This window comes from Humulus lupulus, chromosome X (assembly GCF_963169125.1).
Source record: "Humulus lupulus chromosome X, drHumLupu1.1, whole genome shotgun sequence".
Classification (NCBI taxonomy): Eukaryota; Viridiplantae; Streptophyta; class Magnoliopsida; order Rosales; family Cannabaceae; genus Humulus; species Humulus lupulus.
Genome location: NC_084802.1, coordinates 210,573,714 through 210,645,802, shown reverse-complemented (window position 1 = coordinate 210,645,802; position 72,089 = coordinate 210,573,714). Strand labels below are relative to the sequence as shown.

The window sequence follows — 72,089 nt, the reverse complement described above, 5'->3', positions numbered from 1 at the left end:
GCCAGCCACGTCCAGTTCCCTCATAACGACCCTCTGGTCGTAGCCGTTCAGCTCGCTAATCGGAGGGTTAGGAGAGTACTGGTCGATAATAGGAGCTCGATGAACCTACTATTCCGGTTCACGCTGGAAAAGATGGGTTTGTCTGTCACCGAGCTGAAAGCCACCTCTATGATGCTATACAGATTCTCTGGAGAAGAATCGGCGGCAATAGGAATGATCGACCTGGTGATCACCTTGGGAGAGGGGCCTCGGACAGTCTCGAAACTCCTCGAGTTTGTGGTCATCGATTGTCCCGCCACGTACAATGCCATTTTGGGTCGGCCTACACTGATAGCGTTTGAAGCCCTTACCTCCGTCCGCCACCTCGCGCTAAAATTCCCCTCTTCCTTGGGGATATGCACGGTCCGTGGCGATCAACTTGCTGCCAGGGAATGCTACAACATTTCTATGAAGGGAAAATTAAAACCCGGGCATTTAACGATGACCGTCCAGAGCGGAAGTGAGGAGTCTCAGGAATTGTGCCTAATCCTGAGTTTGAAAAACCTCAGAGTGCCGAAGTGGAGAATATCATCTTAAGTGATGATATCGACCCCAGAATAGGCGAGGATAAATTCGATCTCCAAGCTATCAAAGAGCTCGAGGAGGTAAGTATCGATCCACAAAATCCCCCGCGGATGGAAAAGCTCGGGAAAAATCTATGTGGCGAAAGGAAGGCGGAGCTGATTAAGTTTCTGCAGGAAAACCTGGACGTGTTCGCATGGTCTCATGAAGACATGGTGGGGATCAATCCGAGCATCATAATGCACACCCTCCACTTGGATAAAAGCTTGCCTGTGAAATTCCAAAAACAAAGGTGCCTAGGAACAACCCGAGCTGAGGCCCTAGAAGAAGAAGTAGCCCGGCTCTTAAAGTGCGGCTTTATCCGTGAGGCTAAGTTCCTGATCTCGGTCGCCAATCCTGTGTTGGTCCCGAAGCCCAACGGGAAATGGTGGACCTGCATTGACTTCTTCGATCTGAACAAAGCTTGCCCTAAAGATTGCTTCCCCTTGCCGAGGATCGACCAATTGGTGGACGCCATAGCGGGGCACGAGCTCATGTCTTTTACTGATGCATATTCGGGCTATAATCAGATCGCCATGAATCCAGCGGACCAGAAGCACACTAGCTTCATGACCCCGACTAACGTTTATTGTTACAAGGTCATGCCCTTCGGGCTGAAGAACGCCAGTGCTACATCCCAAAGGTTGGTAAATAGGATGTTTGCCAACCAGATCGAGAAAAACATGGAAGTGTATGTTGATGACATGCTAGTCAAGTCAAAAACTGCCGATAACGATGTTTTCGATCTAGAGGAATACTTTAAGATATTGAGAGAATACGACATGAGGCTTAACCCACAAAAATGGACTTTCGGGGTCGCATCTGGAAAATTCCTGGGTTTCATGGTCAATACCAGAGGAATTGAAGCAAACCCTGATAAGATCAGGTCGTTTCTCGAGCTGCCCTCACCTCGGTCGCGAAAGGACGTTCAAGGCCTGACAGGAAGGGTGGCAGCCCTTAATCGGTTTATTTCTAAATCTACCGATAAGTGTCTGCCATTCTACAACCTACTCCGGGGGAATAAGAAGTTTGAGTGGACCGAGGAGTGCAAACGTGCCTTCCTCGACCTGAAAGCACACTTAACCGAGCCGCCCGTATTATCCAAACCAACGGTAGGAGAGCCTCTTTTCCTTTACCTAGCTATCACGGAAGATGCAGCTAGCACCGTCTTGGTCCGAGAAGAGGACCAATCTCAAAAGCCAGTCTATTACATCAGCAAGAGGCTTCTCGGAGCTGAGTCCCGGTATCCATTGATGGAAAAGATGGCTTTCTGTCTCATTATGGCCTCCCGAAAGCTCAGGCCGTATTTCCAGTCCCACTCAATACATGTCATAATTGATCAGCCTTTAAGGCAGGTTTTGGAAAAACCTGAAGCATCAGGACGTCTATTGAGGTGGGCTATTCAGCTCGGCTAGTTCGAGATTTTGTACACATCGCGAACTACAATAAAAAGCCAGGCTCTGGCTGATTTTGTGGCATAATGCACATGATTCCGAGAAGATCCTGCAAAAGATTTAGCGTTGGCCTCCTTGGTCCAGGCCTCATGGAAGGTCTTCGTAGATGGCTCATCCAACGAGAACGGCTCCGGAGCTGGAATCATTTTGATATCCCCAGAAGGACATCGATTCCACTCAGCGTTGAGATTCGAATTCAAAGCGTCCAACAACGAGGCTGAATACGAAGCTTTACTGGGCGGGCTAAGGGTGGCCCAGGAGCTGAAGGCCAACTCCGTCCAATGTTACAATGATTCCCAGCTCGTGGTAAACCAAGTGCTAGGTGAATACCAAGCACGGGGAACCAAGATGGCTGCTTACCTGGCCAAGGTAAAGAGCGAGCTGTCTGCATTCGAGCGTGGCTCAGTCGAGCAGATACCTCGGGAGCAGAATGCCAACGCAGACGCCCTGGAAAAACTCGCTACCTCTGGAGAGACGGAGACTTTGGGGTTAGTGCTGGTAGAATTCATGGGAAAACCAAGCATAGAAGAAGTCGGGGCAGAGGTAGACATGATCGATGCCAGGGCAAGCTGGATGACCCCCATCCTCGAATATCTCACAGCAGGAAAGTTACCTGAAGAGCGAAATGACGCAAGGCAGGTAGTTTACCAGGCTCCAAGGTATACAGTGATAGATGGGATATTGTACCGGCGTGGACACTCTTTACCTCTCCTACGGTGTGTTCTGCCAGGCGAAGCGAAGACCATTTTGCAGGAAGTGCACCAGGGTTTTTGCGGAGATCACACTGGGGGGCAAAGCTTGGCCCTGAAGATATTAAGGCAAGGATATTACTTGCCCACTCTGTCAAAAGACTCGATTTCCTATGTCAAAAAATGTGACAAGTGCCAACGATTTGCCACAGTTGCCCGAGCTCCCCCGGTCGAGTTGAAGATGATCTCGTCCCCGTGGCCATTCGCGGTTTGGGGGATTGACTTGGTTGGTGCCCTCCCTACTAGAAAGGGAGGATTTCGTTACGCGGTGGTGGCTATCGACTACTTCACCAAGTGGACAGAAGCAGAGCCCTAGGCAACAATCACTTCAAAATGAGTCCTTGACTTCATGGTCAAGAGCATTATCTGCCGATTCGAGCTGCCAAAGAAGATCGTATCGGATAATGGAACGCAGTTCGATAGCGACCTCTTCACCGAATTCTGTGAGAGGCACGACATTGTAAAAAGTTTCTCTTCCGTGGCCTATCCCCAGGCAAATAGGCAGGTCGAGGCCGTCAATAAGACGCTAAAGGCAAGCCTTAAGAAAAGACTAGACGAAGCCAAGGGAGTCTGGCCAGAACAACTCCCCCAGGTGCTATGGGCATACCGAACCTCGCATCGAACGCCGACGGGTCATACTCCTTTCTCCCTGGCTTTCGGGAGTGAGGCAGTCCTTCCAGTTGAAGTAAAGATAGCCTCGCATAGAGTTCAGGCATTTGACCAAGACCGCAATGACGAATTGCTCTGCGCGTCCCTCGACCTGATTGACGAAAGATGAGAAGATTCGCAGCTACAGCTCGCACATTATCAACAAAAGATCACTCGTTATTTCAACTGAAAGGTTAGGAAACACGCCTTTAGCGTTGGCGACCTGGTCCTCAGAAGAGTTTTCCTAGCCAATAAGGATCCCAAAGAAGGAGTATTGGGACCGAACTAGATAGGGCCCTACCAAATAGCCGAGGTCATAAAAGAAGGAACCTACAAGTTAGCTCGGCTTAATGGAGAAGCAGTCCCACGAACTTGGAACGCTATCCATTTGAAGAAATATTATCAATGATACCTTTGTAAGGCTTAATCAGAAAAACCATATTTTGTTTATTAAGTAATGAGAATTAAATCTTTTTACATTATGGTGTATATTTGTGGATGTGATGTCAAGTAACCACGAAAGACCCTTTCCTAATTAGTTGGGGGGCATATGTATCCAGGATATAACCAAGTCGTCCTAAAAACTTAGAAGTTAATTCAAATTGATTGATCGATGTTTTTCTTAAAAAGCACGAGTTATCGATAAAGGATTAACGCGAACTAAGTTGTATCCTAGATATAACCAGGTCGTCCTAAAAACTTAGAAGTTAATTCAAATTGATTGATCGATGTTTTTCTTAAAAAGCACGAGATATCGATAAAGGATTAACGCGAACTAAGTTGTATCCTGGATATAACCAGGTCGTCCTAAAAACTTAGAAGTTAATTCAAATTGATTGATCGATGTTTTTCTTAAAAAGCACGAGTTATCGATAAAGGATTAACGCGAACTAAGTTGTATCCTAGATATAACCAGGTCGTCCTAAAAACTTAGAAGTTAATTCAAATTGATTGATCGATGTTTTTCTTAAAAAGCACGAGATATCGATAAAGGATTAACGCGAACTAAGTTGTATCCTGGATATAACCAGGTCGTCCTAAAAACTTAGAAGTTAATTCAAATTGATTGATCGATGTTTTTCTTAAAAAGCACGAGATATCGATAAAGGATTAACGCGAACTAAGTTGTATCCTGGATATAACCAGGTCGTCCTAAAAACTTAGAAGTTAATTCAAATTGATTGATCGATATTTTTCTTAAAATGCACGAGATATTGATAAAGGATTGACGCGAACTAAGTTTTCAAATTAACGTCCTGGATATAACCAGGTCCTAAAACTTAGAAGTTAGTTCAAATTGGTTGATCGATGTTTTTCTTAAAAAGCACGAGATACCGATAAAGGATTAACACGAACTAAGTTTTCAAATTAATGTCCTGGATACAACCAGGACTTAACTCTTAGAAGTTGGTTCAAGTTGGTTAACAGATGTTTTTCTTAGAAAAGCATAAGATGTCAATCACAACACCAACAGAAACTAAGATTATTACCAAATGCATAGAAGAGAAATAAGATAGAGGCAAAAATATGTAAATCAATTAAAATAAAGTTGAAGAAATCAATTGTCTCGAGGTTAAAAAACCTCATAACATAAAGTTACAAAAAAAAAAAAAACGATAAAGGAGAAGGAGAAAATTCCTAAGCCCCGCCAGGCCGCTCTGTTGAAGTCACCCCCTCGCCGTCCTGCTCGGTTGCAGACAGAGTCTCCCCGGTCTCAGAGGGCGCCTCTTGTTGGAGGCGAGCTTTGAACTTCCCCAGGAAGGACTCCCACACTTCCGTCCCCAAGAAGGAAAAGTCACCATCCGAGTTGAAGGCCCAACAATGGTACAGCATGGTCTCCATGGAGGTGCTGGAGGTCGCCTTCTCCGCCACAAGGACAGCCTTAGCTTCTTAAAGTTCCACCTTCGTGGCGTCCAGGGCGACCTTGGTGGACTCGGCCTCCAGCAGCTCAGGTCGAGATGCGTCCAGCTCAGCCTGCACGATCGCCAGGGCATCTTTGGGGTCCTGCTCCTGTTTCTGGGCAGTCGCAAGGGCAGCCAGGGCAGTCTGATGCTCGTTCCTCATCTCCTCAAGCCTGGCCTTGGATCAGGATATGCTCCGGTGAAAAGCCAAAACCGCCTGAAAGAAAGAAAAAATGTGTAAGGCGGGTGCCTTAGAAATAAAGCAAATGAAAAGAAACAAATGGTAGAGCTTACTTACCATGAAGGTCATTCCCATTGAAGACTCCATCACGTTCTCAGGACTCCTCGTCTCGATCTCCCGCAGGTCCCTCGGGGTGGCGTTGTAATAGTGGTCCACTGTGTAGCTCGCAGTTTCATAGAACGTCCCCCGAAAGACCTCAGGGATTTTCTCTAAGGCCTGGGTGTTGATTGGGATGCGCACCAGGGGAGCTGGGGTTGCCAAGGCCCCGGTTGACGCCTCCTTTTCCCGAGCAGAAATGGGAGGTCGTGGGGGAGGTGGAGCCATCTTCTCTGCGGCATGAGGGGGTGGAGGTACCTTTTCAGTGGCAGAGGGGCCTGGGTTTTTCCCCTTAGCCGGGTATTGGAGGATGTCCCAACAGCCTTCTTCGTCATCCGAAGCCTCTTCACCAAGGGCCCAGAGGGAGGATTTCCCCCCTGGAACATGGACCGCATGCTGTCATCCCCGGGCTGTGACATCTCCTCAGCTGAAACAATGACATCAAAGTATTAATATACATGTAAAAATACTTTGATCACAAAAAAAAAGGGGCTAATGTATAGAAAAAGGTCCTACCCTCCGATCTAGAGGAGGAATCTATTGTCACGACCTCTGGCCCTGGAGCTTCTACGGGAGAGTCTAAGGTAATGACCTCGCGAGTGAGAAGAGGTTCTGGATCTGGATCCGCCTCAGGGCTAGACTCCTCTACAACTGCCTAAGACCTGGAGCTACTACACCCTCCAGAAGGGAGGGCCACGACCTAAGATTGGTCCCATACTCCTCAAAGAAGGCCAACCTAAAGGCTAGGGTGTTTTCTACTACTACAGTTTCCCTAAGGCGGCCCATGTCATTACGCAACACGAGCTCGTCAACACACTGGAGTAAAGTGATGTTGCGGTCTGGGTCCGTTCGGTGGCAGTGAACGAGTTGGCTGGGGTTAAATCTATCAAGCCTTAAGTCTGCGGCGGCCTTGTCTAAGTCCCTAAATAAGTAAGGGTTACCTTGACCAAAGGGGTCGGCTGCTGTTCCGGACTGGATCCTCGCTGCATTAACTTCCTGGGTGACCTCCAGAGCCTGCTTCCGGCGTACGAGGGCCACCTCGTTCTCCTCGTCCTCGTCCGCGGCATCCTCCTCGGGGATGGGCGGCATCTCGCGAGCAGCGCGGATGGCCCGCGGCCTCCTCAAGGCCAGAGTCTGGCCAGGGGAGATTAACTTACACGCCAGCATCATCTCGTCAGACATGAGCTGGCGGTAATCTTTTTGACTTGGGGGAAAGCCCCGCCAAGGTTTCATACTGACCCCCAAGGGTCACCGACTTAGACGTCCTCGCAAAAATCACTGCACGATAGTTTTCAGGTCAGTAATGAATGAAAAGAGATGAATCAGCAGCCATATTACGAGCTAAAAGTTAGAAGAAACTTACGAGGACGGTTGAAGTAGTGGAATTCGCAGTTGTGAAACCCCCTTGACATGAAGAACTGATCCTTGAAGTCATTGGGGTGGCTAGGCAGCTCGATGACCGCAGCCAAATTTGGAAAACGGGTCAGATAGTAGAACCTGTCGCCTCGCCCCCGCTGCTCCGGGCTGGCATTGAGGCAAAATAAATAAAGGATATCCACCGGCGTGGGGACCTCCCATTCCTACTTTAGGAATAAATACTTCAGCTCCGCTAACAGACGGTAGGAGTTAGGGGGGAGATGGAAGGGGGCCAGCTTCACGTAATTTAAAAAATCCGCGAAGTACTGGTCCAGTGGGAGGAAGGCCCTGGTCTTGAGATGCTCGTCGCTCTAGGCGGCGTACTCCCCATCGAGCAGAGCGCAGCTCCGCTCACCTTCAAGGGGAGGTCGGGCGTCCTGGGCGCCCCTCCCTATCTCAATGTTATCGGAAAGCAAGATTTTGTTGACTTTCCCCTGGGTGGTGACCTTCGAGGCGATCCTCTCGGCCTCGAAAAAGACGTCGGGCCCCACCTCGACCTCCTTCTCCACAGTTGGACCGAAGTTGGGGATCGGGGAGTCCGTGACCACCTCCTTTCCTTTGTTGGTTTGCTGGGAAGACGAGCTGCCCGCACTCTTCTTGGGTGCGCTCTTCTTAGGTCCCATCTGGTCGCCTAACGAACATTGAAGAAAGTTTAGAAAGGGCGACCTAAGCATAAGAAAGAATCTAGCGCGAAGTGTTTCCTTTACACGGGCTGAGGTAATCTCAGCCCGTGGCGAGTGAGACCATGCGGTTCTAGGAACACGCGCCTGTGCTCCCAACGGGTCCCTGATTACTCAGAATCCGTGTGTCAGGAGGGTCAGATAAAAGTTTGCCTTGGAAGGAAAGTTTCATTAGGCAGCAGTAGGCAAAACCGCCTGTGAAGCGTGTCCCCTAAGCATCCCGGTTTTTTCACCCTAAGAACTTGTTATTCCAAACAGGCATAGAAATTTTACCCAGAAAATCACCCCAGGTGTTGTATCCTATGAATCATGCTCCTAAACAGTTTTTCCTACGGTCAATACCCCTAAGATAAAAACCTACGCATAAAATACCAGCAAAAAACAAGCAACCTACTGCATGCGACTAAAGGGGGAGCTTACCTAAGCAACAGTGAGGGAAAACATTTAAAACATGCATAAACGGAGGACTTACAGAAATGTTTTGCTGAGAAGAGACAGAAAAGAGCGTCTAGGTTGAAATCTTGCTGGAATCGCTGGCAACGGAGTCACAAAAGAACCCTCGTGTCTGAACCTCTGGAACACTGGAAACAGTAACCGGAAGAAAGGAAGGGTTTTGAGACTGAGAAGAAAGAAGAAGATGAGAAAATTTTCAAATGAAAGGGTGGCTCATGCGAAAGGTGGCCAGCCTTTTATATACGTAAAAGGCCAAAGGACGAGGGCCATTCGATCATCTTGATGTAGGATACGAGGATCACTACTCGAAAGATGAAACGACGGCTGAATATAGGCTAGGCCATTTAATGCGGTTCTCGAAAGACGGACCGTCACCAACCACGATGCTCTACCTATTTGATACCAGCGTAATGGGCGGAATGTGAAGAGTCCACAAAGAAGCTTAAAATCCTCCACTGTGGCCCCAGGTGACGTCATATGCCACGAGCAGGGGCTTGGGGGCAAATGTACGCCCTAAATATCCACGGGCTATTAGCGAGCTGAGAGAGGGCATAATTATATCAGCCACGTGGAAGCCACCTACCCGGAGCTGCCGTTGAGAGGTTCTATCTCTTTAGCTCGAGGTAACCAAAGGTTTATTGCGATTACTAAGGCACCGGGTCAGCAGTATGGGCACCACGGGCTAAGGCTACATCAAGCTCGGGGTGCGAGCTTAAGTTGGCACCTCTGACCTTTTATAAAGTTAACCACGCAATGTAAATGTGCGTGTTCAGGCACCCACGACTGGGTTGGGCCATGCGGCCCATTATCCCCCTTACTTATTGATTAGACCACACTTCACTGTCAGGTTTTAGGAATTAATCATGAATGTCACAGAAGTGACATGATGGGTGAGAAGGTCACGGGATGACCTCCCTTGCCAACTCCTGATTAGTGGTGAAAAATACACATTTATTGATTTTAATTGTCAAAATAAATTAAGTTTTAATTAATATTTCCATGGAATTAATACGCTTTATTTTATAAATGAAAATATTTGATTATGATTTAATTTATTGTTATTTTTAAGGAATCAAAGTTGTATTTTGACACTTTGAAATGAAGAGAAAATAAAATAATTAAATCTGAAAAAAAGAGAATAGAAAGTGGCATTTTTCTTAAAAGAAAGTGGCCCAATCTGAAGAAGCCCAGGCCCGTTGGCCCAAGCTCAGCCTTTTCCCTCTCCCTAGCGCCACTTGGCGCGCTCAAGGGCCGCCACATCGCCAGCCAGCAGCCTGCCCTCCTCCAGCTTGCGCCACCTGTCCCCAGCAAAGCAGTTCAAGCCTCCTTTCCTCCTTCAGCCTCCTTCAATGTGGCTGAAACCAGCTGGCCCAATATGAAGGCCCATCTTCAACATACCTCCAACGGCCCAAAACACAAAGTCAACAGCCCATCTAAAGCATCCTTTCCCTCCAGCAACTGCCACGTGGCGTACTTCCATTGGCTGGGAGTGGTCAAAGTCTTCTCTGCCACAACCACTCTTCAGCCCATGTTTTGTGCACATTGGGTCTTGCAAAATTGCCATTTTGAGCTTTAAAGCTCATCTTTTTTGGTGTTTTTGATAAATGGCATTTTGACCATACACCAAAATAGCTAGGGTAATATTAATAATAAGATTTGATTTTTCAAAATCATATTTTATTATTAATATTTCAGATTTATTTTGTAAACCCCAAATTGTTGTTTAATTTATTTTTAGTCATTTTCTCCCTCTATAAATAGGGACTCATTCTTCACATTTGGTATGTAATTTTTAGGTAGCAAAACTCTACCAAATTTTAGTCTCATTTCTCATATTTTCTCTCTAGAATTTTATGAGAATGTCTAGCATAATAGGCTAACCTTTAGGATGATCCTATATGCACTATGACTTTGTTTGGTATTTTTGATTCACTATGTGCTTAAAGTTTATATATTTGAGTGATTTATTTTCTTTCATCTCTATTTCTTCATCTTGTTATCTATATTTATGTTACTAATAGTATATAGATTTTGTCAATCAATTTCTATGTATTATCAAATTAGTGAAAATAATATAGATAATATCTTTATCATTTTCTCTATCTCATCCATATATATTTACTTTTGCTAAAATCTATATAGAATTAGTCATGCTCTTCCTATGTATTTTATAAATGGTAAAAGTAATATTTGTGTTAGGTTTTATGTCCAATCTTTTATTGCATTATTGCCAATGGTATAATGTCATTTTTAGACTTCTCATAAGATTTATCTCATCTTTTCATGGTAAAGAATAATAATCACTTGAATACATTTTTGTTAAATATATTTGTGCTTCAATGTTAAATCTTCCAAATGAATAGTTGGGATGTGAACTATCCATTTGTGTAAATTTTGTAAATAAAAGATCCAAATAAATAAGTATGCATATTGGTGATTCTTGATCCTTCCTACTTGTTACTTATTGTTACATCACATTTTAATCTATCTTTATTTCTAATCTTTAAATTTCAAAAACAACAAAAATATCACTTGTTCTATTTTCCTCACATTATTTATCTCTAACATTTATTTCTTGATTAACTTGTTTCTTTACCTCCTTGTGGAATCGACCGCCCATCTATACTACGACTACCGCTAAGTGGAAGTCACGTTTGGGCATTAAACAACTCCCAGGTGCCCTCTTCCTATAAATATGGAGACCCTGGGAGTTGCAAAGGGTTGGATTCTATTTTGTAAAGAAATACCCTGTAAAGAATATCAGAGAAATATCAATAATATTGGCTGGTGGACTAGAAGGATTTTAACCTTTGAACCACCTAAAAAAGTATCTGTGTTATCAACTTACTTTGAGATCATTTATCTATTACGGTTCATTATTTAGCACTAATCCCTCTCCTTATTCTTATAATTATCTGTTGCCGAAGAACTGCGTCAACAAAATCAATTATGACCCTCCCGGTCTCCTAATCAAGGTCCTCAACCTTATTAGGAAACTTGGGGCATTACAATTTCACTCTATTTTTAATATCCTATTATTTTCATATGTTTATGCACAAGATTAATCCATGAATTTTATTTCATAATTGTATTTGTATTCAATCTTTTGTGGCATAAATCTAATTATATATTGACAACAATTATTGCTTATTTTCTTACTTGTTGTAAGAATAAGCATGTAAATTGTTTAGCGATGAGGAACATTTAAATAATTATTTATTTAAATTTTGTGTTTTTTCTCCAAAGTTACATTAAGGCCCATATGAGTAATTGATTATCCTATTGATAATAATTATTTGGTAATGATGCTTAATATGGTGAAGAAAGTCTATTGAATTTTATGAACCACAATTTGTCTATCCTCTAGATAGTAAATTCAAGTATTTGGTTGTAATGCTTAATGGGTTTTTCTTACTTGTGAATGAGTTCTATCTTTTTTTTATTTAAAAACTCTAGCATACATAATGATCATTTGTTATTTTTTGCGATCATTTATGAGAAAAGAGCACAAATGACATGCTTTTATTATAACATGCATTTAATAGTTATTGCTCTTGTTTCTCATTCAGCACTAAGCTATCCTAGAACCTTCGCCATCTTCACACTGAATGCAACCAACCACAAGCAGTGGGTTGAGTCTATCACGATGAACTTGATTTTCATGAAAGTGGACTTGGCCTTGAGAATTGATGCACCATCTAAGCTTGCTGATGATGCTACTGAGAAGGATAATAAATTCTATGAGGACTGGGAACACTCCAATCATTGTTGCTAGATGCTCATGAGATATCACATGGATGAATCCATTCGTGATAGTATTCGTAAGTCCAAGAATGTGAAGGACTTTCTTGCTGCCATTAAGGAAAAGTACCAGAAATTCTCAAAGAATGAGAAGAATGAACACTAGAACATGCTCCATCACACCATTTATGATGGTTCAAGTGACATCATGGCTCATATATGACAAGCTCATGGGCTATTATCACAAACTTAAGGCCGTGGGTATGGACCTTGGTGAGGATTACATGGTATGGTTGGTGATGGAGATCATTCCATCTCAGTTTGATGCGATCAGATCAAGCTACAATGCTCAGAAAGACCAATGGACTATTGGGGAGATGTCTGCTATTCTTGCCAAGGAAGAGGAGGACATGAGAAAAGGTAGGGCAAGAAGCATCTCTATGGTGACAAATCTTAACAATCCAAACAATCCTCACAAGAGAAATTTTACTTCCAATAACTCTGGTAACCAAAAACCTCCCAAGAAAAGGCATGTAGTCCTAAAGGGAATGGACAGTCAGGCTCGTCCTCTAATGGTCATAAGAATGAGTTTTTCAAAGGGAAGTGCAACTTTTGCCAGAATTTTGGGCACAAGAAAGCTGATTGTCGAAAGCTCAAAGCTCACCTAGAGAAGAAAGGTAACTGTCTTGTGATGGTTTGTTTAGAATCCAATATTATTGATGTGCTGATAACTCTATAAAATAGAGTTATTTTACTACATTTTTTATGTTAATTGTTGCTTAGCCTTTGAGTGTTTAAGTAATTTATTAAGTTTTTAAGTAATTTTGAATTTATTAGGTTTATTTTAATTTTATAGATTTATGTGTATTTTTATAGTTATATTATTGTAAAATATTATAGTTTAATTATTTAAAATTAATATTGTTAAGTTAGGAGTAAAAAGATGCAATTTTGAGCTTAAATGTTTAAGTAAATTAAATTTTAATTAATATTTTCATGGAACTTTTGTTGTATATTTTATCATTGAAAATATTTAATTTTAATTTAATTTATGTTTGTTTTATAGGGAATTTGTTGTATTTTATTTGCTCTTGAAAAGTACGAAGAATGATGAAAAAAAGTGGCATTTTTGTGGAAAACAAAGGAAATTGGCCTTTTGCCCAGCTGAAGGCCCACAGCCAACCTCTCGGCCCAGCTGAATTCCCCTTGCTCCCTGCACCACATGGTCCCACCTGCCTCCCCAGGCCCAACGCAACCAGGCCCACCACGCCCAAATGCCCAGCCGTTTCTCCTCTAGCCAACACCGCCTGGTACTCACTCGGCCCAAGCCATTTCAGGCCAAACTAGGCCTATGCATTCATTCGGCCCAGCCATCCCAACTGCCACAAAACTGCCTTCTTTTCCTCTTTTTGAGCCCAACAAAAGTTCATTTGTCCCCTTGTCTCCTTTGTCTAAAATGCTATTTTTTTTACCGAAACTTTTCTACACATTTTACCCCAAAATCATCATTACACCCTATAATTTACCCATATATGCCATATTATTATTAATAATTAAATTGATTATTTTAATACTCTCATTTTGGCTATAAATAGGGAATTTTCAAGACCATTTGGAGTGCTTATTTTGGGAGAGGTCATACCACAAAGTTTCTACACTTTCAAACCTCTCTATTATCTTTTTCTTCTTTTTGGTTAATTTTCTATGTATTTTTAGAGGAACAATTTGGGGGTTTTCCTCCAAATTTTCCTAAGTTATGTTTGTAATTTTTTTGTTTGTATTTTCTATTCTAATTATGAGTTTCTAATATTTTTAAGATTATTAAGGTGATGATGAAACAATATGTAACTAGATAGTATTTATTTTGTATGTTGGTTTCTCATTTGTGCAACAAAGTTTATGGATTTTTCTTTTTCAAATATCTTCTTTCATCTTAAATATCATGTATTTTTTATTGTTAGCACATATTTACACTTTGCTCTTCATTAGTGCAAAAACATAATATTCTTTGTGTAAGATGTGTCATTAAATTGTACACATCCAATGCTTAGAACAAAAATATTATGTTTCGCCTTATAAATAATGTTATTTGATTTTTTGTTGTTTCATTGGGTTGATTCACATTAAATACTTTGAAATTATACTTGTTGAAAAGTGAAGAAAAATCCTATCTTTTTTTAGAAGTAATTTGTGCTTAAATTATAAATCTATTTGGAAAATGATAGTTTGACTTATTTTAACTATCACTAAAACTTGGGAATCAATATACTAATAAGTATTATTAAACTTACATTTTGTGGATTCTAGTGTCTTAATAATCTTTCTTTTAACACTTATTTTCAAATCATTATTGGTTTATTTTTATTCTCTTAAATAACTTTATTTTCAATATTTTATTTCATGTTCATAACATTAAAACTCATCAATCTTTGGAGCTATGTTAGAATTTATTAATTTTGGTTTAAAATAGTTTTCTTTTTTATTTTAGACAACTCCTTTGGGTTCGATCTTGTGCTTACACGAACACTATAATTCATATATGATTCGTGCGCTTGCGAATATAAATTTTTAAAACATACATGTTTTGGGTCCATCATGTGCTCTCAAATTCTTGGTGGTTAGATACTAGAGCCATAATTCATGTTACATATTCCTTGCAGGCAGTGATAAGTCGAAGAAGACCGAGTAGTTTGGAGCAACATATGTACATGGGAGACGATACAAAAGTCCAAGTTGAATTTTTGGGGACAGTTAGATTACAGTTGAATACATGACATTTTTTGGAGTTACAGGACATTGCTTACATACCCTCTATTAGGAGGAATTTGATTTCTATATCTATTTTGGATAGACTAGGTTATAGTCTTCTTTTTGGAACTGGAAAACTTACTTTGTATCGTGACTCTCTTGGTTGGAAATTGAAATTTATGTGGAAATTTATCTAAACTTGATTTGCATGATGTTTTTTCTGTTTCTTTTACTTCTTGTCTTAATACTGTTGTTGGTTCTAAATGTTAAAGATTAGATTTGAAATCTTCTATGTTGTGGCACAAACGTTTAGGCCATATCTCTAGAGACAGAATGGAAAGGTTGATCAAAGATGGGGTACTTCAAGATCTGGATTTTTCAGATTTCTCTGCCTGTGTTGATTGTATTAAAGGAAAATTAACTGCCAAGGTTAGAAAGAGTAAAACAAACAGGTGCACAGGATTGTTGGAGTTGATTCACACTGATATATGTGGACCATTTGTTCCGCCTGCCATGGGTGGTTATATATACTTCATCACCTTCATGGATGATTTTTCCCGGTATGGCCATGTAGAGCTCATTCGTGAATAATCTAACTCTTTGGATGTGTTTAAGATTTTTAAGACGAAGGTTGAGCTTCAAAAGGGAAAGAAGATCAAGGTAGTTAATTCCGATAAAGGTGGAGAGTATTATGGGCATTATGATGAAAATGGAAGGAACCCCAGGCCTTTCGCTAGGTACTTGTAGGAATGTGGCATTGATGCAAGATATACAATGCTAGGAACACCCCAACAAAATGGAATTGCTGAAAGGAGAAATCGCACTCTTCTTAACATGGTGCAATATATGTTAATCCATTATAGTTTGCCAGAATTTTTATGGGGTGAGGCATTAAAGACTACAACTTATATCTTGAATCAAGTGCCCAGCAAGTCTGTCCCAAAGACGCCTTATGAGCTATGGTCGAGTAAGAAACCAAGCTTGCGTCATTTTCATGTTTGAGGTTGCAAAGCAGAAGTGAGGCCCTATAATCCACAATCTAAGAAACTTGATCCAAAGACCATTAGTGGCTATTTTGTAGACTCCACCATTGAATTAAGGGGTTCTAGATTCTACTGCCCATCCCACACCACCAGAGTTATAGAATCAGATAGAGCTGTCTATTTTGAAGATGAATTTGGTTCAAGTCAAGGGTCAAGGGAAATTATTTTTAGGGAAGAACACATTTTTCTCCCTGTACCTGTCGCTTTCGCTTCTATTGATGACCCTATGATTGAACAGTTTCCAGTAGAAACTCATGATGAACCTCAAAATCAAGAACAAGGTGAAAATCTTAATGTTGGGGGTGATGAAGTTATGGTAAGAAGATCACAGAGAACCCGCAGGCCTGCTATTCTTGATGACTACCTTATCTATTTGCAGAAACATGAGTTTAATGTGGGAGATACTTCTGAGCCAGTCACTTATACAGAAGCCATGAGTAGTTCTAAATATGTGTTTTGGATGGATGCAATGAAAGAATAATTGAGTTCTATGTCACAAAATGAGGTTTGGGAGTTGACTGAACTACCCAAAGGTTACAGACCCATTGGATGAAAATGGGTGTATAAGATCAAATGTGACTCGAATGGGCAAGTGGAAAGGTATAAGGCTAGGCTTGTAGCTAAAGGCTATAGCTTGAGAGAAGGTATTGATTTCAAAGAAACTTTTTCACCTGTTTGTACCAAAGATTTGTTGCGAATCATTATGGATATAGTGGCTCATTTTGATCTAGAACTCAATCAAATGGATGTAAGGACCGCCTTCTTGAATGGAGATTTGTCTGAAGATGTCTACATGATTCAACCTGTTGGTTTTGAGATGTCTGGCAAAGAACACATGGTTTGCAAGCTCAAGAAGTCTATCTATGGGCTTAAACAAGCATCAAGGCAGTGGTGTCTCAAGTTTGATATGATTGTCATTGCAAATGGCTTCAAGGAGAATGTAGTAGATCAATGTATATACGTGAAGGTTAGTGAGAGCAGCTTTATTTTTCTAGTATTGTATGTTGACGACATCTTGCTTACATCTAATAACTATGACCTGTTATCTGAGACAAAACAACTTTTGTTTAGCCATTTTGATATGAAGGATCTTGGTGAGGCTTCCTATGTGCTTTGGATTCAGATTCTTCGAGATAGGGCTAATGGTATTCTTCGTTTGTCTCAGAAGACTTACATTGATCGGATCTTGAAAAGATTCAATATGCACGCTTGTTCTCATGAGAAGGCACCAATATTGAAGGGTGATAAGTTCTCAAAAGCTCAATGTCTACAAAATGATAAAGAGAGAGAGATGAAATGGAAGTCGTTCCTTATGCGTCACTGGTTGGTAGCTTGATGTATGCTCAAGTATGCACACACCTTGATATTGCTTTTGTTGTCCGCATGTTGGGTAGATACTTGAGTGATCCTGGACTTAGCCATTGGAAAGCGGCTAAGAAAGTCACGAGGTATCTTTAGGGTATTAAGGATCATATGTTGACTTACCGGCGAGCTGACACTCTTGATATTGTTGGGTTCAGTGACGCTGATTATGCAGGATGCGTAGTTGATAACAAATCTACTTCAGGCTACATTTATATGATGGCTGGAGGAGCTGTATCATGAAAAAGTGTCAAGCAGACACTCACAGCTTCCTCTACGATGGAGGCAGACTATATGGCGTGTTATGAGGCTACTTGTCAAGCAATATGGCTGCAAAATTTCATTTCAGCATTGAGTGTTGTAGACTCTATTTCGAGGCCGCTGAAATTGTATTGTGACAACTCCGTAGCAGTAGCTTTCTCTAAGAACACTAGAAGTACTTCTCACTCAAAGCATATTGATATAAAGTACTATTTTGTTTAAGAGAAAGTCGCTGAGTCCCTCATTTCTATTGAGTACACGCCTACCACTAGCATGTTAGCAGAACTAATGAAAGGATTACCTATATGTGTGTTTTTAGAGCACGTTGCCCGAATGAGATTGTTAAGAGCCTAGCTTGTTGAGCTCAGTGGGAGTTTTGTTATTTATGTATTGAACATGCTAATATTTTATATGGATTGCTTATAGCTTGTGTTTTATTCTAAACATGCATAATGATAATTGAAGTCACTTCTTGTAATGCCCAAAATTTCCTAATAAGGTTAAGACCTTGATTAGGAGGTCGGGATGGCCATAATTGATTTATTATGCTATTAGATGATAATATGCATGTGTTAGGTGTATTAAATATGCATGTGAACCCATTTCTGATTAATTGGGTGATTTTCATATTTTGGCCATTTCAGGCATATTTGACATATATGTGATATGTGTGTGGTGCTTTATTATTATTTGGTTACGCTAGGGTTACTCAGCACGAGACGGTCCTAGGAGGTAAGCAAGTGGGAAAGTCACAACAGGATTTATGCTTGACTCAGAGTGAGTCAAGGGGTGTTTAGAGCATTACCGGGTTATTGGGTAATGGGAACAAGTATTTGATGATAAATTGGGAGTTAGTAAGATCAAGGGGAAATTCTATAGGTTTTGACTATTTTGCCCCTGGGGACATTTTCGGGATCCCGAGCGTTAGGATTTGTTTGAGGCTACTTAAGCTTGAACTAACCTTTTAAGAAATAAAAGGAACGTTCAGAACGTTCTCTCTCCCTCTAAGTTCCATATTCGTCTCCCGATCGCATTTTCGAAGGAAACTTGAGTTCTAGAACTCATATTCAAGTGAGGATCGAGGCATAGCGATCCTAGGGAAGATTAGAAGCTTATTAGCCAGAGGATTTAGTTGGGAACACCTCAATCAGAGGTAATTGAAGTTTTAAGTTCTAAGTTTTTAAGCTTGAATTGGATTTTGTGTTTTGATGAGTTTTTTATTTGATTGAGGCTTGGGTTTTGTTGGTTTTGGATCATGGGGATGTTTGGGAACTTTGATTTTGAAATTTGGATATGTTTGGGTAGGTTTTTGGAAGGTTTTTAATTGAAGAAATGGAGGTTTTCTGGCTGGGTTCGAGGTTGAGCCGCGACTTTGTTCTTGGGTGTCGCGGCTCAAGCTTGAAGAAGCTGGTGGTTTGGGGCTGCTGTGCTATTTGAGCTGCGACTCTATTGGGTAGAGTTGTGACTCTAATTGCTGTCAGAGAAGATTTTTGGGCCTGACTTGAGTGGGGCTGCGACTCTAATGTTTGGGGCCGCGGCTCAAAAGGGGAAAAATGGCCAAAATGGGAACTCAAACCTTAGGCCTCGGGATCGTTCCTACTACCTGGTTTAGTGGGATTCGATGTCTCGGAGGTTAGGTCTTGGTTCCGAGATTGGTTTTAGAACTTGAACTCATTGGATCACCGTTTATGGTTGTGACTAGGTTATCACTAGAGGCTTGGAATAAGGATCGTGCTTGTGGCTCATTTATTGGTAACCTGTGCTTGGACAAAAGGTAAGAAAACTGCACCCCATATGTGACATGCATGTTATTCTTGATGCATGTTGGATGATTAAATGTGGACTTTGATAGCATTTCGAATGCTTAGCAATCTTTCTCACTTGTGCATGGTTATTATTGAGGCATGTCGGGTGTTTAAATGTGATGCATGTGATGCACGAGAAACATGTGATTAGGGCATGCCATGAATGTTGAATATGAGATTGATCAGAGCTTGAGTCTTTATGTTTGTGCATGATCATAATTATGCTAGCAATTGTTAAGTAAGCATGCTGAATGCCCTACATTTAGATATTTGACATACGATATATGCCTGGTAGCATTGCTTGTGCGTGGCACTGACTAACTAGTCAGAATTGGCAATGGTGTCAGTATTAACTGTGAAGCTGTGACCTACTTGTCAAGTTCGGCATTAGTACTAAGCATTGGTCACCTAGTATAGACTAAAACGTCAAGAATGGACTTAGCGTGTTTAACGCAAACCGATAAAAGATTAGATCTAATCGACATCTGCATTGAATGACTCAAATGAGCATTAATGCCGGACCGACCTCAAGTTTGATGAAAACTAAAAGAGCTTGTCTAGCCAAAGGCTAGTCACTTAGAGGCAGGGCCTGCGAGCCCATTGACTGTCTAATCACATGGCTATGGGTGCTGAGCCCCGTGGTGATTTTCTTGTTAGTCATTCAGTATGGTTTACCAGAACCTCAAGTGTTAAATCACTCATCTGATTAGGATTGACTTAATAATCATCCAATCAAGAGGGCAGGATTTCTTATCCTAGATTCCCCAGCATTGTCTGAACTTATTTGCATGCTTGAATAGAGCTATATTTGCTAGGCATGCCAGATATGATTTGACGTCATGATATGACTGTTCATGAGCATATTGGGTTTTCTTGATGGGCTTCGGCTCACGGGTGCTATGTAGTGCAGGTAAAGGCAAAAGAAAGCTGGACCATCCTTGAGTTGGAGAGCTTAGGTGACAATGTGTACATATGCGGCTGCTCGACTACCACGGCCGAGGGTTGAAAGAGGAACTAGGGTTGAACCCTGTTTTGCCGCTTAGAACGACTGGTTGTAAATATTCTCTTGTAATAAACCTTTAAATTATATTTTTGGGATCCCAATGTATACAGTAAACGTTTTAGTGAAACGTTATATCTTAACCAAAAATTTTAATCCCTAGTCTACTAATCATACTTAGTTACACGATTATGGCCAAATGACTAGATTAGCGAGTTTAGCACTGTTTAAAAAGGCACACCGTAACGGTCCCTGGAGTTAGGGCGTTACACTTCTTATTGTTGTTATTACGTATATATGCTTATATATATTATTGTTCATCAAAATGACAGGTACAAAAAGGAGATGAATGCTCAGTCTCAATTTGTCGTACCTCATGCATGTTTGGTTTGATAGTTAATGGTTGTTATGATATTGAAATGTCTAGAGGGGCCAAGTCATGTATAATATTTGTATCCTATCGGTACGATATTATGTGTGGTTCATTTGACCGCCGTATGTGTGTTAGACAATATTGTGGTGGTTTGATTACATTGTCCAAGTGGGAGAATGTTAGAATTATCATTATGGACTAATATAATCACAAACATCATTCCATAATCACAACTATTAACTAAAGTTCCTATTAATTACCAATAACCATAATGAGATGATTCACACTTACTAATTGCATTAGAGGCACATGGTGGGACCCTAAGGACTATGTGTTGGCCCATTAAAATATAGTTCGCTATTTCATATTATAATGAGCCCCAATTAGCCCACTAATACATCTTAAGGTATGAGAGCATAATATATATGGTGTATGGAGCAGCAAATGAGTGCATAGTGGTATTATCGTAAGGGTTTGCTATCCATAAGCTTCCTCTTGCATTTCACACTTGATCTTGTGTGTGACTTTTGTAGATTTCTAAGTGTGGAAATGACTCAAGATGGGATGACCAATATGGGAGGTATGTTCTTTTCATTGCTTAATTAATAACCTAAATAAAATGTGTTCTTGGATTGATTGTGAGCAATAAATGATTGTGTAGAATTTATTTTGAGCATTAATGATGCTCATATTGTATTTTCAAACTAGTGATTTCTTTTATTTTTTGTATTTCTAGTCTTACTCTGTTTCGTTTTCATTAATGAATACCTTCGGTTTGGAGGGGCCTCGTGAAAGAAATTATGGTCCATAAAGAAAATCACACTATTCTAATAGCAAATAGAAAAAAAAAACACAAAAAATAAATACTATCAAACCCACATAAAAAAAATCCAAAATATAAATACAAAATCTAATTCAAACATCTTATAAATAAATCGAACATAAAAGAAATAAACCCAAGCTATCAAATCTAAAACCAAAGCCGAACAGAAAAAAAAAAGAAAAAAAAGCAAAAACCATTCTGTAATTAGAAAGTCACTTTGTAATTGGAATTGAGTTTAATTTGGAGTAATTACTCGATTTTGAGTGTTTATCTGCCTATGTAATTACATAGTAATTATGTAATTGAAGAGTCTCAATTACACTATTCAATTCTCATAGCCCCTCATGAGAATTAAGTATAATTACACTGTGTAATTACTAATTACTATCAATTTTAAAATGTATATATTACATAATATTATTTTTCTTTGTAATTACTAACTGTTTTGCCAAACATGACAATTAGAATTCATAAATAATTAAAACTTAACATCTAAACACACATTATATTTTAAAATATAATTTAATTACTCAAATATATAATTATTACCCTACTAATTACACATTTGTTTCTAAACTCGTCCTAAATTAGTTTCATTACAATACAATATCCAAATTTATTTTCAATCAATAAGTATGTCTTAATGAAAATCACCTATTCTCTTAAAAAAAAAAAAAAGAAGTATATCTTAAAAAAAATGTTATAATTTATAATTTTTTTTCACAATTTAAAATTTATTACCGAATAATTAAAAAAAATTAAAGAAAAATAATTTAAATTCAATAAATTAAAAACGAGAATACGAACGACATTAATAATAGAATAGAATACAGTTAAAATCAATTTTATTTCGAAGTACAAAATAATAAAAAAAATTCATTCTATTCCATTTTTAATATTCTCAACTAAACACATTAATAATATATAATTATTTTTTTACAGAAATTATATTTAAAAAAAAAGGGGCCAGACCCTCAAACTCGAACGGACCACTTTTCCTAGGGGGCCCACCGAAGCCCAAACAGGTAAAAGAAGACCATAAAAACGTGGGGCGTGACCCAAAAAAGGGTCGTACAAACCCATGTGTTGGTTTAAGAAAATGACACGTATACTTTTATGCCTGACTTCCACTACACAAACTCTCAACTCTAGGTGCTCATATAAACCACAAACCGTGGTTTGTAACTAAACCACACCGCACCAAACTGCTAAAAATCGTAACTGGTAAAATCGTTTTCGATGGTTCGGTTTAACTGGATCGCTCAACTTTAATGGTTTTGTCACATTTTTTAATTTTTTAAAACCAATTAAACCGGATCGGACAGTGATTTTTTCTAAAAAATTAGTTTTTAGAAATGATGGTTCAAATGTTTCAACCCATACACTTGAGTTAATATAAAATCTACCAAACCATCCAAGCCAAACAATTTAATTAGTTAAGATATGTTTTTAGTAGTATTTAATACATGCACAAGTTTCTAAAACTAAAAAAAGAGAAATGTAAAGTCTCACATTGTTTAGAAAGTAAACATTTCTTTTTCTCACTTTTATAAAATAATTCAAATTACTTACACTTACAACAACAAAGACAATAAGCTTCTTGTAGACTTTGATGGTCTTGAAAGTAAATGTAAAATTATTATTATTTAAATACAATTATTTAGTTAATTATTTTATAATAAAAAAGTTTAAAATTTTAATAATTTGGTTATATGGTTAAAACCAAACCAACCGCACCAAACCGTTTATTTATGGTTTGGTTTTTCATTTGGAAAAAATCGAGTGAGCGGTTTTGTTTCAAAATTCTTCTAAACCACACCAAACTAAACCGAGTACACCCCTACTCAACTCCTGCCAAGTGCATTATATTATATTAATAAAGACATCTTAATTTTATTTAAAATTAATATATAATATATATTTGCAATTTATATTCACATTTTTCTAATTTTTTTCCTTTTTTATTTATATTCTAAAAAATATATCTAAATAATATATATTTTAAATATTTACATAAAAAAAATTAAAAACTTGTTAAGGTAAAAGTTGTTTTTTTAATAAAATTATACATTTTTTTAAATTAGAAAAATAATATAAAATAAAATTAACAAAAAAAGATATTAAAGAATAAAAAAAAATTAAAATAATTTTAAAAATATTTTTTAATTAATTAAGTGTTATATATATTTTTAAGGTACAAATATAATACATATATTTTCTAGGGACATCCATTTGCCCAAAAAGAATGCCAATGAAACTCCCTATTACACGACATGAGGATATAATTCAATTTCTTTTTTATATTTTAATACTTTTTCAAATTTTTAGTGAAATTTACGTTTTATTTATTAATTTAAGAGAGTAAAAAAAAATATATATAGTGTAACATAGATTATATTTAACAATTCTCTTTACCCAATTATGAAGGGCATGAGTGTAGGGCACGTGGTATATAGAAATTGGGGCTCCATATTTTTTCGTGGACCCCATGTGAGATTCGGAATAATTGAACTCTTTGAAACTATGCCTTATAGCTTTGCCACCAAAGCATGTGAGAGTTGTTCTTTTTTTTTTTTTTTTTTCTTTGGGATGGGACAGATGTTCTTTTTCGTTACATACATGATATCAACATCTTTATTGCTATCTTCTTCTCTAGATCGAGCAATTTAATTACTCAACTCATATGGAGTCTGGCTATAGTAGTGTACTGCTTTACTGTTGAGAAGCAATGCGTGTTACGGTTCTATTAATTAGTAATAATAACAAAATTTAAAAGAATTATTAGTCCTTTTCACTCTATTACCAAACATATATAGTGTGAGAATAATGTAGACTTATCAATGTTCGTAAATGATAAATCTAGCACAGATGGAATTGTCCAATTCATCCCAATAACTTACTTTTCTCCCATGAACTATATGTGTGTACACTTTTGTTTTGCACTAACATATGATAAATGTTTTAAATTTGAACAATGTAATAATGAATGGTTGATATGATTCTTATATCAGTATTATGTATAATTTGAGTGTAAACAAATGAGTAATGATATGTCTACACATAATATATATACTAAAGTATAACACATATTTATGCTACAAGTCTTTTCTTAATATAATGAGTATCATCTTAAATATATATATGAAATGTTGAAAAAAATTATCACATAAATAAAAATATATAGGGTACTAAGTTTGTATTTCGATAAAACACAGAATATCAATATATTATTTTAATATATTTGAAAAATAATAAGTTGAATAGATTCTAAATTTAAATGACTATACCTTATCTCAATTCCAAATGCTCAATATCAAACTAAAATTTTGAATTCTGTAATAAATTTAATATATTAGATTTTTCATCCAATAAGAAAAATCATTCAAATTTGGTAAGCGACAAATAATTGTTATTAAAAAAAATATTTAAAATATTTAAATAATATAATAAAGTTAGAAAATTAATTTAATAATTATTAATTTTAGATAATATTTCATGCATTCATTATTTAAAGATGAATCGAGACATCAAAATTGGACTAAAAACTTCAATCTATATTATTTCTTGTATTAATGTTAGAGACCCCAATAATGCATGCTTTTCCATAATGTTTCAATTACTATTGCTTGTACAAACACACATAGTTTCGTGTTCAAGCAGCTTTATTCTCTTAAATTAAATGATTGTATTCTTTTACAATATTTTATTATTAATTTGTTTTTGGAGAATTGTATGTCAACTTTTATTTGGAATGCTTTTCTTCAAATAAAATTTTTCAATTTGAAATTAAATAGTGAATTTATGTTTTGTCTCATTACTTGTTTGGACCTTATATTTTTTATAAATTACTTTTAAGATCCCGTATTTTGTGAAATAGTTCAAATAGACCCCTAAATTTGATTTTGGCCATAATTTTTTACACTAAAATCACAAATAATTCACCAAACTAACAACTAACAAAATCACAACTATTCTATACCTAAACGTACTGTGTTGTTGTATTCAATTATTTGGTTATCAAAATCGTGTTTAGGTACCTATTTGAACTATATAAAAAAATACAGGATCCAAATAATTAATGAGACAAAACATAAGGTTTAAAAAAATATAAACCCAATTAAATAATAAAAGGTGACAAAAAATGAATAAATCTCATTAAAATTTAAACTGATATGGCATGTCTTTCTATATTTATAAGTTATTTATATATAATATACTACTTAATTATAAATGTCACCGATTATGACATCCTTATAATAAGTTGTAAATGTATAATCTAGCTCGTAATAATTATTAAAGGATTAAATGTTGTCAAAATATTAATATTGCGTGTCGATCCTTTAAATCTCATATTAATTAAGTTACTAATTATATAGTTTAACACTTTTCAAAGTTGTGGTTAATTAAGTAACACTTACCAAATGGAATGAAACTCTTTTTAAGTCCAGATCGAGATGAATCCAACATTAATTATTCAATAATAATCCAACGTCTCTTTTCAATAATTGAAACCCATTTTCAATAAGTTTGCATTATTCTATGTACGTACGTGTCTTTTGAACTTTTGACACACATAACGTGTATTGTATATATTGTTGATCACATTTTAAATAATGAATTTTAATAAAAAGACATTATATTATATAAAATCTAATTATGCATGTATATTATAACACACGTGTGCTAGCATATATGTATGATAGTATTTTAAAAACATACTCCAAATTAGAAGACGAATTCATGTCGTGTGTGATAATAGTAGAGCTAACATTTGCCAATAATTGCCACATCAAATCTTATTTAAATATATAGAAAACTAGCAAATAAAAAAGAATTTAGATTAAGTCAATTATATATTAATTAAGAGATCCAATCATTATTGATATTGCCAATTGAGAGTTTTTATTAGACATTGAAGTTAGGGGTGCACACAGTTCGGATTTTTGCGTTTTGGGTGCATCAAGTTCAAGTTTTACGGCTTTCGGGTTGGAAAATGGGGTATCGAACCTGCTTCGAATTTTTCAGTTTTTTTGGGTAGTTTCGGGTTTAGGATTTGGTTGTATTGGGTTGGGTCGAGTCGAGTTTCTGGTGGGAATACTGAACATGGGTTTTGGTAAAAAAAATTCAAAAATAACTGTTGTCCCAGATTTTGGTCAACTGACACGGAGTCAAAATATGCTTGATGTGAATGAATGCGTTGAAAAGAACCGAATGACAAAAAGTAATAAGAACACGATATTTTATAGTGGTTCGGCCCCAGGATCTGGTAATGACTTACGTCCACTTAGATTGTTATTGATGTAAGAATCAAAGGAGTGATCAAAGAACTAGGATTCAATGAGTTTCACCACCCTCTGAAGAACAATACAATATTTTAGATAGGATTACACTAGTATCAAGTAATCCGAAAGCCAAAAAGTCCCTTCCTTGAGCTATCTTTCTCTATTTATAGGCTCAAGGGGGATTATACAAGATTGTTACAGATATTCTCTCCTGAATAATCGGATACTCAGGAGATTGTGTGAGTTAAATTCGGGATTTACAAAGATCTTTATAGTAATATTACATTGCATGCGGAACCATCGACCAGACTGGTCGTAGGTGATACTGGGCCGCCTCCTGCTTATAATGTACCTTCTGGTCGATACACTAGCAGAGCTCTTCCAGGTGTCAGCCACGTGTCCAGGGATTACTTGCCACGTCGTCAATGCCAATTTTTTGGATAACATTTGCCCCCCAAGTTTATTTATTACGAGCAATAAATAATCTTTTGAGCGACCAACCCTTCGGTAACCCCACCATACGTGTCAGAACCCTTCGTGTGTTCTTGAAAAAAACAACCTACTCCTGTCTAATCATGACTTTTCGGTTCCCCGGTAATAATTCGACGGCTATTCCGCTTCCTCATACTTCGAAAAAGGGAAACTGATGATTACACATTTTTAATGCCACAGACAAACTTATATAACATCTCCAAACTTCTCTTTTTCTTTTTACGCACGCCATTGCCTTCTCAAGAAACCCTAAAAACCAGAGCTTTAATCTTCTCCGGAGACCGTTCTTCTGCATTTTCAAGACTCAGTCCGAGAGTTCCTTGATTTTCGAAGACTCTTTTCCAATCTCCACGACCATCTTTTTGGTAAGTTTTTGAATCCTTATGCTTCAAATTTTCATAATGCATGCTTCTGTATGTCGACTGTTTGAGTTCATCTGCTTCTGGTTTGAGATGCTTGTGAGTAGAATGGCTTGTAGGCGAAAAAAGGTTACGAATTAGTTTAATAGTCGGGATCATACTTTTAGGACGTAAAATCGAAGTAAAAATTCGATCTTTAGGCTAGTTGGAAAATAGGTTTTTCCCGCCCTAAGGGGAGTTGAAAAAGCTTTTTTGGAAAACATTTTACTTTCACCCTTTGATCCGTTTCTCAAACTGTTCGTGTAGAAAGATTTAGCCTTTTGTTAGAATGTTGTTGTATAAAAGCTTGATTTTTATACACGACCAGCGCTATTCTAAAAAGCCTTTAAAAATTCTCTATCCTCACCTCCCCATTCTTCTGTTTGCAGACTTTGATGCCAGATTTGTGGGGAGGTGAATGGCCCATCGACGACGATCTTCTCGCCCAGGTGCTCGAAGGCGAAGAACAACCAGCCGACCGAATTCACGAGATTCCCTTCTCACGATCTTCTTCCAAACCTCGTCCTTCTCCTCCTCAAATGGCTCGTTCCAAATCTTTAGGCAAGAAAAGACCTGAATCCGACGATAGTCCAAACCTTCCTGCCCAGCCTGATTCACAGGCTGGGGTTCCTTCGACCAGTGGCCAAAACAATCCTGCTCCTGACCCTAACATCCAAACTAGAGCCTGCCCTCGCCATCAGAATCTGCCTGATGTCGAGTGGTATATCTCCCCGACCAGCCTTGTAACTCCCAGGATGCTTGCCAATTATTTTAGGAAGTATCCTCTCACAGGGGTCACTCTCAAAATTCCTGCCGTAGACCAAAGGGCTAACCTCCCTGGAGGTGTATACAATGCTTGGTCTCGGTACCACACACACTACAAGAAATCTGATCTTTACCTACCAATATTTTACCTACCAATATATATTGGTAGGGAAAGTAATGTTTTGCCTACCAATATTTATTGGTAGATAATATTAGTAGGTAAATGCTAGTCCATTATATTATATTTCGGAACATAGCTTTACCTACCAATAATATCAGTAGGTAATGATCTTTACCTACGTATATTATGGAGGGAATTTTTTTAACCATTCCCGCTCAATTTTCCCCCCGTTTTTTATTTTCGTTATATTATTTTATTATTATAAATACTTATTTGGAAGCTTATGTGGAGTAAATAATTTGATTTTTTCAATTAAATAATAGTGATATGTTTGTCTGCATGATCAAAATATATCATATGTGGACTATATATGTCATGTCATTGTCTGACATGGCAATATTATTATAATTTTCTATTGACATTTTTACAATTTATATGATGATGTGTTATTATCCTATCAAACAAAAATTAATTTTTTTAAAACATAAACTTAATACTGAAAACCTAAATCTATTACTTAAAAATTAAAATTAAAGATAATTTATACCCTAAAACTTTAACCTAATCTTATAATCTCTCTCTAGTTCTATCAGCCGTACCCCCCTCCTACCCTCTCCATCGTTGTCTTCTCTCAGCCCCCCTTCTTCTCTCTCGTCTTTGGCCTTGCGTCCCCCGGATCCACTCAACTCTCCCCTTCTTCTCTCTTGGCAACGGTGGTCTTCCTTCCGACGGCGCCGACAACAGAGTGGTGGTGGTGCGCGGCATTGTTGGTGGTGCAACGGGGCTTGCCAACCCTCAACAACAATTGAGAGACTGGCAGAGGCGTCTCTGCCAAGAATTCCGCAACATGGAACGCTAGATTAGAGGTTTCATTTCTTTGTTAGATTACTGTGTGTGTTTTTTAAATATATTCTGCCACTACTAATTTTGCAAAGGATATTTCATCTTGCAGCTAGAGCTTCTTAAATTGTGGTTCTCCCATATGCGGGAGGTGAAGCCTGGTATATATGTTACGTATAATGGTGATTTTTTTGACTGGCCTTTCCTGGAAAAAAGAGCAGCCCATCATGGATTCAAACTTAGTGATGTATGTAACTTCTGAGCTTTTACTTAAAAACCACATCTTGAGTTTGGAGTTTTAAATTGTTCTATATTTAGTCAATTCGAGTTATAATGTTATTTATCCTTTTGGTGTGGACAGTTAATATTCTACATATTCATCTTACTTTATGAAATCCTGCTCATATTTATGAACACAAAAATACTCCGGATGGTACTAGAGTTAGCAGCTGCTTTATATTTGCTTATGGATTGGTTTCTAGTTTCCAGCATATCTATGTTTAAATATTCTTGTTTTGTTTGGTATTTTTATCAGGAGGTTGGATTTCAATGTGACTATAATCAAGGAGAATGTCGTGCTAAATTTGCTTGCCATCTTGATTGCTTTGCTTGGGTCAAGCGTGATAGTTATCTCCCTCAGGGAAGCCAGGGCCTTGAGGTTTTAGATTTAATCAAACTTGCTTATTTGCTTATCGTTCTACTATTTCTATTTTATAAGACATTAAACAGTATCTTCCATATGGTTATGTGTTTTATGTTTTGTTCTCTTGTGGTTGCGTCTGCATCTTTTGCTTTTCAGCTGTGTTTGTTTGGTGTGGAATATGTTTCTTATAATCACCCCTTTTGGGTGTAGTTTTATTTTCTATGATATACAGTATATTAGCCTATTTTATCAATGAAAAAGAAAAAGAAAAGAAAATTAACGTATTCTTTGGTATTATATTGGCAAGGAAACTACTGGGTGTAAACATGTATGAGAGTTTCTTTAAGCCTATTATTTAATCTAGTATAGATCCAGATGGTAGTCATATAATTGCTTCGAGTAATTAAACATTAATAGTACTGTACTTGGTTTTGTTTGTTATCCACAAATATGGATAGTTTGCCAATGCTTGTTTCTTTTTTTCTTTTTTTAAATTAATCTACTTGTCTGGAAAACTGATTTTCTCTCAAATAACTGTTAGTTTACAATTGACAAAGTTTAAAAAGTTTTTGGAGTTTTGTGTCTCCTCTTTTGAAACCTACTCTGTGCTGGGAAAAAAATATATTGGTCAACAGCCTATACTTAATGAACTTGTTGTTTCCTGATAAAGAAAAAAGATCGACATTGTTCTTTCCCTTCTATTTTAAAATTCAGCTACTATTAGTGTTCTCACTACTAGAAAGTTTATAGTTATTGGTATTGTTTCAGGCTGTAACAAAGGCAAAGTTGGGATATGATCCCCTGGAAGTGAATCCTGAGGATATGGTTCGTTACGCAATGGAAAAGCCACCGGTAAGAGTTTAGTTTTTTTTTTTCAGTTCCATTACACAATCTTTAGTGATTGTTGGTTTTTTTTTATCATTATCATTTGCTTTCAATCCATGTGTCTTGAATAGGAGATTTTAGTCTGCATTCTTTTAGTGCCTTTTCTTACAAATATTCTCTCATTCAATAAGTGATGAATTTGCTTACCTAGATTTTGAGCCTTTGGTATTTATTTTGGAAAGAAATCTCTCCACATCCCATTAAAGTGCAAGTTTCTGCGAGATTAGTTGCTGAAGAAAAGGTTTTAAACACTTAGTGGTGTGTTGCAAAGGATGGGGCCTAGTTTTTGTAACCTTCTTGGTTTATGAAAGCTGGAAGTGGAGAAGAAAAGAGATCAAAGCACTTCTGTTTTTGTTTTCATTCAAACTTTTTAAACAAAATAAAACTAGGGCCAAATATAGATAGTCTCAGCAGAAAATAAATCAGTCTTACAAACTAGGAACAAAATTAGAGAAAAAATTTGAATTCAAAAAACTAAGTCTGAGATATACTATCTAAACCTACAGATAAATTTGACAGCCTTAGAATCCTAAGGCTGCTCTCTCTGGAATCTCTCAGGTCATATCATATTATTTGTGTTTCCTTTTTGTTAGAATTCAATTTGTTTTTGTACATTATATGAGAAACATTTCTAATGTCTATGAAACTTGTTACAGATGATGGCCTCATATTCTGTTTCTGATGCTCTGTTTCAACTTATTACTTGTATATGACCTATGTTCATCCGTTCATTTTCTCTCTTGCGACTATTATCCCGATGTCACCAGATGAGGTCCTGCGCAAGGGTAGTGGGACCCTCTGTGAAATGCTTCTAATGGTCCAGGTGTGTTTTTCCACTCATGCTCAACACTAGGTCTTTGTGCTTCCTTGTGTGGTGCATTCTTTCATATGTTTTTACTTCAAAGCATGTACTCAATCAAGGCAACTTTGCTTTTATTCCAGGCATACAAGGCAAATGTTATTTGCCCTAACAAACACCAATCTGAATCAGAGAAGTTTCATAATAACCGTCTTCTTGAAAGCGAGACATATATAGGTGGTCATGTGGAATGCCTTGAAAGTGGAGTTTTTAGATCTGATCTTTTAACTAGTTTTAAGCTTGACCCATCTGGATATCAGGTATGTCATCTCGGTCACAATTAATTGTTCTGGTGTAGTAATTGGTCATTATTATTTCTAGAATTTTGATTATCATGGTTTGACGTGAATTGACAAGGACATAGTGAATGCTACCTTGGTCCAGTTTGTTTTTAATTGAGTGTTTCATCATCTATTTTTAATAGTATACGTAATTTGACACAAAAACATTGCAAACTTTGATTTCCAGCAACTGATTGACAACCTTGATCGTGATCTGCAATATGCTATAAGAGTTGAGGGTAAGATGGACTTGGATTTCGTATCTAATTATGATGAAGTGAGGAGTTCTATCTTTGAAAAGGTATTGCCTCTTTCATTTGCCTTGGATAATGTTCTGATTTGTTCCTGAGATCGTTAATTTTTTTGTTGGTAAGAGACATATTCTTTATTCATTGGAAACAGGTAATACAGAAAGAGTTTAAAGTTTTCTTATAAAGTAGACATGAAAACTCCTTTAATTCTTCATGTTTGCTTACTTATATATATAAAAAACGATTTTTTGCTTTAATTTTAAATGTATGTTTTATACTTTTTCTATTTTCAGGCTGAGCTTTTCGACAAGTTTCTCAATGGCTCAACCTTAGTGGAATGCTATTCAGCTGTTGCTTCTGTTGCCAACCGCTGACTTGATCTTCTTGATGTATGTCTTCCAATAGACTTTGCTTCTTATGCTATTCTGCTGTCTTCTGTGATCTTTGCAGATAATTTTTTCTTTATTCCTTTTCCCACAGAATCAAGGAAAGGATATTGCGGACAGTGAGTTGCTCGATTATATATCTGAATCAAGTACCATGAGTAAGTCTCTAGCAGACTACCAAAGTAATCATAGACATTCACAATAAGTTCAGTCAGAGAAAAGGAGGCTCTCATGCAATGATCCCAAAGTGAAGAATAGGAAGAATGTCAAGAAAAATGACATTATTGAGTTTTCAATGACCTAAAAATAATGTATAGATATTTTTTTTATGAAATGTGCTTCTTAATAAGCAATGAATATTGTATAATATATGTTTGTTTATTTTTTTATTAAAGTTAAATAATTTATTTGATTAATAATGTTAAATATTTTTCAAATTAATTACTTTCATTTATTATTTATATTAAATAAAATTTATATATAATTAAAATTACCTACATAGAAATATTATATTTACTCACAAATAAATAAGTGTAGGTAAAAATAAGTATACTACAACATGTCACGTGGACCAATCATTTAGTGCCACATAACCGATAAAAAGGGGATAAGTAACACTATCATTTGAATTTCTTGTAGCACGTGGATAAATTATTGTCTGACACGTGGAGCAACCACAAGATGCCAAGTGGCGGTTTTGATGTATGCCATGTAGGATGCCAAGTAGGATGCCACGTCATCAGACACATAAACTATGGAAACTATGTCAGCAGACATGTAGGATGCCACATCATCAAACACGTCATCTGGTGACTCATCAATTGATTTATAACTTAGTGGGGTCCACTAATTCTTTTACCTACCAGTATTAATAAGTGTAGGTAAAGACTCTTTCCCTACTAACCTTTACCTACCAATCTCTACCAATTCAATATTGGTAGGTAAACCATATTACCCACCATCAGACTAGTTTTACCTACACTTACAATTGGTAGGTAAAGACCCCATTTTCTTGTAGTGATAGAGGCGGGGGCTGTGCTCCCACTACATCCTTTTTATCAGGCGGTGGCTAATTATTTCGATGTCGCCCCCTTCCAGATTACCCCAAATGGATATAGAATGCTGGCCGCACTCTATATCCTGTACAAACTTAAAAATGGCCGGAACCTACCCCCCATGAGATCAATTATCTTTTTGATCTCAAGTCCAACCCTCAACAGTATGGGACGGGCTTCTTCCATCTTTGTCACCAGGAGACAAACCGGACGTTCCTGAGTGCCACCACGCACATATCCAACGTGGGGCAGTACAGCAAGGAATACTTCCTTACTCTGGACATAACCAGCAACAACTTGGCCTTCGCGCGAGGAGGTAAGTGCTGCTTTTACTGGTCGGTATTTTTTATCAGCGAATTTCCCTTCATTTTTCTTAAAGTGCGTTTTGTCTTTCAGGCCCATGGTTACGTCCGACCCCAACACCAGAAATGGTGTTGAGGTCCAATGCACTGGCCAGGATGACGGACGCAGAAAAAAGCGTCAAGTCCTTGGTCACTGATGATAATCTTAGGCTAGCTGGCCTCTTGGCTCCTCGCCATGAAACAAGAGGACCCGTGGTAGCCGATGCTACTGCCGAGGGGGTTCCCGAGCAGCAACCTCCTGCATCTCCTCCACAAAGGAGGCCGACGGGGGTTACAATCAGGGAACCCACGGGTAATCCTTCTACAGAAGGGCCTTCTGCTCCCCAAGGCAAGGGGAAACAAAAGGCCAAAGAGCCGATTGTGGACTTGGGGGAATCCTCTGATGAAAATGGTACAGTAAATTTGCTTTTAAATAACTTGCCAATTCCCTGTCACTTATTTGACGGGGAAGGCAACTTTATATATACTCCAAATCTAGGGCCAGACTTCTTCGTGCCAGATAGTGAGTGTGTGACTAATAGAGTCAATAGTATAGCGACCAGTAGTTGTAGCTCGGGTATTAACTTTGTGACATTCTTTTCCGTTTGATAAAGAGTTTTCATCTGCCTTTATCTTATCATTTGCATGTGTTTACTTGTATGCAGATATGGCCACTCCCAACGTCTTCGACCTATACCAGGCTGAGGAGGAAGAGGAAGTTCCTCAGCTCCGGCGAAATTCGTCAAGGAGACACAACGGCGAAACAAGCCAGGGACCTGCCAAAAAGAGTCGAACAGAAGATCCTTCCAAGGACGTGCTAACCGGGCAAACTTCTGCTCATCCTTCGGCTCCTGCTGAGAAGGAGACTCCTCCTGCTCCGACAAACCCTCCGGCTGCGCCCACCAGGGAACAAAACAAGAGGGAAGAAACTCTTGGGGCCAAACTCTCGAGTCGCGCCTTACGAGCAGCCGAAGACCGCCTTGCACACATCATGAAGAACGAACGCGTCAAGGATACAATGGTTGAGGCAGAGAGAATGGGGGTCGACCAGATTTTGAACAGGACCCTAAATGAAATAGCCAGCGTAAGTGCTTCTTACCTCTTTGGCCTTAGTCTTTTATTCTTTGCAACAGGTTCTAACTTTATCTTTTGTCCTCAGGCTTTGCTGTCTGCAACTGCTGCTCGTACCCGCACCCAAGCCACCATCGAACAGGCTTGGGCAAAGGCTATCGAGAGGTACCAGGTGAAAGCAGTCGAGGAACTTTCGGCTGCAGAGGCCAGGCATGCAAAGGAGTTGGAGGCGATCGTTCAGCAGAGGGATGCCGCGGTGATAAAACTATCGGAGGCTGAAGCTTCGAAGGCAGCTATAAGGAAGCAGAGGGAGGAGTATCAGGAGTCCAGCCGAGTCCAATTTCGAGAATGCAAGAGACTGGGCGAGGAGCTCAAGTCCAAGAACGAGGCCATCGCCACTCTTGAGAGCCAAGTGGAGCAGTTGAAGCTTGACAACTCCAAGAATCTGGAAAGGTATAAGAACATGACGCTCCGGTGTTTTTACAACTTCTGGAAACACAATCAAGGCGCCAACTTCGGCTATCTTTCAGAAGATGTTAGGATTGCTGAGCTGGCTCGCTGCACTGCTCAACTGGCTGAAGAGGAGGCAAGAGCAAGGATCCCTGCTTCTCTAAGCATTGTTGGCGCAGAGGAAGAAGGAGTTGCCGAGGATGTGATCAACCAGAACGCTGATAAAGACCCTCCTACTCCCAATGCCTCTTGAGCTTTTTTATTGTTTTATCTTTCTTTTGATGACACGACCCACGGGTCGTGATGTAAAGACAATACCTTTTTTGAATTTGCTGCATGGGCAGCAAACTTTTCCTTTTATTTGAACAGTTACATCCAAGCAGTGGTGCTTGCGGCGTAAAAGATTGCATCATGATGCTATAACATTTTCATTTATTATAACATTTGTCCGTATGACCGAACTTAGCATAGTACTTTGGCTTGATTTAACAAAATATAAATTTTGAAAAATACTCTAAGTACCTTCGCATGCTTTCACTCCTTTTGTTCATGTGTTTACATACCTCATGGTACGCTTTGCTATCGATGTGCCTTATATGCCCCTCAAGTGATCGAGGAGCTTTAGGTCCTTGGTCACTTACCTTGACCATGACCTGTTCGAACATTTCTGCTCGGGTGAAAAAGTAATACTTGTAATACAGCAAAACAACACACGTAATGAGCAAATACTTGTAAATATAAATTCACAAAGGTTGGCAAGAATGACTGGCTGCGCACAGTCCCTTATAATCTCGTATTAAAAATGGACTAAACATGTCTTTACGAGTGATTCTAAAATAGAATCTTACATATACGAGCGATTAGCCATACAACGTGGCTAATTCTCTTTGCAAAACTTGTAAAAAATAAAATTTAATACAAGCCAGTCCTTTAAAAAGGACTGTTCACTGATAATACTTGCGCAGGTATTCTCCATTCCAATAACGTGGAACGAGATCTCCGTTTAAGCGTGCAAGTTTGTAGGTGCCCGGATGAAGGACTTCTTCAATCTGGTAAGGTCCTTCCCAATTAGGTCCGAGTACTCCAGCAGTGGGGTTGCGGGTATTTAAGAAAAGTCGTCGTAGCACCAAGTCACCGACGTTGAATTTTCTTTCTTTAACTTTGGAGTTAAAGTACCGGGCAACTTTTTGCTGGTACGCAGCAACTCGGAGTTGGGCCTTCTCCCGTAACTCGTCAATTGAGTCTAGGGATTCCATCATTAGTTGGCTGTTCTGGTCCTGGTCGTATGTTATACGTCGATGTGAGGGGGGATCTAACTCGACAGGTAACATAGCCTCATATCCGTAAGCTAGGGAAAATGGGGTATGTCCTGTCGCTGTTCGGTGAGATGTTATATATGACCAGAGGACTTCAGGTAGCTGCTTCGGCCATGCTCCATTAGCATCTTCAAGCCTCTTCTTCAGGGTATCTTTAAGAGTTTTATTCACGGCTTCGACTTGCCCATTTGCCTGGGGATGCGCAACTGAAGAAAAGCTTTTAATAACTCCATGCCTTTCGCAGAAGTCGGTGAGTAAGTCACTGTCAAATTGGGTTCCGTTGTCTGAAACTATATTTCGGGGCAAACCATAGCGACAAACAATGTTCTTGATGACAAAGTCAAGAACTTTCTTGGTCGTTATGGTGGCGAATGGTTCAGCTTCGGCCCATTTAGTGAAGTAATCAACTGCCACGACTGCGTATTTTACTCCGCCTTTTCCCATTGGCAGAGATCCAATTAAATATATGCCCCAAACAGCAAAAGGCCATGGACTCTGCATTTGTTTCAACTCGTTTGGAGCTGCTCATGGAATTTTGGAGAACCTTTGACACTTATCGCATCTTCGTACAAACTCCATCGAATCCTCGTTCATGGTTGGCCAAAAGTAGCCTTGCCTCAGAATCTTTTTTGCCAAACTCTGCCCCCCAGCGTGATCCCTGCAGAAGCCTTCATGCACCTCTTTCATGAGTTCCTTAGCTTTTTTTGGTGGAACACATTTGAGTAGTGGCATTGAATATCCTCTTCGGTACATAACACCATCGACCAGTATGTATCTAGCAGCTTGCCTCTGTAGAGTTCGGGCTTTGTTTCTATCTGCCGGTACCACACCGTTCGTCAGATATTCCAAGTAAGGTGCCATCCATGTATCCTCCATTCGAATCTCCATATTGGTCTCAATCGCTTGTATGCTTGGTTTACTCAGTCTTTCCACTGGCACAATGTTCAAGTGTCAGCATCTTTTGCACTCGCAAGTTTGGCTAAGGCGTCTGCGTTTGAATTCTGATCCCGCGGTATTTGCTGGAGGGTGTACTCTGTGAACTGGGCTAGCATGTCCTTTGTTTTATTCAAGTAGGCCACCATTTTTAAACCTCGGGCTTGATATTCCCCTAGAACTTGATTCACGACCAGCTGTGAGTCACTGTAAATATCAAGCGTCTTTATGCTCATATCTTTTTCCATTCTCAATCCAGCGAGGAGCGCTTCGTATTCGGCTTCATTATTTGACGCGGTGAAGTCGAACCTGATGGCCCAGTGAAATCGATGCCCTTCGGGCGTTATCAATATCACTCCCGCTCCTGCGTGGGATTCGTTGGATGACCCATCCGTGAATAACTTCCACGAGGGAGCTTTCTCTTGAGGCTCAGGCGCATTCGATGATTCGCACTGCTCGCACTCTGGGAGTTCTGTGAACTCCGCGATAAGATCGGCCAAGACTTGTCCCTTTACTGCTGCTCGCGGTGAATAAGTTATATCAAACTGCCCTAGTTCGACTACCCATTTTAATAATCGCCCAGCCACCTCTGGTTTTTGGAGGACTTGCCGCAGGGGCTGGTCAGTTAAAACCATGATAGGATGGGCTTGGAAGTAAGGGCGCAGCTTCCTAGAGGCCAGGATTAAGCAATATGCTAACCTCTCGATTGGTGGATATCTCAGTTCCACTCCGATCAACCTTTTGCTTACATAGTAGACCACTTTCTGTACGCCTTCTTCTTCTCGTATTAGCACCGCGCTCGAACCAACTTCTGTAATCGCCAGGTAAATAAACAAAGTTTCTCCTTCTATTGGCTTTGATAAGATGGGAGGTTCTTCCATATGAGCTTTTAAGGCCTGGAATGCTTGCTAGCAGTCTCCTGTCCATTCAAACTTCTTATTTCCCCTAAGTAGATTGAAAAAAGGGACGCACTTGTCTATTGATTTCGAAATAAATCTACTTAGGGCTGCGATTCTCCCGGTTAAACTTTGTACATCTTTGATCCTTTCTGGCGACTTCATGTCGATCAGGGCTTTTATCTTGTCGGGGTTGGCCTCGATTCCTCTTGAATTTACAATGAACCCCAAGAACTTCCCTGATCCAACTCTAAAGGAACATTTCAGGGGATTTAACTTCATTTAGTATTTGTTCAATACATCAAAGCATTCTTGTAAATCCTTTACATGTCCTTCTGCCATTTTAGACTTTATCAGCATGTCGTCCACGTATACCTCCATGTTTACTCCGATCAGCTCCTTAAACATGTGGTTGACTAGCCGTTGGTAAGTCGCACCTGCGTTTTTCAGTCCGAAGGGCATTACTTTGTAACAGTATAAGCCCGTATCGGTCCGAAAGCTGGTGTGATCCTCATCAGGGGGATGCATGCTAATCTGGTTGTAGCCCGAATATGCATCCATGAACGAGAGGATCTTGTGCCCTGCAGTTGCATCGACCAGCTGGTCGATTCTTGGGAGTGGGAAGCAGTCCTTTGGGCAGGCTTTATTGAGGTCTGTAAAATCCACGCAGGTTCGCCATTTGCCGTTAGGCTTGGCGACCAGCATTGGATTAGAGACCCACGATGGATAAAATGCCACCCTGATGAACCCATTCTCATTTAATTTTTCAACTTCTTCCTTTAAGGCTCGCGATCTATCCTTATCGAGCAGCCTTCTCTTTTGTTGCACGGGTGGAAAAGTCTTGTCTATATTCAGGACATGGATGATAACTGCAGGATCTATCCCAACCATGTCTTTGTGCGACCAGGCAAAAACCTCCTGGTTCTTCCGCAAAAATTCCGCCAGTGCGTGCTTCGTGGTGGGCTCTAGGTTTTTCCCGACCTTTACAACTCTGGTCGGGTCTTTTTCGTCGAGTTGGACCTCTTCCAGGTCCTCGACGGGTCCAACGTTTTCTTCAAAATCCCCAAAGCGAGGATCTAAGTCTCTATCCTCACTTTGGGCAACACCCTATTTGGTGACTTCATCACTGGATTGGGCTTGTGTATCAACTGCCATCTGCAACCTATCTGAGGTAGGGCTTTTTGGCGTTCCACTTTTGGCTTTTGTGATTGAGGCGTTGTAGCACTCCCTGGCTTCCCTCTGGTTTCCCAACACGCATCCTACTCCTGCGTCCGTTGGGAACTTCATGGCCAAGTGCCACATAGAGATGACGGCCCGTAGATCAACCAGTATAGGCCTTTCAATGACGACATTGTACGCCGAAGGACAATCGACTACTAAAAAAGTAGCGAGTAATGTCCTGGTAGCAGACGCTGTACCTGTCGTCACCGGGAGTCTGATCAACCCGGCGGGGGTGAGTCCTTCTCCAGAGAAGCCGTATATCGTTTGGTTGCAGGGCTCCAGGTCCTTAACGGACAACTTCATACGTTCCTGCGAAGACTTATACAGGATATTCACCGAACTTCCTGTATCGACTAGCACTCTCTTTACCATCATGTTAGCCATCTGGATATCCACGACCAGCAGATCGGTATGTGGGAATCGGACGTGTTGGGCATCGCCATCAGAGAAGGTTATTTCGCCCTCTTCTGATCGAGCCTTTTTTGGCGTGCGGTCCTCCACAGTCATCATCTCGGTGTCCTGGTCGTGGCGCATGGTCCGAGCATATCGTTCCCTGGCCTTTCCGCTATTTCCCGCAAGGTGCGGGCCTCCACAAATGGTCAATAATGTGCCAGTCTCGGGGGCAGGCTGTAAGGGCGGCGAGCGTTGGCGCGTGGGCGCTTGCTCGTTGCTACCCGGAGCTTCTTGTTGGGAATTTCCCGAGGCCCGTACGTATCTTCTCAAGTGTCCTTGCCTAATAAGGAACTCGATTTCGTCCTTCAGCTGGTTGCATTCGTTGGTGTCATGTCCGTAGTCGTTATGATAATGACAGAACTTGGTAGTGTCTCTCTTCGAAATATCCTTTCGAATGGGGCCAGGTTTCTTATATGGCACACTAGAACTTGTGGCCTGATAAACCTCTCCCCGAGACTCGACGAGGGCAGTGTAGTTAGTGAACCGAGGTTCATAACAGTTACCCTTCGCCCGCTTATTGTCGGAGGTGGAAGGCTCGTTATACGGCCGTTTTCCACCATTCTTGCCATTGCCGCTGCCGTTCCCGTTGCCTTTGCCGTTGCCGTTAGGTTTGGACCCATTGGTGCCTTTAGCGGGCTCGGCTGCTTTCTTATCCTTGCCGGAAGGCTTTCCATCATCGTCAATGGCGTCTTCGAGCTTGATGTAACGATCAGCCCGATCCAAGAATTCCTGGGTAGTTCTCACTCCTTCCTTTCGGAGGCTTTTCCAGAGGGGGGAGCGAAGCCTAACCCCTGCGGTTATAGCCATCACTTTGCCTTCGTCCCCCACCATTTTTGCTCCAGCTGCTGCTCGCATAAAGCGCTGGATGTAGTCCTTCACTGATTCTCCATCCTGTTGGCAAATTTCCACCAGCTGGTTTGCTTCGGTCGAATGCACACGACCTGCATAGAACTGTCCGTAGAATTCCCTTACGAACATTTCCCAGGAAACTATGCTTGCGGGAGGGAACTTAAAAAACCACTCCTGCGCGGCCTTAGAAAGTGTTGCAGGGAAGATCCTGCACCGAGCGTCTTCGGACACTTTCTGAATGTCCATTTGTATCTCAAATTTATTGACATGAGATACTGGGTCTCCGTACCCGTCAAAGTTTGGAAGCGTAGGCATTTTGAACTTGCTTGGAGTTTCTGCTTTAGCTATCCTCTGTACGAAAGGAGTGCCTTTCCTCCTATCGTGATCGATATAAGATGTCCTTCCCCCAACCAGCTATTGCACTGCTTGGTTGAGGGCATCTATCTGGGCCTGTACAGTGGCAGGAATCGCTGTAGCCTCTGTTGCTGGGGCGACGTTCTCGCCATGCCGCTCGCAATGATCGTTGAGTACGTCTCGCAAATCCTCGTCTCTTCTCCACTGCTCACTACCCCCGAGCCGGTTGAAGACATTATTTTGCCTAGGCTTCCCCCCAGCATCCCGTCTATTGGGTTGGTCATCTTGGGGTATCTGGCCGCCGCCTCTACCCCTTTCTTCATTCCTCCTACCAGAATTTCCTTTGCCTGAGTCAGCCTCATTATACCCATGGCCATCTCTGAACCTCGATTGGCTGTGGTGGGACCGACTGTTCCCTCGATTTCCATCCCTGGCTGAAACGTCCCGAACGTTAGAGGGTGGCCTGCGCTGGTCGTTATGTTCCCGGGCATTGTCATGCCGTGGGGGACCTCGGACCGCAGAGCCTAACTCTGAGTTCCTCCTGTTACCAGGAGGATACTGACCTCTGTTCGGTAGGTTTGGCTAATCGCCCCTACGGCGTCTAGGACTACAAGGCTGATGCTCAGCCCTATTCTGCCTCTGTTGCGGGGGATTGTCGCGACCAGCCTGGGATGAAGGTTGTGCCTCAGGGTCCAGCGGGACATCGTCATGGGGCACCTGAGGCTGCTCGGGCCTTTGCGGACTCAAGGGCTGGATTGGTGGGCTAGGATTAGGACCCCTCTGGGGTGGCCCATTGACAGGTTGGTCAGGTTGCGAGACAGGTGCGGCCTGATTCCTAGCCAGTTGCAAGGCTGCCTCGAGGGCTGCCATGGCTTCGCTCTGGCGGCGGTCCACCTCCGCCTGCCTTTCGCTTAACTCCGCGCGCTGCCGTTCAATCTCCTGCTGCTGCCGTGCCATAACCTCGGCAGCTGTCTCTTGACTGGCTTTCAGATTAGCCAGCGTTTCTTGTAGCGCTCCCAGAGTACTCTTCAGCGTCGCATCATCCATTTCTTCCTCCTCAAAATCTAAATGTGGCTCATCCTCAGCCACACTTGCGGGAGGAGGAGGAGGTGGCGGGTTTGACGGTGCAGCGGTGGCCGCCTATCCAGTTTTCCTTGCAGTTTTCGCCATTGATTTTCTCAACAATGATAAATCAAGCTCTCAATGAAAGCACAAGAATGTTGACCCAGATTTTGGTCAACTGACACGAAGTCAGAATATGCTTGATGTGAATGAATGCGTTGAAAAGAACCGAATGACAAAAAGTAATAAGAACACGATATTTTATAGTGGTCCGGCCCCAGGATCTGGTAATGACCTACGTCCACTTAGATTGTTATTGATGTAAGAATCAAAGGAGTGATCAAAGAACTAGGATTCAATGAGTTTCACCACCCTCTGAAGAACAATACAATATTTCAGATAGGATTACACTAGTATCAAGTAATCCGAAAGCCAAAAAGTCCCTTACTTGAGCTATCTTTCTCTATTTATAGGCTCAAGGGGGATTATACAAGATTGTTACAGATATTCTCTCCTGAATAATCGGATACTCAGGAGATTGTGTGAGTTAAATTCGGGATTTACAAAGATCTTTATAGTAATATTACATTGCATGCGGAACCATCGACCAGACTGGTCGTAGGTGATACTGGGCCGCCTCCTGCTTATAATGTACCTTCTGGTCGATACACTAGCAGAGCTCTTCCAGGTGTCAGCCACGTGTCCAGGGATTACTTGCCACGTCATCAATGCCAATTTTTTGGATAACAATAACAATTTTTGACACTTTTTTATTTATTTATTTTTTACTTTTCACATGTTTTTTTTAACTTTGTTGTTAGTTTGGTTCAATTGATTTTTTACAAATTGGGCATTGGTAAAATTTTTTTGTAAGGATAAGGGGTTAGGGTATTTTTGTATCAAATTTTAATTAAAATTAAATAAATATATATTTTTTATTTGTTTGGGTTCGGGTTATACCCGAACCCATGTTTGTCTATTTACCACCCGAACTCGACCCGAACATACTCGAATTCGAGTCGAATCAGACCCGAAATTAACGGGTTTGGCCAAAAAATAGATTTTGGGGTTGTAGGTCGGTAGGTTGTGCAGATTTTTGAGTTTTGTGGATCAAATGTTCACCCATAATTGAAGTATTTTTTTAGGTGTCCTAGCCCAGGAGTTTTCTTACCAGAGTCTTATCAAGAAAAGAGAAAATAGTTATATAAATATATATTTTCGGGTCTAACAAATGTTTTAAATATGTGTAGTAAGGTTGGAGTTAGATTATAATTCATATATACATTCTAAATTTTAAAATATTATTATTCAAAAAGATCGTAAATAATCCTTAATTACACAATACTAATTAATTTCGTATTTAAAGTTTTTGTTTTTGTTTTTATTTTCTTTTTTAAAAACATGTTTAGAATTAAATTAAAAGAAAAATGAAAATAATTGTCAAATCTAAAAAATATTAATATTAAAAAAAAAAGAATTTCAAAAAAGTATTGCAACTAGTTTTAAAACAAGAATAATAAACCCAATCGAAAACAATTTAAGTACGTAGGGTCTACTTGGTGAAGCGATCGAGTAGACTAGTGCCCCACTCCTAAAAAAAATCGGACTCAAGGGTGATTGAAACTTCGTCATATCATAAATTGATTTAGAAAAAGTTACACCTATAAGCCAAACCCAATGCATCAACAATCAATGTTATATTATTTCACAAATAATCAGTTAATATTTTGATTAAATGAATTATCTCACAAATAATAGGGTGTGATAAATATTGTTTTGACAAATATAATATATAGTGTAGAGTTACAATTTTTAAAAAACGATGATTATAAATTTTGTAACTCTCGTAAATATTCATCAATTGATATGTAAGTTACACATCTTGAATTTGATTTCTATTAGCTATAATATTTTATAGTTGCTGTGTTCATATTTCTAACTCCCAAGAGAGTTTGATGGAATTAGAAAATCAAATAATGGATGAGAACTCTATAAATAGAAATCAACTTGCTCATTTGGATGTAATGTGTGAATGTGAAAAAACACACTATATATATTATAACATTTGTGATTACATGCTCATCTTTAGACCACTATGATGAGTGTAGGAGAATGCTTGATAAATCCTTAGAAACATTTCTAGAGAACATTTCCAAAGTGTTCTTATGAATGATGAAATAACTTTTAGGACAAATGTTTTAAACATTATTTAAGCTTTGTGTTGCTCCTAAGATCTTCATATCATACCTTCTACTCTTACACTAATTTTCATATAAGTTATGTAACTCTTTTCACTTATGTAATATCATTAACTTGTTAATGTTATAGTATTTTGTGTCATTGTAATAATCTCCTTCGTTAATATATTCCCAACAATCCAAACTGTTGACATAAACTCAAAGTGACATTTACACATGACTCGAATAAAGAATAAAGAACAAGTCAAACTTCCGAACCATTACACACTATAAACTAATTGAAATTTTGTCTTCAATATAATCCAATATAATATCTAGCTTTAATTAGCATTAATTATCCGAGAGTGATCATCAAGATAGGAGATATCTATAAGTGGTATTATGTGATGGTCATCTCTTTAAAAGAATTATTATTAATAATTTTTTTAAGTAAATTACATTAATTAAGTTCCCTTCACTTAAGGTACATTGGATTAATTTTAATTGGGTAGTTACTCATTTGGTATTATATATAATTAATTAATTAAATTTGAATTTAAAACTCATATAATTGATAACAATTTGATCATATTGACAAAATTTTATCAATCAAATTTAGATTCTGAATACCAAATATGTATGATTGTACATAATACCATATAAATATTATTTAAAACATAACCTATTTTAATTTCATGTGTAGATGTGGTGTGGTGGTGTTGACACGCAGCCACAAAAGAAGACTTATGTGAGTTTAACATAGCCCAAGGAAAGGAGAAGAGTACTAGTAATGTCCCACAACCACAAATGTACACATTAAGTGTGTGTAGTTGAAACCGTTGGATCAAAAAAAAAAAAGTCCTTAGAGATATGCACCTCGTACGTAAACCCTAGGTTTTTTTTTTGTTTTGTTTTTTTTGTCTCTCACTCGCTTATTTTCCGGTAAAAAAGGAATAATAGAAAAAGACACAAATCAAGATTGGATGGACAGGTGTCCCCTTTGTTTGATTGCCTGTCACTCACAAGTCACAACCCATCTATTTCAAAATCGTTTATGACTACACCACCACCCCGGACCTTTGCCATTTCTCTATTCTCCTCTTCTCTTTCTCATCGCACACGTGTCGTGTCACGCTTCGTCTGCTTTGACTAGATCTCCTTCGGTCAAACGCCGTGCCAGGTGGAGCGTTCTTATTGGCCGTACGTTGATTCTTAACGTGGGGTGTCGGGCAGAGGATTTGTGTCCCCAAAAGAGTTGAATGCTACGTGTGGGGTGCTGATGTTATGGTCTATGAATAGAGGGTTAGTATTGGATGTGGTGATGTGGAAAGAATATGGTGTGGAGGAATATAAGCTTCGGGGGAAGAAAGAGAGAAGAGAAGTACTACTCCTACTCCTGCTCTATTCACTTCTAGAGAGAGAGAAAGAGGAGAGAGAGAGACGAGGAAGGAGACGATGATGGTGGTGGTGGCGAAGGATGACAGTCGAGCTCCATTAAACGGCGACTTATCAACTGAGAGCACTAATAACTCGAAGTTTTCATCTCTTTTGGCCTCAAAAGATCGTGATTTTCTTCTTTCTCCAAATGGGAATCAGGTTAATTAATAATTATTAGTATTTCTTATATATACTCTTTCTCTTTTATTATTATTATTATAAGCCTCATTATATATCTCATCACATGGTTTTCGTTTATTTCTATTGTACGAATATAAATAGTTTAGTACGTACTATGAAAGATGTTTCTGTATTTTTTGATGGATAATTTTTCTGTTTTAATTACTATAGTTTAATTCTAGGGGAAAAAAACTTGGAAATTAGAAGGGTTAAAGTATGGATTTTTATTTTTTTTATTTACTATTCCCTTGAAATTAATATTTGGTGTAACATAATAAGCATATGGTCCACATCGATCTGGCCTAATTTTTTAGTTACCTTTCAAAAAATAAAAATAAAAAAATTAGCCAGTCTTAGCTTGCATACCTACCCAGTACCCACCCAATATATATTTATTTTCTATTTAAACATTTTATAGAGCCATGGAAGAAGTTGGGCAGGATTATATATATAAAAATATATTTATTATATATGGCAGAAAAAATTAAAAAAAATAAAAAATAGTAACTGACAAAAGGTTCATAAAACTTAAAACATATTGAGAGCAACAACAAAGAAGTGATAATAATTTTTTCTATTTTTTTTCAATTTAAGTGATAAAATAGACAATTTCATTTAATCAATCAAAAGACATCTACTATTTTTTAAAATAGTGACACATGTGTAATATTTTAATGTATAATTTGAGTGAACAATAATATTACCTTCTGATATATATATAGATATATATATGCATGGTATTGGTAATTGGTGCATTTTATGGATGTTAGCTTCTCAGATCTATATACATGTCATTTTTTTTCCTTGTAATTTGCTGTGATTAGTGATCAGTTTTATTGCAACTATAAAGAGTAACAAAGCTACTTTTTTAAGTTTTTTTTTTCTTTCCTTTCATAATGGAAAGAGATCTTCACTTGAGAAAATATAAATATAGTTTAATTAATACGATTTTAGAACACATACTTAGACAAGTTACAGAAAGATAGAGACTGTTTTTGGTTTCGAAATTTAAATATATAGTATGATATATACATTGCATGCAAACTATTATAATGAGTCACTTCATTCATCTTAGAGATTCCGATCATATAATTGCATATGCTTGTATATATATATTTCGATATTTAAATCGATGCTGAGTATTATCATAAACATATACATTGTACAACATTGTTTTATATATGTTGTACTTAGATATTATGTAAACTCACTTGGGTGGTAGTTGTGAGAGGGAGGAGAGGAGCCTAGGGGGACACATGCCAAAATGGTTGTCGTAATCAATATGGGGCATATAGGTTAATGTGGTTGTGGTTGTTGTGGGCATAGACAACCAAGCCGAAGGGACATGTGTCACTCAAATGTACGTCAGTTTTAGGCTCCCACCACATTGGTAAACATGTGTCAAACACGTGGCTGGTATACACCTGTAAGATACAATTCTGGTAACACATCGTTATCCTTCTTCTTTTTCTGAATCTTCTACTACTAAGTATTTCAAATACCTTTTGTGGGATTTTATCTAAACCATTCCTAACTCTCTTGTTTTCTTTTTCCACGGCTGTATTGTATCACTCCCACCGTCCACTCACCCATATATTTTTTCTTTTGCTTTCCAACGTATCTATCTTTCTTTTCCCTTTTGGATACCACGTACTTATACTTTTTATGATTAGATAGATATAATTCTAAATTTTTGTATATTAACGTGTATGTATATTGCAGCTATTTAGAATATTTTACAAATTTTTGAATAAATTATAATACCGAAAATAAGATTTAAATAAATTGTTGCACACGTGCTCATATTTATTTGGTGTAGACTCGTGAAAAAGTCAACTTTTTAAACCTTCGAAAACAAATCATGGAGGTATTTTGGCTGAACGATATTGTTAAAAAAAGTAGATCCGTGCTAACCGCTCCATATATATTGTGACACAAAAGTGGTCTGCACGCTTATCAAGTGGTCCTTCATTGTGTGTTCGTGTGTTAGATTCGAAAAAATCCGACATTACCTTATTTCCTTTATCGATATTCATTGCGAGGTACTAGTTGTATAAGCACTTCGATACTTATGTCTGTTGATAGATGTAATCATAATTTTGTGCCTTCTATAAAATCAAGAGTAGAGTTAGTTAGTTGACCAATTAATTCACCTATTGGTATGCATAATTAAGTAAAGTTAGAACCAAGAAGTGAATATGTACTAACTTAATTACCCCCAAATTCTTACCCTTATGATCTACCTTGTATAACAGATCCGATCTTAACTAAGAATCTGCTTATGCTAACAGATCTGATCATTAGTTTGGTACTGCAGAATCAATTATGACTTTTGCTTGAAGCTCGATTCTACTACCAATTAATCAAGTCATGCTCAATTGACCATATGCGTTACGTTTGACTTTTTAATGCCAAATTTAAACTTATTATTATGTTTGAATAAAAGTTGTAGTTATTCTCACTGGATACGATTCTTCTGTGAGTTTTATTTTCAGGTGAAAGTTTCAGCTCTTGATGGGAAGATTATAGGGCTCTACTTCTCGGCCAATTGGTACCCGCCATGCAGGAATTTCGACAAAGTCTTGGTTGAAATCTACGAGCAGCTGAAGCAAAATGGGTCCAATTTCGAAATTGTTTATGTGTCATCAGACGAAGACACTGTGGCCTTTAATGGCTATCGTGCATGTATGCCATGGTTGACCATTCCATTCTCTGATCTTGAGACCAAGAAAGCCTTAAATCGAAAGTATGGCGTTGAAGGTATTCCTTACTTAGTTATTTTACATCCTGATGATAACGAGGACGAGGCCACGTTGTGTGATGGTGTTGAGCTTGTCTATCGTTACGGGGTCGAAGCCTTTCCTTTTACTAGAGAAAGGTTGGAGCAATTGCAAAATGAAGAGAGGGAGAGGCATGAGAAACAGAACTTAATGGATTTACTAACAAACCACGATAGAGACTATCTTTTGGGTCACCCCATTCCTAAACAGGTAACCTCTTTATTTGCTTTTGAAATTACCAAATTAATTAAGATGTACTTTTTGGACGAAGTATATATGTTTATAAAATATTGCTATAGGGCACCCTAACAACGCTTAATGCGACATAAGATGATTGATTAAATTTAACATAAAACATGTGAGATCTGATATTAATTTAACTAATCATTCTATTATATACGCACCACACAATATATTTGTGGGGATGAATTTTTGTACCGATCTCATGTCTTTATTAGTTGTAGTAGTACTTGGGAAAACTTTATTGTTGTAATTGCTCTTTCCTTTCTCCTTCCTTTTATGACTTGGTTGTAAATTCCAATATATGCTCAAGCTGATATTTGATGTTGTATGGTGGACCAAGTAAGTGATAAATGGCGTTGTTATTCTTATGTCAGAATATAAGATTTTCTTGTGTGACTCATTATTGTTTAAAAAATTAATGACTCAACAACAAAAGTGATCAATCCCTCAATTAGTTAAGTAAGGTATCAGATAGAACTCCTTAGTAAGCTACCATATATCTTATATAGCAGAGATACACCATAGATCTTAGCATAAAGAAATTCTCTTATATTTTAGTAATAAGATGGCTGAGAACATGTGTATATGACTCCAATTTATTTTTTGTTTGTTGGGAACTTGAAATTCTCTTATATGTTATGTGCAGGTGCCGGTTGCTTCATTAGTAGGTAAAACAATTGGGCTCTTCTTCTCGGCCCAGTGGTGCATTCCCGGTGTTAACTTCACTCCAAAGTTAAAGTCCATACGTGACAAGATTAAGCGAATGCTAGTGGAAAAACAAGGCAATAGTATTATTATTAAGAATAATGATATGCATGGTGGTGAGGACTTTGAGATAATATTTGTTTCAAGTGACCATGACCAAACATCTTTCGATTCCTACTTCGAAACCATGCCGTGGTTGGCATTGCCTTTTGGAGACTCGAACATAAGGAACCTAGTGAAACATTTCGACGTGAAGGGCATTCCATGTTTGGTGATTCTAGGCCCTGATGGTAAAACCATTACCATTAACGGCAGGAATCTGATTAACTTGTACCAAGAAAACGCCTATCCTTTCACAGAGGCTAGGAAGGAGATATTGGAGAAACAAATGGGAGAAGAAGCCATGAAACTACCTCGATCGGTTTACCATTCCGGTCACCGCCACGAGCTCAATTTAGTGTCCGAGGGCAATGGTGGAGGACCCTTTATCTGTTGCCAATGCGACGAGCAAGGCTCAGCTTGGGTTTACCTTTGTTTGGAGTGTGGTTATGAGGTACACCCCAAGTGCGTGAGGACTGCCACAGCTGATGGTTCCGTTAATCTAGTTTAATCAATGTACTATTTATTATTATTGTATATTGTGAACGCTATTATTAAGGGTGATCAGTGATGTCTTAATTACTCACTTATCCTAAAACTTGGGATAGTAATACTGCGGTTGTTTAAGGTTTGTACCGTCACATATCATATCAATGGCGGTAAGAAGTACTAAGTAGTTATTCGACGGAGGTAATCTAATGATCAATGGTAGAATCTCCACTTTTTCAGATAATTATTGTGTGTCTCTGACCTCTCCCTATTATTCACCCCTGTTTTTTGTTGTGGAATTGAGACCCTGTTCTGATTAAGTTCTTAAATCTTATGCAATTGAATTATATATTTTGCATATATGATTTTTCTTTTAATTATTTTATAATGTAGTATTAATCTTTTTTATTAGTTCTTTTAATTCAGAGTATGTATTTTTTTAGAATCACTTTTTATAGGTTTGGGTTAAGTAACTAGTTACTTGAGATTATACCTTTAATGTTTTCAAATTCGTTTTTTTTTTTAGATCTAGGTAAAATAATAACATTTATAACTAATTCCCTATATTTATATATATAATAATGTGGGTAACTAGTTGTATAGAATACAAAAAATATATATCTATCATAAGGTGATGGTAACTATAAAAGAAAAATCAAATTTGAAAAAAAAAAACAGATCTTAGCTCATCTGAAAAGCAATATCAAAATTTTTAAAAATCTATTGAATAAAAAGAAGAACATTGCATAAAAAATCAAAGAAGAAGAAACTATATTTATAGTAACATTGGTATAGTAACATAGATAGGTATAGTAACATAGGTAACAAGTAATCAAAATGTGATGGTAACCAGTTACCTAACTCAAATTTGAAGAAAAAAACCAAATAAAAAAAAAAGAATAAAGAAACATATCAAATCAGATCAAATGGATCTATTTCTATTGTCTCAAATAGTGTAAGGGGAATTTATTCAACGCCAAAAAGTTCGACAGACACAATTCAAATGGGTCAATAATCCAGGGGCGAAAAAAAATATTTGTCTTCATTTTTATACGAGTATAATTAATAAATGATTATTCACTATTTGATAAATTTGAGTTTTTATACTTCTTAGTACCCAATACTTTAAAAGAGAAATGCTAAAGAAGACTCTAGGGTGCCCAACACGCTATACTACTATTTGTGCAAGTGAATATTATGTCTCACATATTTCAATTAAATTTAATTGAAATATGTTGAAGGTAATATTAAATCATACCAATAACAATATGTTACATTTTAGGGTGCTGTTCACCTTAGGGTGTCTTATAAAAATGCTCAATTAAACAATATGCCAAGTTTAATAATTATCTCAAAATTAAGCTTCCTTATTCAATTAGGACACAAATTTTCACTTCTCTCTCTCACTCTTGGTTTCTCCTCTCCCTACCCATGACGGTAGACCACCACATCCCCCACCAACACCAACATTGTTTTGGCCATTAACACTACCTTCCCTCACCATCCACCACCATATCATTCAATTTTTTTAATGATTAAAATTCCAATCTAAAACTTAAACTTACGAAAATATTTACATAAGACACTAATTTATATGTGTTTTGAACACATCAGTGCATAAATTTTTTATTTTGATCACGATTTTCTTTTCTTCTTCCAAATATGAAAATCTAAAATTTATAGAATTTATAACAAAAACAATGGTTAACGATGGTTTGCGATGATCGCATGAAAATTTGGCCTCTAAAATAAAATTTTCATGGGACAATCATTAACCATCGATTTGGCCTTTAAAATCAAGTTTTCATTGTTAACCATTGTTATGCCTCATTTTGGCATTTAAATCAAGTTTTCATTGTTAATTAACCATTGTTAAGCATCATTTTGGCATTTAAATCAAGTTTTCATTGTTAACCATCGTTAAGCATCATTAAACATCGTTGCATAAAATTTGATAACATAACTTTTCACTTGATTGTCAGTTTAAGCTAATTTTTTTTATTTTTATTTTAGAGCTATACATTTAGAATGTGTAGAATTTTAAATTTGGAGTGTGTAGAACCTAAACTTTTGACCATTTAAGTCTCAATCTTCATTATATCTCAAAATTTGAGGTTCTATATAATCTAAATGTGTAGATCTAAAAGAAAATACCAAAACTAAAAAAATAATCTCATACTAACAACCGAGTGAAAAGTTATGCCTCACTAATTTTTTTTTTCAAATTTTATTCAACAATGGTTAACAATGGTCCCATAAAAGCTTGAATCTAGAGGCCAAACCTATACTTAACGATGAAAACTTGATTTTAGAAGCCAAAACGATACTTAACGATAGTCCTAACAAAATTTGATTTTATAAGCCAAATTTTAATAGGACCATCACAACAATTGTTAAATCGTTAACTATTGTTTTTACTTGAAATTCTGCAATTTTCAGATTTCAAAACTGAAAAAAAAAAATCATGATCAAAACTAAAAATTTATACACGGATGTGTTTGAAAACAATAAATTAGTGTCTTATGTAAACATTTCTATGGGTTTAAGTTTTGGATTATAATTTTAGTCATTGAAAAAAAATGATATGATAGATGACGGCAAGGGAAGGTGGCGTTAATAGCCAAAACGATATTGGTGTAGGTGGATGTGGTGCTCTGCAGTAGAGAGAGTAGAAACCAAGAGAGTGAGGAGAAATCAGGAGAGAGAGAGAGAGAGAGAGAGAGAGGGAGAAATCAGGAGAGAGAGAGAGAGAGAGAGAGATTGGGACATGAGCAACCAAGATAGAGAGAAGAGAAATTTTATGAGGGGGGTATTTTTGTCCCAAGTGATAAGGAAGCATAATTTTGAGGGAATTATTGCAGTTAGTATATTTCTAAATTATGGGATACTAGGACGTATAGAAGTTCAAATTTTGATCATTTATGGTCTCATTTGACTAAATTTTAATTTTTTCTTGTAACTAAAATCATAAGATAAGTAAAATATTTGACTTATTTTTTCGGTTTGGATAATATTATATAAAGATCATTTTTAAGAAAAGTTCTTTTCAAAGTATTTAATATCAATAAAAATAACATTTATTTATGAGTAAATTAAGAATTATAAAAATTATTCTAATTTAAAATTAGTTTCTCAAAAGTATTTTTGAGAAAAACTAGGACACCTCCAAAATGACATTTTTGATTGTAGAAGCTAAAAAAACTTATAAAAACTTAGCCAAGTATGTTCACTGTGTTGTGCTTAAAATCTAAATATAACACAACTAAACATTTAGTCATGTCCTATTTTATTCAAATTTATATTTATATCATTAATTAGACACGATCAGAATTGTTAAGGGATACTAATAGCACATTATTATCGATGAGAATTGTTAAGGAATACTAGTAACACACTACTATAGATGAAATTCAATATCAAGTCCTATATAATTAAATTTAATAATTATTATAAAATATTACTAATTAATTATGCAGTATCACTTATTACAGTACCGGATAAGTTAAGATGCCAAATAGGAATATGCTCATTGAGACATACCCTTGATGGGCCCAAGAGTTTGAACACGCATCCGAATAAAACCATACAAAACAGTCATAGGCAAAAAAAAAAAAAAAGGCTTAATAATACACTTCATTTCGTAAAGAGAAAATAGAAGAGGAATCGTCATACAAAAGTCTAAAGCTAAGCTCTGAGTACGTAACACGAAACCGTCGCCAACTCTCTCTCTCTCTCTCTCTCTCTCTCTCCCTCTCTGGCAAAGCGTCCCTGAGCAAAAAAAGTGAGAAACGAATGATGCTCAGAACCATATAGCTGGGAAAAAGCAAAGAACAAAATAAAGCTTTAATCTTTCTGTTTCCTACCTATCACATATAGTATTAGTCCAAAACGTATTGAAATTCGTTGAAGAGAAGAGAAAAAGAGAGACCCAAGTATTCATCTGAAACTATATCCCATCTCTTTTAGCTTTCTTTCTCTCAAAAATCAACATGGGTATTTGCTTTTCTTGGTCGAAATCCCATGAAATTCCAATTTCTTCGTCCTCTGATTCCCCTCCTCCTAGTTACCAACAATTACCCAAGAGAACTCATGAGCCATGGAACCCAACTGCATCAAGTTCTTCATCTCATGTTCAAAGAGGACCCATCTTACAAAGACCTTACGATGATATAAAATCGATTTACAAGCTCCAAAAGGAGCTGGGAAGAGGTCAGTTTGGGGTAACCTATCTTTGTGAAGAGAGGGCCACTGGGAGAAAATACGCCTGTAAGTCTATTGCCAGGGGAAAACTTGTTACTGATAAGGACATTCGAGATGTCAGAAGAGAAGTCAATATTTTGCAACATCTTACAGGTCAACCCAATATAGTTGAGTTTAAAGGAGCTTACGAGGATAAGCAAAACCTGTATTTGGTTATGGAGTTGTGCTCTGGAGGTGAGCTTTTTGATCGGATTACAGCTAAAGGGAGCTATTCTGAGCGTGAAGCAGCCAGGATCTTCAGGCAGATTGTGAATGTCGTTCATGTTTGTCATTTCATGGGAGTAATGCATAGAGACTTAAAGCCTGAGAATTTCTTGCTTGTTAATAGAGATGAAGATTCGCCCATTAAAGCCACTGATTTTGGACTCTCTGTCTTCATTGAGCAAGGTTGGTCAGTAGCTTAGTCTCATTTTTTGGTTGCTTGGATTCTATGATTGTTTCATGTGTTGTTTGAAAAATTTTGAACGAACGAAAATGACTTGTTTCAAAAAAAAAAAAATATATAGGATTATTCTAAATCTGATATTAGTTTCAACATGGTGGTAATAGTGTTTGGTGATGTTGTAAATCAGTTTGTGTTCAATTCAAATAATGTATTTTCACCATTTGGGTCACATGTGAATAGTTAGTTGGGAACGTACACTTTAAGCTCTATTTTTCATGAATTATATATATATTCAGGAAAAAATGATTCAGATAATGACTAGACATATGAGAGGCTTAAGTCTGTGTGTTTACATTACCATCCATCCATGTGAGCCAACGGGTCAAGAGAACCAAGTCAAGAAAAGAAAATAACTAGTCAACCAAGTCAACCATTTTCAAAGTAAAGACAAGAATAAAATTATAATATTGGTCCATCGCATCATATGACTGCGACATCAACTGAGTTGAGTCCCAGTAAACACGTTTAGATTATTATTTTTTTTTTTTTAAAAATCAACTTTTGTCATTAGGATTTACTTGAGAAAAAAAGCTTGTAATGATTGGCAGTCCAATGATGAGTTTTCAAGAAAAACCGGTTACAAATTTGTGATTATTTAAAATAAAAATAAATAATTACTGTCATGAAATTATTAATTATATGTTGTTTTTAATTGTTTACAATATATCAAGTGCATTCGATTCGATAAGATGTTGTTAATAAAATTATTGTTCAGAAATTTAAGACTTAATTCCTATTAAAAATTAATTACAAACGACATTTTTACAGGAAGAGTATACAGAGACGTAGTTGGAAGTGCGTACTATGTGGCCCCAGAAGTATTGCGTCGAAATTATGGAAAGGAGATCGATGTTTGGAGTGTTGGAGTTATTTTGTACATTCTTCTAAGTGGGGTTCCTCCATTTTGGGGAGGTACATTTTTTCTTTCATTCATTCATTATTTATATTCAAAATTATATATGTGTATATATTGTTGCAATCAATATAAAAATAATAATTAATATAAAAATTTCTTATAATTGGTGTACAACATTGTTGCCACATCTAGTCCATTTTCTTTCGCACTCTATTATTAATTAAATTTTTAGTTTGGAAATCCAAGTTATTAGTTCCATTTTTAGTTTTTTTCAAATTTATTTTGAATTCTAAAAATTAAGAAGAGAAGGGAAGGGATATAGTTGTCTATTATGTATTAATTAGTTAGTCTCAAAATTACAAGCTTGCTATTGACAATTTGGCTGGCTTGATGAGCAAACCTCTTGTTTGTTGGGGTTGTTTTTTATAAAAAGAAAGAAAAAATGGGTTACATCTCAAAACCATCTGATGAGTGGATAAATTATGCTTTTATAAATAGTATGATAATCTCACATGCTTTCGTGGGATTCTATTCTCCGACAATATTTGTGTTTGTTTTTGGTTGGTATCATCATAAGTTGTTATTGAGAAGTGAATAATGAAGAATTGAATTGATTATGTCAGAGACCGAGAAAACGATTTTTGAAGCAATTTTGGAAGGCAAACTTGACTTGCAAAGCTCACCATGGCCTTCCATATCTGCTTCTGCAAAGGATCTTGTTGCAAAAATGTTGAAGATAGACCCTAAAAAAAGAATTACAGCCGCTGAAGCCCTTGGTGAGTAACTAACTTATTTAAAACAACTTTTCATGTTTAATTAATTTGAATTGAAACTAGTTTGACAGTAATTTATTTTTATTAGAACATCCATGGCTGAAGGAAGATGGTGAAATCTCTGATAAGCCTATTGACAGTGCTGTTCTAACAAGGATGAAGCAATTCAGGGCTATGAACAAAATGAAGAAACTTGCTCTCAAGGTACTATAATCTATAACCTTTATTATAGTATTTGTACCTTTTTAACCTCTCCACTACCAAAAAAAAAAAAAAAAGCTACTTACTTGTATACTCTATTACACCACTAAATATTTAAGATATGAATCTTGATAACAAATTTTTGATGAATTTTAACATTTCAAATGTTGGACTGGACTGTTGTAAGGTAATAGCAGAGAACCTAGCAGAAGAAGAAATCCATGGCTTGAGACAAATGTTCAACAACATGGACACAGATGGAAGTGGCACAATCACACTAGAAGAACTGAAAACTGGGTTGACCAGATTGGGATCTAAACTTTCTGAATCCGAAATACAGCAGCTGATGGAAGCTGTGAGTATTTTTCTTTGAACAATTTGTTAACTTTACGAGCACTTTTGCAAAATTGACTGATTTACACCTAAACAATCGCTCTTGTTACCCAAAATTTACACTAAACTAAGCGACTTTAAATATCACATTTTCAGGTTGTTAGTTTAGCAAATTCCTCTGTATTTTATATATACATACATATATATATATATATATATTCTTGTTCTTGATGAAAGTAAGTAGTCTTTGTTGGACTCAAAATCAAGTGATTCACCTAATAATTATCAGGCTGATGTTGATCATAACGGGGCTATAGATTACATCGAATTCATTACTGCTACCATGCATCGCCATAGACTTGAGAGAGATGAGAACTTGAGGAAGGCTTTCAGATTTTTCGACAACGATGAAAGCGGGTTAGTTAAATTAAAACATCATTTTTTTCAACTCTAATTTTCTTTATTGTTATAATTAATTAATTAGTAATAATTAAGTAAGGTACCCTCTTTCATTTGTATCCATATTTTGAATTTTTTTTCTGGTATTTTAGTTTCAAACACTCGCAACAGAGTGTACTTTCTAATCCTACGAGAAATATGATTATAAAAATGTATAATATTAAACTATTTTTGGTTAATTAATTTTAAAAGTCGGTACTTTTCAAATTATTCCTATTTTATTATTTAGTAGTCTTTTTGTGACGTTAGTTAAATTCTTTAACAGTTTTATCACAAGAGAGGAGCTCAGGCAAGCTATGACTCAATATGGAATGGGTGACGAAGCTACAATTGATGAAATCCTTGACGATGTTGATACTGACAAAGTGAGTAATTAATATTAGAGGAAATTACTTTTTTTTATAGGTTTTTTTAACAAGTTTACAAAAATATGTCTTTTTTTTTTAATAAAAAATTATTTTATGAATTTTTTTTTAAATATTTTAATTTTATGAATTTAGTTTTTCATATTTTTGTATAAAAATTAGTTTATGCAATAGTTTTATTTTTAATTAAGTTTATTTAAATTAGGAGATTATTTGTCTTTTAAGTATTTTTATATTAGTTTTATTATACAATATTGATTTAGTATTTTAAAAAGGGAACTTAATCTATTTTATTATTTTTTATATTGTTTAATGTTTATTTTTCACAATTTAATGTTCAAATTTAAAATCACAAATACATTTTTACTTTACTATTTTTAATTTTTATCACTTCAATTTCTCTTCTTATTGACGTCTTAATTCTTTTCATTCTTTGTCAAACTTTTTTGGAGCAAGCTTCTTATTAAGTCGTCTCTCTTTCAATTCAAAATATTTTATTATTTATTATCATTTTTTATTATTGTACTTATTTTTTTTACTATACATAAAAAAAATCAAATCAATTTTTTTGTTCTAACTTTTTTTTTTTTTTTTACATTTTTTTAAAGATCACAACTTTTTTTTCCTTGTTTGAGTTCAGTAACTAATAACAATCACGTTTTCATATATGATTTTTTTTTTTCATATTTGGATGTTTTCATCAGGGTAACTAGGTACTCATTCACGTTTTTATATCAGTTTTTTTTTTCTTTTCAAATTTGAATGTTTACATCATGGTAACTAGTTACCCATTCATATATTTTATATTTATTTTTTTCTTTCCAAATTTGGATATTCATATCATGGATATTCACGTTTTCATATCTAATTTTGTTTTTCCAAATTTGAATGTTCCCACTAAGGTAACTGGTTACCCATTCACATTTTCATCAGATTTTTTTTCTTCAGATTTGATGTTCCCATAAGATTTTCATATCTATTTTTTTTTTCTTTCCGAATTTGGATGATATTATCAGGTTACTAGTTACCTATTCAAGTTTTTATATATATATTTTTTCCAGATTTGGATGTTGATAACTGGTTATCCATTCACATTTTCATATTTTCTAGATTTGAATGTTCTCGTTAGGGTAACTGGTTACCTATTCACATTTTCATATTTTTATTAGTTTTCTTTCCAAATTTGGGTGTTCCTATAAGGGTTACAGGAAAAAGACAATGCTAAAAAAATGATTTAATTTTTTTTGACATATAATGGAAAAAACTATAAAAAAATTACAATAATGAAAGATAATATGAAAAAGAACATGTGTGAAAAAAAAAGAACAAAAATAGAATGAGAAAAGAATAAGTAAAAAAATGAAGAAAAAAGAAGGAAAAAAAATTGAGGAAAGAAAACTAAAAAAATATGAAAAAGAACAAAACAAAAGAAATGATGAATGAAAAAAAAAAAGATGAATGAATAAAAATGAAAAGAAGAAGAAGAAAAATAATGTAAAAATAGAAAGAAAAAAAAAGATGAATGAAAAAATTAGTAGAAAAAAATGAAAAAAAAAGAAAGAAAAGAAATTCATGTGTGAAAAAATTAAAAAAAAATAGAAGGAGAAAAAAATAAATACAAAAATGAAGAAGAAATAGAAGAAAAAAAAGGAAAGGAAACTGAAAAATATGAAGAAAAAAAAACAATATAAATGAAAGAAAAAAATAGATAAATGAATAAAAATGAAAAGAAGAAGAATGAAACATTTGAAAGAAAAAGAAAAAAGATGAACGGAAAAAATTGATAGAAAAAATGGAAGAAGAAAAACTGAAAAATAATTAAAAAATAAAGGAAAAAATAAAAATAAAGTTGCATTCAAAATCAAAGAAAGTATAACTATGATAGAAAATGTGGCATAATTATATATTTTTTCAAATTTATGGAAAATAAAATCTCATAAATATAAACTTTCAAATAAAAAAGCCATAAAAAAATAGAAAAATTAAATGTTTATATTTTTGTAAAACAACCGTAAAAATCTCATAAATATGAAGAAAAAAAATTCGTTAATATTATACCTTTAAGGCATTTCTTAAGTAAAAGTTTTATTAGAGAAAAATATAGTGATTTTTTTTCTTAAAAAAAATTATAAGGGGTTTTTTTTAATATTTTTTTGGTTTTGAATACATATAATAATTCTAAATTTTATAAAATAGAATTTCTCAATTTTTTTTATTAAAATTCATGATTCAAACAAAGGATAAAAGTTTTATTTTCTATACTTTTCTTTTTCATAAATATGTAGGATGGAAGAATCAACTATGAAGAGTTTGTTGCCATGATGAGGAAAGGAACAGTAGATAATGAAGAGAAACGAAGATAAAATAATATTGTGTTGAGTTTGATTATGGTAATTACTCCACATATCTTGCCTTTTTACTCATCTCTCGAATAAGTTGCCCTAGAGTTTGGGATGTTCAAAGCTGTATGATCAATTAAGCAGGTCTTCCATATTTGTATGAAATGAAAATTGAAAATCACAGTGTATATGTTGTGTTTGTAAATGTTGAAATGATTAACATATTAAATGTATAATATTATATGCTTAATAATAAACGTTAGAATAGAGAATAAACGTTTTTCTATTCTCTTCCTGTATTACTTCTTATTTGTGTCATTACTAAATATGCAAATTACGGTTCTTTATTGCAACTATATTAAATTTTTTTTTTAAAATTAACCAATTATTTAAATATTATAATATAATCTCATTTTTTTCTTTTTGGGGATTTTTTACTTAAATAATTTATTATAATAATATCACATATATTATTTACAAAATTATATACAATATATATCATTTTATTAAACATAATTATATAAATACAATCCGATCATTTAAGCCACTCTACTAATTTGTTTTACATAAATATATAACTTCTCTTATTTAACATTATAAGAATTCAATTAATAAATTAAATAGTAATTATATAACATATAAATTATTATCTCGATTAAATGAGATTCCACAACCAACATGCGGCAATTCCATGAAATTTGAATAACCATCTTTAGAAATATAAAAGAAATTATCTTAATAAAATTATTTAATTTGATAAACTAATATAGTGAAAAAAATAAACAATTTTATTAAAAAAAAAAAAACATAAAAGTATTCATTATAAAAGTACTCATCCAACAATAAATTAACAAAATCATTTATATAACTATAACATATTATTTTAATGTATTCTTTTATTTTTATTTTTATTTTTATTTTATTGAAAAATATTTAAAAAAAAAGGACAACTATGTATAATTATAACATATCCATCTAACTTAAATATTTTTGTTTATTTTACTATACCACGATAAAAATAAATGAAAACGATATTTAATAATAGCGTTATTATTGTCTAAAATATATGTTATTGTTTATTTTATTATAACATGATGCACAAATATGACAATTGCGTATACTACAATGATATTTGGGAAGATCGTTGCACTTATACCCTTTGCTGGTAAGTTTCAAATATGAGTTCAACAACACACAATTACAAATCACACAAAACGTAGATGAATGTTTAAGACAAAGCAATCAAATTATGTTTATTTGATTAGTTATTCAAAAAAAGTTTACTGACATTATACATGATATTGCTATACAAAATAAATTGCTATTATTAAAAAAATTTAACAAAAATGTTTGTCTTTTCATGAATCAAGTTAATATGGCGAGATATCAAAGACACAAACTACAATGGAATGAGGAAGCACATAATCTAACAATATCAATAATAAACAATGATGAAGAAATTCTGGGTGCAACTAAAATTGATGATGATCCATTCTTGTATGGGAAGCAAAACATCACGAACATCAAAACATGGCATGTCTTCCAGGACAAGCAAAGTATGATAAATGCAATGAATTTGTGGTCCATATGATCAAATTACCAACACAAGGTTAAAAGAGCATCAAACAGAGATTATGCGTCGGGTTAAAATATAATTCCCAACCTGTGAAAAAAAAGAATATTTCATTGAACAATTACAAAATAAACCATGTAAAAATATAAAAAGTAAACTAAACATAAACATAACAATTTATAATGAAGGTTGATATCAACAACATTTAAGAATCACATCTACCAATTTAAAATAAAAAATAACAATTAAAAAATAAACAAATCTTTTTAAAGTAAAATATATTCATTCAACATTGACAAAATAAACATTGTTTTCCAAAAAAAAAAACATAACATAATGGTATATTCATAGCAAGAAATATTCATAAAAATAAATATAAACATAACTGTATATTCACAAAAAAGAAAAAAAATTTAACATACAAAACAATCCAGAAAATGAAAAATGACATCATGAGCATAAACATAAAAATAAACAAAATTGTTACTAACAACAACCAAGACATTAAATTTAAAATAAAAATATATTATTCAGTTTAGAAAAATAAACAAACAATGACGTTAAAAATAATAATAAACATATTTGTTTAGAAAAAAAAGAAACATATTTGTTTATAACAATGAACAATAATCAATGATCAATAGAAAATACAATCTTGAAATAAACTAACATAAAAAATAACCATTTCTGTGTCTCAACACTAAAATAATTCATGCTAATAAACAGTTTGAACACAAGTAAATAAAACATAAAAAATAAACAAATGCTTGAAAATCAAAACTAATGTAAAATTTAGGATTAACTACACACAAAATAGTGAAGGGTAAATATAGATACACATATGCATGATAACAAAATCATTTCATTAAAACTAAATAAAAATCACATCTTCATAACAAAATAAAAAATAAACTAAACATAGAAGAATGTGAAATCGGTGATTTTTTTTATGGATGGAAAAAAAACCATCTTTTAAAAAAATAAATTGTAAAAAATAAACATAAAATAATGAAAATGATGAATCGTTTATGGTTTATGAAAAAAAAAAATAGATATCAACTTTAATCAATAAAAAAAAACATTGATCAACGGAGAATCAGGGACATCGTCGGAATCGAACCTCTTGTTTGGAACCACAGCCGCCTCCTCCACCATTTTCATCTTCTTCGTTGAGCGACCATGAATGGGGGGACTCTCCATTCTCATCACTCTCCTTGGATTCTGACGCCTCCTCCATAACATCCTCCTTCTCCGGCAACTCTGTGGTGAGTGTATCACCGACACTCTTTGTTGAAACCATTAGCGTTGGAAGAGGTAGAAGAAATAGGGGTTTTCACTTTTTGGTTTGGAAGAGAGAGGGTGATGATTTTGATTTTTTTTGGGCAGATATTTTTTGGTTTTTTGAAATGAATGAGAATGTGAAAATGTTAGTATAATGGGTAGTTATGGCTACAAATCCAATCCCCCTTTCACGGTTTACAATAAATTATATCAAAAAATAATATAAAATAAAAAAAGTAATCTAATCAATTAAAATCTAAAAATATTTAAGATTTGTATATTAAAACGACATTAGTATTATCAATATTAATATAGTAATATAAAATATTTGTTTTAGGGTTTATAACTTTTTAGACTTTGTGTTTTGTCTCATTATTTGTTTGGATAATTTGTTTTAACAAATTACTTTTTGGACCATGTGTTTGGTAAAATAGTTCAAATAGACCCCTAAACTCGATTTTTGTCAAAGTTTTTTGAACTAAAATCACAAATAATTCACTAAATTAATAGCCCATAACTAAAGCACAACTGTTCTGCCTAATAACTGTGTTGTTATATTCATTTTTTTCTATCAAAATCAGATTTAGGGGTCTCTTTGAACTATTTACAAAATATAATGTCCAAAAAGTAATTTGTCAAAACACATGATCTAAACAGATAATAGAACAAAATATATGGTCCAAAAAAGTATAAACCATTTGTTTTAGGGAAATTTGACTTTTTATGCTTAATATGGGGTTATAATTCAAAAAAATCCTAGGCATTTTTATCATTACAAAATAATGCCAATTCATTTTAGGATACCCAAAATACCCCTCACATTTTGAACCTCCCACTTGTCTCTTCAGTTTTCCCTCTCTCTCTTTCTCTCGGAACTCTACAGTTTTCCCTCTCTCTCTCTTTCTCTCGGTACTCTTCAGTTTTCTCAGTGCGCCCACCGACGTCGATCCTCCGACTCCCCGCATGACAACCGTCGACTGCCCGAGACCGCCCACCGAGACCGACGGTCTGTCTCCAACTCCCTCGTCGATTCCCCGAGACCCGCATGGCGACGATTCCTGAACCCAACTCCGAGTCGATTCCCCGAGACCTCCCTCCTCCGCCTCAACGGTCCTTGACCCACTAAGGTCGATCTCCCTTATTGTATTCAGATGTGCATATGGTGTGTATATATATGATTATATGTATATATTTTTTTAATTTTTTGTGTGAATGTTGTGACTCTTTTCGTTTATTGCATAGTTTACGAATTTTTTTGAGCATATTGATATGCTTTGTTTGAGTATTTTGGAATGGGTATGTTGAAAGACGATTGTGAGTTTTTGCCTGGTTTTTTTGATGTTGCTCGATGGTTCGATGGGGGGTTCGATGAGCCTCGATGGGTAGGCATTTAGAGGGTTCGATGCATACTCGATGGGTACTCGGGGTTCGATGCATACTCGATTGGGTTCGATAGATTAGGTCATTTGGGGTTTAAGGTTTGTGCTTCTGTGATTTGATACATGCTCGATCATGGTTCGATGCATGCTCGATGGTCATTCGATGCATGCTCGATTGGGTTCGATAGGGTAGGCCCATTATGGGTTCCAGGTTTAAACCTAAGAAATTAGATGCATGCTCGATGGGGGTTCGATGCATGCTCGATGGAGTGGGTTTTATGTTAGGTTCGATGCAGGCTCTAGGGTTGTTCGATAGTGGTTCGATGGGTGTTCGGTGGGTACTCGATAGGGGTTCGATGGGTGTTCGATGCATGCTCGATTGGGAACCCATAGGGTAGGCCCATTATGGGTTCTAGGTTTAATCCTAAGAAATTAGATGCATGCTCGATGGGGGTTCGATGCATGCTCGATGGATTGGGTTTTATGTTGAGTTCGATGGTGGTTCGATGCATGCTCTAGGGTTGTTCGATAGGGGTTCGATGGGTGTTCAGTGGGTACTCGATAGGGGTTCGATGCATGTTCGATAGGGGTTCGATGGTTGCATGTATGTTTATTGATGGATTTTTCACATGACTTTGTTTAACTGTATTATTTTTATCTTTATTTTTTGTAGATGCTGAAGTTTCTTTTACCCTTGACAGATCACTTTCCTGGACGAGTCACATATAGGGGCAATGGTTACTTTAAAATAATCAAGGACAGGTTTGAGGAGCTCGGGTTGATAGAAAGGGTGAAGGAATCCCCTTTCAAACAATTTTTCATGGCTGAGAAATTAGACTTCTCTGCATCTCTCATACATCAATTAATGTTGTGCAAGATCCAGTGCATCAAAGAGGATGAGTTGCACTTACATTTGGGATCTAGACCCTGTAGATTTGGTAGAGGCGAGTTTGCTTTGGTTACGGGGTTGAACTTCAGTTCCGGGCCATTTGAGACTAATTTGAAGAAACACATGACTAGTGACCACTTAATCAATGAGTGCTTTAATGATGAAGAAACAGTGAAGATAATGCATTTGGAGGCTGCTTTAAAAAACTGCACTGTAGTTGAAGATGCCTACAAGTTGGGCTTATGTTTCTTTGTTGAGGGGGTTTTACTTGCACGAGAGGGCAAGTTAAATGTCTGGATAGATTCGCTGAAGATGGTGGAGGACACTGAGTACTTCTTTACTTACCCATGGGGGAAGGTGTCTTTTAACAAGCTTATGAATTTATGTAAAAAAGACATGCATCATCAAAAGAGGAACTATGAAAAGAAGAAGGAAGTTAAGGGGAAACAAAAAGAAGCAAAATACAGTTTGTATGGTTATGTCCCTGCATTGTAGTATTGGGCATATGAAGCCATCCAACAGTTTGCACGTGAGTATGGTATTAACCATGGAAACCAGTTTCTGAGGATGCTCAGTTGGTCGAGCAATAAGGAGCGTCCTATTTCGAAGGCCGACTTTGCACCGATGTTCAAGAAGACGAGTGTAAGTTCTACTATATTATGTCAAAATAGAGTATTCTTTGGTGGTTTCAAACTAACTTAATGTTTGGTATTTGATGCAGTTGATTGTGCTGTCCATGTTGAAGCCCCGGCCTTCGGAGATAGATTATTATAGCGCTCTGACGGAGGGTGATGCTCCCTTGTATCCCGGGTTGGGCCAAGAAGAAGAGGTGGAAACTCCCACTAATTTTGAGAAGGTGGCGGAGATAGCTGTTGAGGTTGCGAAGGCAGCCAATATTTTTGTTGATGGCCCTGATGATGAGGATACCCCAGTCCCCATCGGCCCCAGCCCTATTGGTACACCCCAGTCCTGGTCAACCTGATTTACGGGAAGTGTTGGAGAGGTTGGAGCAAGTCGAGAGTCGTCAAGATACCATCCTAAAGAACCAGGCAGTCATCATGGATGTTGTCAATAAGATCTTGACATTCATACAAGATCTTCCAAATGATTATGCTTCTGACTCACTTGACCTCCTAGATGATTTTTTCGTACATGACATAGGCACTCCTCCCCCGATAGTACTCACAGCAAATCCTGAGCCCCAGGTGTTGCTATTATAGAACCTGGGGATGTTGCTGGTGTAGAGTTTGAATTGGCCAAGAGGAAAAGACGCAAACCTAAGAAATTTGAAGACTACACCGACCCAACCAGAAAGAAAGCTCGTTTGGATGCGATTGATGACGTGCCATTAGTCCTCGACCCTCTAAAGAAGCCACTTGCTACACAGTACAGGACGGTCGACAAGTGGTTGCTTGGAGATATTCCAAACAAGATGAAGAGGGATGTCCAAACTGGTGTGTATGGTCCAAGTTGGTTTTTGACGTTGAAGACACCACAATTTTGTATCGATGATGGGGTAAGTAATTTTATTAATATCTGTTATCTGGTATAAACAGTGGGTTCGATAAGGTTCGATAAGGTTCGATGTGGGTTCGATTAGGGTTGTAGTAGCATTAAATTTGGTTCGATAGGGGTTCGATGGATAGAGGGAGATGGTTTGGTTCTAGTAGCTTTAAATGGGGTTCGATAGTGGTTCGATGGGGTTCGATAGGGGTTTCGATAATGGTTCGATAGGGGTTTCGATGGGGGTTCGATAGGCAGATGGTTCGATGGGGTTCGATAGGCAGATGGTTTGGGTTCATGGGGTTCGATAAGGGTTCGATGGGGGTTTCGATGGAGGTTTCGATGGGGGTTTCGATAGTGGTTCGATAGGCTGATTAAATGCTTTCCTATCATTTTTGCAGCATATTGATGCAGCCAAGCATATGCTACATAGGCGTCGACAGTTCTATCCCGGGGCGTATCGGCAAGATGCTATTGTGATGAATATTATGTTCTCACAAGTGGTACCGGCCCGTTATGATGCATATCAGAATGCCAAGGAAGCGGATAAGAAAATGTTTTTGTGGGATTCAGATGTGATATCAATGATTACAGGAATTGACAATCAATTTCTGGCATCGTGGAAGGGAGTAGACACTGTATATTGGTGCCAAAACTACATTCAAGCGCATTGGTTTGCAGTTGAAGCCTCCATTTTTACTTGGACTCTGAATGTTTATGATTCAGACGTGACCGTGATAAGTGATAAACAACTGCAATCGTTTATGAAGTCATGGTCTACTTTGTTCCCATCGTTGTTATTGCAGTCACAACTTTTCAAGGACGACCCTCGGTTGACGATTCCACCTAGAGCTAAAAGATGCAAAGAGTTCAACGTGCACTGCATGCCAGTTGATTCAGTACCTCTACTGTCACTGGCAAAGATCTGACCCACCTTCTGGATACCACTATCTCTCCAGTGGGTAACAAAGTACCAAACCCCACAGCATAGAAATCACAAGGTCTACACAACCTATCAATAATGCTACTAGCAACAAAGGAATGTGTAGCACCAGAATCAATTAACACATGATAAGGGGTCCCTGCACTAAGAAGCTGACCTGTAACGACTGAGGGGGAAGCCTCAGCTTCTGCTTGAGTCAACGTGAACACTCGAGCTGGGGTCGAGCTGTCCACCTTTCTGGGTTCTTCTTTCCCTATCTGAGGGCAATCTTTCTTAAGATGACCCACTACTCCACACAAATAGCAGGCCTTTGCCCTACACTCTCCCAAATGACGCTTCTTGCACTTAGGGCATTCAGGACGAGTCGTCCAGGCTTCACTGCTCCCAGGACGACCTATTGTAATACCACGAGGTCTCCTGTCAGGACCTGGAACTGGGAAGGTATTAGGAACCTTCCTCTTCTGATCATTGGGGCCAACACCCCTACCAGAACCAACGAATGGAGGACCTGGCCTCCTGAAATCCCTTCTGGCTGCGTTGTCACGCCAGATCTTAACCTCTGCACTCTCAGCTGTGAGTGCCTTCTCCACCGCCTGTGCATAAGTAGTGACTCCTGCCACAGTGGTGATGCGAACGTCACGGGCTAACCTGGGCTGTAGCCCCTGGAGGAATCTCTCTCTCCTGGTCCCGTCAGTGGGCACCAGCTCTTTGGCAAACTTTGCCAAACGGTCAAACCTTAAGGCATATTCAGTAACTGATAAGCTTCCCTGAAGTAGCCTCATAAACTCATCGGCCTTCGCCGCTCTTATAGCATCATTATAGTACTTCTCATTAAACAAAGTCTGAAATTCCTCCCAGCTCAGGAGATTAACATCTTTGGTCTGACCAACCACTTCCCACCAAATCCGAACATCTTCCCGAAACATATAGGCAGCACAGGCCACCCTCTCACTACCAACCACCTTCATAAAGTCAAGAATAGTGTTAAGCATGCTCATCCATTGTTCAACTTTGATAGGATCAGCGCTGCCTTCAAAAACAGGAGGTTGCTGTTTCCTGAACCGCTCATAAAGAGGTTCCAATCTGTTTTCAACTCCAGACTGCTGCCCAATAACTGGCACTGACACAGAAGGTGCCTCTGGTACATTAACCACTGCAGGCACTTGTTGCTGCCTCAGGAGACGAAGCTCCTCTCCCTGTTTCAACACTATAGCCTGCAAATCATTAAACAACTGCTGCAAGTTTGCAGGTGCTGGCTGTGGAATCTGGGATTGGTCATTCTCTTGACCCTGACTATTGTCATTATTCTGACCCTGACCACTCTGGCCAGCTGTAGTGTCTGTCTGTTCTGGATTCATCCTGTCACTGATACCTTACTGAAACAATGATAACCAATACAGCCAGTCAGGTAGTAATAACTAAACCTCTTGCCGCCTCACGGTCCAAGAACAAGCAGACAATTATCATATTCCACAGTCATTCAATATGCACAAGCAGATACATGTTTATGGCACTCAGCACTCAGCATGTATCATATAACAATTCATAATATCTCATGCATACAGGTAAAGCATTTGCACCACATTTAGGCAGTTATGCACATAACTACATAAAGAGTTACCAAACCAAGAGTCGAGCTTGACTTCAATGATGTGTGTACATGCCCAGCCAGTCTACAGGAACCTTAACCTTGGCATTGCTCTGATACCAAGTTGTAACGCCTTGGCTACTCCAGAACAGTTACGGTGAACGGTGGACCGGAAATTTGACTCGTTGCCTGAGTCCTTTGGTCAAAGACGTGCTCTAAGTGTAATTAACAGGTTAAGGTATAAAACCAATAAAAAGGAAATGGAGATTTTATTACAAACTGCTCTGCAGAGCTAAACAAAACACTTACAAGTGGTTCTCAGTACAAAATGGTCACTACTGTTTTAAATTTACAACCCCGCCGACCTAAGCGGCAAAAATAGGGTAAACCCCCTAGTTCCTCTGAGAACTCCTTGGCCGTGGTGGTCAAGCGGCCGCATATGTACACAACACCACATCAGCTCTCCACTCAAGGCTAGGTGAGCTTTTCTTTCCCTTTACCTGCACCACATAGCACCCATGAGCCAAAGCCCAGCAAGAAAACATAACACTTTTCATAAACATTATCAAATGATTATCATTATAACCACACTGAGTATAAAGCTTTCAAACAGATGAATAACACATGATTTTAGCGGGAGAGTGGCTGTTAGGTAAGCCACTAGCCTCCAGGCTTCTCTTTTCTAGCGGGAGGGTGGCTGCTAGGTAAGCCACCAGCCTCCAAGCTCTGCTTTGTAGCGGGAGAGTGGCTGATAGGTAAGCCACTAGCCTCCAAGCTCTGTTTGTTCATCGACCCTCAGGGTCGGTCAGGCATTAATGCTCCTTGAGTCATTCAATGCTAGTGGTCGATTAGATCTAACTCTGTTGGCTTGCGTGATTCACGCTAAGGCCGTTCTGACAAGTAAGTCAGCGCTTCCTGACCTGTGTCCAGTAACACTGCCGAGCCTGACAAATAAGTCACAACCTCACAGCTGATACTAACACTTTTGTCGATTCTGTATTCAATCCATGTCCATTTTCTCACAATCACATGCCTCGTGAATATCCACACATGTCACATTTGGGGTGCAGTTTTCTTACCTTTGGTTCGAGCAAGAACGAATAAAAGAACAACCCTGAGAACGATCGACTTTTTGGTCCTTTAGCGGTTACCTGGTCATAACCAAATCATGGGATTCCATCAATAAAATGAATAATAAAAGGTTCCCAAACCAAAACCTAACCTCCGGGACCTCAAACACTACTCAACCGGGTAGTAGGTTCAATCCCGAGGCCTTAGACTTGAATCCCCATGCTAAAAAGCTAATTCTGGCCAAAAATGCCTTAAGGGCCGCGGCCCTCCTTGGCCATGCCGCGGCCCGCCCCTCAAACAGAGGCGCCTAAACCCAGCCTTCACCAAGGGCCGCGGCTCACCCTGGCCATGCCGCGGCGCAACGCCCAGTTCAGCCAAAACCCCTGTTTTTCTTCCCCTACGATTTTTCTTGGAACCAACCCTTCAAACCCAACTTAAACACCACCCAAACCTCTTTCAAATACCCATTTAAACCACCAAACACCATCGATAACTATCCCTCGTCATAACCCAAGTAAAACACCTCAGGAACTCCCCTTAATTCCAACTTTCCACACCTAAATCAAGACCTGAAATCCATAAACGAAAACAGAGCAAAACCAGTAAACAATGGATAAAACTCACCTCAAACCTGGAATTGAACCCTCTCCAATGGCTGAACCAAGTCTATAGCTTAAGCCCCTTGATTTTCTAGCTTAGTTCCACCCCTTGAGCTCAAAATCTCCAAAGAAGAAGCAAGGAAAATGAAGAAAAGAGAAGGTACGGGAAGGAGAAGAAGAGAACTCTGTTTTGGGTTCTGTTTCACAGCCATCTATACATCATATATATCCAAAACACAAAAGACCATTATACCCCTAGGTATAATAAAGTTTCTAAAACCAACGCAAGGGTAATTTTGGTATTTTCCACCAATCCCGTTAATCATAATTAACGTTTCCCTTTTCCCGCTAATCTCAATATCCTCAAACACCAATATTTCACATCCCGTTACCCTTTAATGCCCGGTAACACTCTAATCATTAAAACACCCCGAGCCCCGAGCTTAAGCCCGTTATGACCAAACCGACATTAAACATTCCTTGATCGTCTCATGCCAAATGGCTCGAACAAACCCACATCTTAA

At 37.3% G+C, this 72,089-nt stretch overlaps 3 protein-coding genes and 1 long non-coding RNA gene across 4 annotated transcripts; all 4 read left to right on the top strand.

Moving 5' to 3' along the window:
* Positions 1 to 29,042: 29,042 nt before the first annotated feature.
* On the top strand, positions 29,043 to 29,940 carry LOC133805035 (uncharacterized). The gene is made up of 3 exons (XR_009878769.1): positions 29,043 to 29,318; positions 29,405 to 29,539; positions 29,828 to 29,940. It is a non-coding gene; the product is annotated as an uncharacterized LOC133805035 (long non-coding RNA).
* Positions 29,941 to 31,415: 1,475 nt separating this feature from the next.
* Positions 31,416 to 33,173, top strand: LOC133804614 (DNA polymerase epsilon catalytic subunit B-like). The gene is made up of 5 exons (XM_062242760.1): positions 31,416 to 31,643; positions 31,763 to 31,939; positions 32,148 to 32,261; positions 32,505 to 32,600; positions 32,692 to 33,173. Exons 1-4 carry the CDS (start codon positions 31,530 to 31,532, stop codon positions 32,583 to 32,585), a joined length of 486 nt encoding a protein of 161 aa, XP_062098744.1. The 5' UTR covers positions 31,416 to 31,529; the 3' UTR covers positions 32,586 to 32,600; positions 32,692 to 33,173.
* Positions 33,174 to 45,918: 12,745 nt separating this feature from the next.
* On the top strand, positions 45,919 to 51,068 carry LOC133803910 (probable nucleoredoxin 2). Its single transcript, XM_062242052.1, has 3 exons — positions 45,919 to 46,371; positions 48,888 to 49,382; positions 50,062 to 51,068. The coding sequence occupies exons 1-3, from the start codon at positions 46,231 to 46,233 to the stop codon at positions 50,728 to 50,730; spliced, it is 1,305 nt and encodes a 434-aa protein (XP_062098036.1). The 5' UTR covers positions 45,919 to 46,230; the 3' UTR covers positions 50,731 to 51,068.
* A 3,297-nt stretch (positions 51,069 to 54,365) lies between these two features.
* LOC133803909 (calcium-dependent protein kinase 29-like) lies at positions 54,366 to 61,038 on the top strand. Its single transcript, XM_062242051.1, has 8 exons — positions 54,366 to 55,355; positions 56,182 to 56,325; positions 56,893 to 57,045; positions 57,131 to 57,246; positions 57,431 to 57,598; positions 57,866 to 57,993; positions 58,301 to 58,400; positions 60,686 to 61,038. Exons 1-8 carry the CDS (start codon positions 54,698 to 54,700, stop codon positions 60,761 to 60,763), a joined length of 1,545 nt encoding a protein of 514 aa, XP_062098035.1. The 5' UTR covers positions 54,366 to 54,697; the 3' UTR covers positions 60,764 to 61,038.
* The last annotated feature ends 11,051 nt before the right edge of the window (positions 61,039 to 72,089 follow it).

Bases quoted from the DNA above. Each gene is read 5' to 3' on its own strand.
- LOC133804614 (XM_062242760.1), top strand. From the start codon at position 31,530: ATGACCTATGTTCATCCGTTCATTTTCTCTCTTGCGACTATTATCCCG. The intron at 31,644-31,762 runs GTGTGTTTTTCC...CTTTTATTCCAG, and splicing joins AAATGCTTCTAATGGTCCAG to GCATACAAGGCAAATGTTAT. The intron at 32,262-32,504 runs GTATTGCCTCTT...TTCTATTTTCAG, and splicing joins GGAGTTCTATCTTTGAAAAG to GCTGAGCTTTTCGACAAGTT.
- LOC133803910 (XM_062242052.1), top strand. From the start codon at position 46,231: ATGATGGTGGTGGTGGCGAAGGATGACAGTCGAGCTCCATTAAACGGC. The intron at 46,372-48,887 runs GTTAATTAATAA...TTTTATTTTCAG, and splicing joins TTTCTCCAAATGGGAATCAG to GTGAAAGTTTCAGCTCTTGA. The intron at 49,383-50,061 runs GTAACCTCTTTA...TGTTATGTGCAG, and splicing joins GTCACCCCATTCCTAAACAG to GTGCCGGTTGCTTCATTAGT.
- LOC133803909 (XM_062242051.1), top strand. From the start codon at position 54,698: ATGGGTATTTGCTTTTCTTGGTCGAAATCCCATGAAATTCCAATTTCT. The intron at 57,247-57,430 runs GTACTATAATCT...GACTGTTGTAAG, and splicing joins TGAAGAAACTTGCTCTCAAG to GTAATAGCAGAGAACCTAGC. The intron at 57,994-58,300 runs GTTAGTTAAATT...ATTCTTTAACAG, and splicing joins TTCGACAACGATGAAAGCGG to TTTTATCACAAGAGAGGAGC.